Source organism: Heliconius melpomene, chromosome 7 (genome assembly GCF_056956725.1).
Source record: "Heliconius melpomene rosina isolate 202511_hmr_F chromosome 7, ASM5695672v1, whole genome shotgun sequence".
Lineage (NCBI taxonomy): Eukaryota > Metazoa > Arthropoda > Insecta > Lepidoptera > Nymphalidae > Heliconius > Heliconius melpomene.
In genome coordinates this window covers 13,185,958-13,247,326 of record NC_140395.1, presented here as the reverse complement: position 1 = coordinate 13,247,326, position 61,369 = coordinate 13,185,958, and the positions used below count along the sequence as shown (strand labels likewise).

The 61,369-nt window shown below is 31.8% G+C and overlaps 1 protein-coding gene across 6 annotated transcripts; it reads right to left on the bottom strand.

The window, feature by feature from the left end:
* Nucleotides 1–6,280: 6,280 nt before the first annotated feature.
* On the bottom strand, nt 6,281–61,134 carry nebu (solute carrier family 2 member nebulosa). 6 transcript variants are annotated; one of them, XM_085187853.1, is made up of 3 exons: nt 60,974–61,134; nt 10,213–10,327; nt 6,281–9,462 (listed from the first exon to the last, which is right to left on the bottom strand). In XM_085187853.1, the coding sequence occupies exons 1-3, from the start codon at nt 61,025–61,027 to the stop codon at nt 8,105–8,107; spliced, it is 1,527 nt and encodes a 508-aa protein (XP_085043979.1). In that variant the 5' UTR covers nt 61,028–61,134; the 3' UTR covers nt 6,281–8,104. The 6 variants fall into 6 exon arrangements, with proteins under 6 accessions (XP_085043979.1, XP_085043977.1, XP_085043978.1 ...); XM_085187851.1 differs by lacking the exon at nt 60,974–61,134 and adding an exon at nt 52,177–52,479; XM_085187852.1 differs by lacking the exon at nt 60,974–61,134 and adding an exon at nt 36,118–36,270.
* Nucleotides 61,135–61,369: the final 235 nt, after the last annotated feature.

The window sequence follows — 61,369 nt, the reverse complement described above, 5'->3', positions numbered from 1 at the left end:
TAGTGTTAAGACACTCAGCTCCCCACTTTCAGTGGAATTTGGGAGGTATTGTGTGTTAAGTGGCAGAACTCAACACCGTGAAATCCAACGTAGCATCATGTTTTTTTTTTTATTTTTATTTTGCTCGTAGGTTTTGTGGAATAGAGTATTAGAACCCTCCGTTCATATTGACTGTTAAATGTCGAAGCTTAACGCCACGTTTATTATAGAAAACTACGAATATACCACATTATTAAAAAAAATATCTCCCCTCTTAAAAAACTATGATAAAACAAAAATTTTCTTTTATATTGTAAAAATTGGGCCCCTTCTCTTCCTCATCTTCTTTTAATTCAAAAATAACTAATAGTGTTTTTTGTTTACTGCAAGAAGAGACAAATATCTAAATGTTAATTATAAATGGCTTATTACTTAAAATATTTTAATTGGACATTTAATTGCCGTGCATCTATTGTAACGCATGCGAATGAACGCATAGGATTAAATTTTTAAAAATGTATAAAAAATCAGCTTCACGATGTATCCCGCACACAGCTACCCAGCTGGCAGGCAAAGGTTAGTCTAGTTAGAGGCTAGAGTGTTAAGACACTCCGTTGCCCACTTTCCGCCAAATTCAGGAGACATTGAGATCTAGATTGATCTATCCCTGTCAATCTAGATTTTTGATGCTTGTTTCTGTACTTAGATTCTGAAACAGTTGTCAATTTAAAAATGTATTAGTTATATCTTTTTACTATGAAGCGAATTTTATAGTTCAGTTTTGTACCTGTCGGATGTGTGACGTCACGCACAATAGGTAATCAGTAAGACACAGTGGTCCATAAAAATTTAAAATGGATTTTAATGACGGTTTTTGCACTGAAAACTGTCAACAAAACGGCGTAAGTAAATGTTATCGTTTTTTTTTTCGTAATTTTAATAACTTTTGAGTGGCGGGATCTCTTTTAAACGTGCATTCTCATATTAACTAACAACGTAACGTAACTTAATGTCTTTTTTTTCCGGAGAAACTCCTTCGTGTGTTCTCCATACGTGGCATTGGCGAGCTAAACTGAATTTATTTAATTTCCTCGAGTGTGAATGAACCCATAACCTGTCGTGTGTACAGTCGTCTCTCACTCTAGTGTCCCTGTGCCAACTGGCTTCTCTCTTTGCGTTATTTAAAAATAAAAGATAAGCATTCTGCACTATTTCTCCATATACATTATAACTAAGCCAAATTTCAAAGGGTACAAAGTTTTGCTTCGCGTATTAATATATAAAAATTAGAAAAAGATAGATAGATAGAGTTTAATTAATATATAGAAATAAGAAAGGTATCAGCTATCACACGTTACGTTACGTAACTATCAGTTATTAATAATTTTGTTTAATAGCATTTATTCTATTTAAAATAATAATTATATAATTTACTGACAAGACAATTACTGTAACCGATAGCTATTAAAGATGACATAATATAGATCACTAATAGATAAGAATGATCGATATGAGAGACATTAAAATTATTATTTTAAAATAGATTCGTTTTTCGATAAAAAAATTATAAATCATTGTTTTTGTATATAATTGCGTGTATTCGCTGAAAAACGGATTATTTTATTTATTTGTTACTATGAAAAGTGAATACAATTATTATTATTTTTCTTTACATAATTTATATAGAACTAGCTATATAAAAATCGGATTTAATGCCTGTCTATACATTTATGCATTCCAATTCCAACGAACATAAATACAAACGTAAAATAATTCGTATTTAACCCGTAAATAATCGAACTCGAAACCAGTCCACCAACCAACCATCCTCGAAGTCAGGATACTAATTACGTTCCGCCCAAGTCTCGCCCAAATCTACTACTACTTCATCTAACAGAGCAAAATGAAAATAATTTAAATATAATCACGCAATTTTCGCTAGAGGAAATCGAATCCGCAACTATAATATTAAGAGTCAAAGATCTTTTTAGTTTAATGCAACTAATAATGTAATTACAATAGCTCTAAATATAGCACAAAAGTGATTGTTTTTACAGACGTCCGTTCTTGTATCCTAACAATATACCTTTACATACCGAACATAATAATTATAAAGTATCTTTTTGTTCTCATTTCTATGCATTGTCAAGGTCTCTCCGTATATACTGAATACACTATTATATTTTACAATTCGACTAATGCTTTTCAACTATACTGCATTGTCACTAAAATAGATATTACGCAATGTACGACACAGTATCTATGGAAGGCAATAATATACTTATATACTTTAATCGACTGACAAACACATTACACCCCTTTTCGTCAGTATATGTACGTGTTTATGGTGTGTGATTTCACTCATAACATTCATCAAAATGAAGATCGAACAGGATTGCCAGGTTAAGGCAGAGGGAACCTGGCAATCCCGCTATAATGTTTAAGGGACCTAAAGTTAAAACGCCTTTTTCCATTAAGGCACTTCCGTATCTTAATTGCCTTCAAATTTTGGAGGCATTCCGTGGCGGGACTTATCATTGCGCTTTGCCTCTTTTCCTCCATTGGGAATCGAACCCTCGCGTTTTCCCTTGTTCTCTTGTGCCACGACTGGCTCTAAATTATACAGACTTATAGCAAGAAAAACTAATCTCATACAAATATGTCTATTATAATGCATTAAGGAATAAGGACCGTGAAATAAGTAACTGCAAGCGGAAGCGGCAATTTACATTAAATTGCATGTTTTTATAAAACTTATGTAATAACTCGATAAGATTGGTCACGTTGAGAGTAAAATGATTATTTTACGTTCAGTTTAAAGCTTAAACTGTTGTACTTACTATAGTAATAACGTTTTAAAATAATTCATGGTATGAAACAATGTTGTTCATTTACAGATTTTTTTATCTATAAAATGTTGTTTTTTTTCAATTTTTTTTCAATTCAAATTCAATTTTTTCAATAGCGCGCTTAGTCTTGACGCCAGAGCGAGGGAAATGAAAATAGTTCTTTCCCTTAAGAGGGAACTCGTTGTCGTTACCGTCGAGAGTTAGGACGTTGTGCCGTTGCGCCGCGACGGCCTCAAGTATAAATACAACCTAAAATAAATTGAGGCCAATCGTGGCGCAGGCACACGTGTGTGACTATTAACTGACTGGTTGTGAGTTCGATCCCCACTCGAGGAAATGAAATATTTAATACTTTCATTTCTTTGCTCTGGTGCAAAGGGAAAGTGCGGCGTTGAGTTCCGCCTCCCAACACTCAATGCCTCCAAGTTTCGACGGAAAATGTTGAATTGAGTGTCCTAATACTATATTCTCTCGGCGTACTCCGCTGTGTACGGGATGCAGTGTGAACCTGCTTAAATAATTAAAACTGTTTTAAAATTACTTAGGTACTATTCCTTTATAAAGTACATATCGTATATCGTATTTTTATCCAAATAAAGATAGACTCATTATTTATAAAGAAAAACATTAATGGACAGATTTCTTCAAGGTCTCTTTTAAAGTAGGTAAATGCTGATAATGAATTATTTGCAATGGACTATTGACATACATATTATTGTTTTCTAGAAATCTTAATAAATACTCACGTTTTTCATATTGATATATTGCTGATAATATATAATGTTGTATCGTAATTGGAACGTGCCTAATTAAAAACGATAGCTACTCGTATAGGTTCAAGTTTTAGTTTAGTCTTTTTTTTAGCTTCAATTAAATGTAAAGCACAATGCCTTCACTGTAGACTTGATGACTAGAATGTGTCATGACATGATGACATGTCATGTGTTATACACATTTCTTAATTCTTACCATCTGACCTTGCGAGCGAAGTCGCAGTTAAAAGTTATAATTCGATAAGATTTACGTTGTATCCCGCATATGGCAGGATAGGTGGAGGGGACCTGAGAACTTAACGTTAACGCGTGTATAATAGCGCGGCTAGCTAGATAGTAGTAGTAGTTTTTAAATTAATAAAAAGTGATAAGATAATACAGATGGCCAATAAGGTTCCTTTGAAGTAACAGAACCTAAAAAGGAGCAGGCGAAGCCGCATTAGGGTCACTACTTAAATATTTTATTATAAAATATATAATAAATTTAATAATTATATAAAACATACATTCAATAACCTCTTACAGATTATAAGATTTCGTTTTCACGTCACTAACATAATTATAATAAAATATGTAAATCACAAAGTAATGCTGAAGTATTACAAATTGAAGTATACCAACTGAGAAGCTTGAAAAACGTGATTTTTTTATATGTCACACTCGAGCGCGTATTTTGACATGGTCGGATGATGTTGAAATTATCATTGTCAAGGCTAAGTCAACGAATTATATGATTATTCTGAAGTTCCTTTAAATATGTTATGTTTTCGCAAATTAATGTGAAAGTTTGTAGTTTTCAATGTTTACTGTTTACTTTGGACCTAAGGTGGCGTTGAGGGGAAAAGGAGATTGCTAGGTTCCCCCTACCAACTCTGATATTTACGGGACACAGAGTGATGAAAAAAACGGACCTTCCTAGACAATAAAATAAATACAAATTTGAAAAAAAATAGTAAATAGTTTCTGTTTATTAAATAATATCAGCCATTACTAATATAAAAAACGTTATAGTTTTTATTTCTCCAATATAAAAGAACAAATAACAAAACTTATGTATATACTAAGAATACTTACATGCATCTTTAATTTCTCTATATACTTAATTGCTTAATTTATCATCACATGTATAAGAACACTAGCAAACATTTTCTAGACAATTTTCCTTGTCACCTAAGAATATTCCGTCACTAACTCCATTTGTACCTCAATAACTATTCAGTATTAGAGGAAGGTTATCTTAAAAAAAACCCGCCAAGTGCGAGTCGAACTGCGCACGAAGGGTTCCGTACCATTGTCTATAAAAAAGGCAAAACAGCAAATTCGTTGTATGTCAGCTAACTTTAAATATTTATTTAATTATATATTTTTTTAAGTGAATAGATATATAACTAAATGTTCTGAAAATATCTTCAAGCGTCTACCTATTGTCAATATCGGACAAAAACGATCAATAAAATCAGATTTCTTGTGTGCCTTTAAATATTTATTTTATTCTTTATTTTAGCATTTATTGTTATAGTGGCAACAGAAATACATTATCTGAAAGTTAATGCCTTAGACCTGAGAAGAACCGGCGTAAAAAGCTCGTCGGGATTTATTTTTAAAATCCATTTACAAAAACACATTTGTTCACTTGACTTTCTTAGTAATGATTACGGAACCCAAAAAAATGCTACATCGTCATCGAAACAGTACAAATTAAACCTAAATTATATATTACATACTATAATATAAGGAACGTATAAAATTAACACGTGTATGTATAGAGGAAAAAGTTATTTTCCATAGATACCTAATAATAAAAGATAATATCAGATTCAGATCTCAGAAATCGAGTAATAAAATTGTCAAAGATCGTCTTGGTGTTGAGGCTCAGCGTCTGAGTGGAAGTGCGACGGTTGCAAGTTCGACTCGTACTCGGAAGAATGGGTTGTTTAAATTTTCACCCTCTTGTCACAAAACAACCACCCTTAAAATATTTAAGGGTCCCCATTTCAAAGATAAGCGATATTATTCTTTCTCCTAAACTGGCGTTTCCTTATAAGCAAAACATAGCAATAGCTTATACCTAATAAATAAATGACAGGCGTATATTTTCTTTCTATTTTTCAGTTTCTCGTTGTACTCGGCAGACTGCATATATAGCCCGGTTTCCACTGAGAGCGGAGCGGGTCCATTAAGGACTACGTTGAACCCGTAAGAGTAAACTGTATATTTGTATTTCAACCAATAAATAGCCGGGCGATAACGTTCAAGCGAACGGAAAGAATTGAAATGAACTCGCTCAGTCAGAACTATGGAGCGGAGTGAAGTACAAAACTCTTTGTTGGTGGCAATGTAAATGTATTTTATTTTCCGTTCCGCCTAAGCATTACCCACATCATTTTTATTTCGCGGTGGAAACCGGACTTTTAAGCATTAACACTCTTAGCTTCACTTTTCGCCGAATATAAGATATTGAGTGTTGAGTGATGGAATTCAATTGCATCTTTACGTTACAAGAGTGGGGAAAAGAAAATAATTCGTTGCCCTGAGTGGGAATCGAATCCAAATCCATTGCCTTTAAAGACAGACGCAGTTCTACCAAGCCACGATAACCTCTGAATATTATAGGTACTATACAAAGAAGTCTACAATATCTACATAAAGGTCTTATATATGAGGAAATGAAACCAATCATAAAATTCTATGCATTTATTCATTTATTTACCATCATCTTAAATCTATTAACAATATATACAAATAATAATTGATTAATTAACACTACAAAACAAATATTTCATCATATTATTATAAAATGGAGTAGGTACAATATTAATTTATACCGAATATGGCAACCCGTCACAAAAAATATTTATCGACATCCCTGTGAGTTTTTAATTTAATTTTAACATTCACGTTTTTCTTCAATTATTTTAAATAAAATTTACATACATATTTAAATCCATACTTTTAAAGAATATCAAGATTTTTTAAATAAAAAGCAGTATTGTGCCAAATCAATTTCAAATAAACTGTCGCTTATCGTCTAAGCACAATAATAGCCAATTAAGATTTTATATAACTTTTTGTTGTTAGCATACGCTACTCAAAGGTTACAAATATATTATTTAGCATAACAGAAAGATATTTTTAAAATTATTTTACACTTTTACAGAAACCCATTTTTTAAATAATCGTTTTAGTAATCTATGTAAAACGGCACCTCAAGATTGCACTCAAGAGCAATGTCAGAGTTGAGAGTCACTTATAAATACTAAAAACATTAATCGGGACGTCGATATTTAAAACAATAAAGATTAATAGAAACATTTCACTCTAAAAATTTCGTAAAACACCATTTATTAAACAAACCTTTATCAGCTCAATGAAAATAGAAAAAAAATACATTCAATTTCGATGTCATTACGGTAAAAAACAATTAATAATTTGATAAATATCTACAAAAATATTTCATTTCTCTTTGAAATATTATTTCGAAATCCGATATACATCAATTGACATTTGAATTTTTTGGATTAAAGTCAAATGACAAATATTATTCAGCCTATTGTTTCTTTTATATTTTTCTAAATCTTAATTTAGATGAGCAACAGCTACTCGCATAAACTGGAATCAGATTTTAAATGGCAATCAATTGGCCAAATAAACGCTAATTAACGTGTCTGAAAGTAGCTGTAAATATTTAACTGTATTTAGTCGTAATGACTCGGGAATAACTTGTTTCAGAATATCTCAATCAATATAACACTTATTTCTTTCTCGAACCGTGAAAGTTGTGTATTATATTCGCCATCTTGATATGTTCTCTGTAATTAGATCTGGTGTTGGTCCGTCTCTCACGGATAAAAATAATCTCATGTAAATGTATTTTTTAACTAATTAATATTTTTTAGTCTTAAATATAAAATATAAATATTTATTTAACAAAGCTGCCTACATTCTTATAAATTAAACAAATGTACAAGTGTATATTCTATTTCAAGTGATTTATACATATTGTAACTAGTTATTATCAAAATATTGTTTAATTTTAGCATCATTACTCGGACTAACGATTACTACTATTACTATAGCAGCATTGCTACTTGTATATAATATAGTCTATATTCATAAATATGGCAATAATAGCTGTCGAACAAATTTATATTTTTTATTATGGCAAATTTTCTCATATTTTATATTAGAAATAAACTCATTAAAAAGTTATAAAGATAACTTATATAAGTAGCATAATTCGATTTAATAACCTAACAATATCAGAATGTTCCCGTGAAGGTGACGAAATGTAAATTTTAAAAACAAAGCTGCACTTTAAGTATAAATTAAAAATAAATAAAATACAGGCTAACTACTTAAAGTCGACGAAAAACAAACGTTTCGATCTTTGGTTAAACAGCAGTAACAAATTATATTGTGACACCAAAGATATCTAGAAATAGCCAACCATAGACTACCTAGAAAGTCTTCGTACAAAAATACTTTATCAGTCTCTATGATTGTTTATTTCTTTTCTTCTACATTTGTCTGTGGTTCTGCGCCGAGAAGGATTTGGATTTCGTCTACACTCTTGCCCTTAGTCTCTGGTACGACGAAGAAAATGAAGACGAAACCGACGAGCATAATACCGGCAAACATCCAAAAAACTTGACCTGATCCAATCGCCGTGTTCAAAGAGTTAAATGTACTGGTAACTGTAAAACTGAGCAACCAGTTAAACGTACCAGCAGTTGATCCTACGAAAGCTTTGATGTCTATTAAGCAAAGTTCTCCAGCCATCATCCAAGGAATAGGTCCGAAACCGAGAGAAAATGCTACTATGAAGAGAGATAGAGATAACAAAGGCAACCAAGAAATCGCTTGAACGATAGAAGAATCTCCACCATGAGTGTCTTTTAAGAAGAAAAACACGCCCAAAGCTGTCGAACATAAGCACATAACCAAAGCCGAGAAAAGGAGAAGTATTCTCCTGCCCAATTTATCGACAACTAAACTTGATACGAAAGTTGCAATTACTTGAATTACACCGATTATTATAGTCGCTATGGCTGGGGCGATAGTAGCACCTGCGCTGTCAAAGATGGCGGACGTATTAAAAATAACCGCATTGATACCGGACAACTGTTGGAACAACATCAGAGCGTAGCAAATTAATAGAGCTTTTAAGGCAGTTTTCTTTGTAATTGTTGACAAAAAAGATACAGAACTGCTATTCGAAATTTCGGCCTTTTGTTGAAGATTGCTCAATTCACTGTCAACATCGTAATTCCTACCACGTAGACGTATCAACGCTTCCTTCGCTTCTTCAGACCTTCCTTTGACAACCAAGAAATTCGGACTTTCAGGCATGAAGAAGAATATGATACCAAATATAATAGGGATCAAAGTACACAGAATATTAAACAGAAAAACGGTAGTATAACTACCAACAGCGTACGCAAACAGAATACCCACTGTAATCATAAGTTGGAAATAGCTTCCAAGAGTTCCTCTAATAGAATCTTGGGCTATCTCACTGGTATAAGCCGGGGCCGTCACACAAAACGCACCTCCAGCTACTCCGGTGACAATTCTTCCCGCCATTAGCATACCGACATTTGTAGCAAAAGTTATCAAGAGCCATCCTAAAGTGAACGGAATAATTAGCAAAAGCATAGTGGTCTTTCTTCCTATGGCGTCCATAATGAGTCCTATAGGAAAGCAAACGGCAGCCGCACCTAAATTGATAAGGGACGACACCCAGTCCCCTTGTGTTCCAGATATTTCAAAGTTGTAATCAGTACTGTTGCTTTGCGTTATTTTGAAGACTACCGGAGATGACCAACCGAGCATCGAACCTGCTGCCAGGGCGCCGAGGGTCGCTGGAAATAAGGAAAAATTATATTATATTATAACTGTTTAAGTTTGTGAAAACAATTATTGTTTTTCATGTTTACTTGTCTACCACATATAACAGGGTAGGCAGCAAGAAGTCTATCTGTGAAAACAAATTATTGTTCAGTGTTAAAGAGCGAAATGTTGGGATTCCAAAAATGTATAAAACTAAATATATACAATTAGTTTGGCTAAAATTTATTCAATTAAAATATATAAAAATCACGAATTTCAAAGATCTTATTGGGTAGAAAGAACACTGCAGGATGTTTGTGTTGTTTGTTGACCTAATTTAAATATTTCTTTGAAACCTTAGCATGCATAGTTTAACACTATTCCACTGCACTACAATAGAATCAAAATATTTATATATTCTTCCATTTTTGTTTGCCAGAGTAGGGATTGATCTACAACCAGATTAGGCAGACCCCACACCCCACAATGCCCTCACAGCACACCATTGTTAATATTTTTCCTAGTATGCATATAATTTATTTGTTTCACCAAACAATTATATATTATAAAGATAAAGAATCTAAGCCATCATGGCACAGTGGACATACGATGGTTGTGGGTTCAATTCCTATTCTGAGAATAAATTATGTTGATTTCCGTAATCTGACTAGACATATGGCGGTTTTGGCATACACATCATTTGAAAAACAGTCTGAAGTTGCTTTTACTCCAAGATCAATAATTAACAAAACTATAATTTTTCCACATTGCAATATATTTACCTGACAAAGCAGCAATGTACTGAGGTAGTTTCCTACCATTATCACCTCTAGGCTCCACTAGCACTGATTGTGATATCCCCACGTCCGCCATGGCACCGTTGTTGCCGTCTGCTTGCTGGAATAATAAAAATATTGTATTAATTATACCATATTTTTTTTTAATATTAAAAAATTGGGTGTTGTGTTAAAACAATTGAATGTCTTAACAGTAGAATGTCTACTGACTAATGAATAGGAAAAGTTTCTAAATATTAGATCAGTAACTAGACAAGGGCTAGGTCAGTATTTAGTAACTTTATATATAAGTTTTTATTTTAACTTTTCTTTTATATTTAGTGATATAGTAAAAGGCATACATTTAAAATTTATGTTTTTCGCATATATATAGTATAGTGCCCAACGAAAACGAGAAGAATTACAAATAGAGGTTCAAAATTATCAATCGGAGATTAATGTTGCTAATACAAATAATACCAACAATGAGGAATTAGATTACTTTGATAACTACACTGATGAATTACTAAATAATACAAATAACTGCAATCCAGATCAAAAAAACAAATTTAGAAAGAAATATAGAAATAGACAACACATTTAATGAATGTTTGGCGTACTTCACGAATACTGAACCCACTAAAAGAAACCATATACCTAGGCAGAGATCATCCAAAAAATTGGCGCGAATAATAGAATATATAAACACAATATTGTTACCAGAATATATTAATAAAGATACAACTTTTCAATCATTTCAAACCGTGATATATTGTGTTGCGTGGACAGCAGCAAAAATGAATGGTGCAAAACTAAGAACTACACCAAATGTTATTGTTACAAAATCTAAAGTAAAGAAACCAAAATGGCAGACCCGACTCGAGAAAAAAGTAAAAGATTTGAGAACTAAAATAGCTCGATTAACACAATTCATAAAAGGTAATAGAAGTAAGAAATTAATTCATCATGTAAATTTAACAAAAAGTAATTACAAAATCCATTCTACGCACGAAGAACTAAATACAGAACTGTTTCATTTTCTCGACACCCTTAAACAAAAACTTACATTAACAAACAGTAGATTACAAAGATACAAAATATGTATGTACATTGCGTAAAACTCAAAATAATCAGTTTTCATCTAATGAGAAACAGTTTTACAGGAATCTAAAAAATTCAACGAAAAATGATATTGAAAATTCAGTACAAACTACACCGACAGCAGATGATTTTCATAAGTATTGGACCTCAATCTGGGAAAATCCGGTTGAGCATAACTTCAGTGCAGATTGGATTAATTATGAACAAATGCAAAATCAGATTAAAACAGATATGAAATTTGATGAAATAACTCTTGGCATGTTGCAATTAACAATAGAAAATTTAAGTAATTGGAAGGCACCTGGATCCGACTTTATCCACAATTTTTGGTACAAGAAATTTACATATATACATAAACATCTTCTTAAGCACATTAATCACTTCATTCAAAATCCACATGATATGCCTGAATATATTACAGTTGGAATCACATATATGATCCCGAAAGATTCAAATAGTCTTAATGATCCCTCAAAGTATAGACCCATCACTTGTTTGCAATCAATATACAAAATAATTACATCTTGCCTTGCAAAAATAATTTATAATTATTTAGAAGATAATAAGATCCTTGCAGAAGAACAAAAAGGTTGTAAAAAGTTTAGCCAGGGTTGTAAAGAGCAATTAATAGTAGATTCTGTAATATTAAAACAAGCCCATCAAAAGAAAAAAGACATTTTTACTATGTATATTGACTACAGGAAAGCTTATGATTCATTCAATTCCACATTCTTGGTTATTACAAGTGTTAGATATATATAAAATACACCCAACCATACAACAGTTTTTAAAAAATACTATAAGCCAATGGACAACAAAATTAAAATTAACAAATTTAGATAACACGATAGATACTGTTCCAATTAAAATCACACGCGGTATATTTCAAGGCGACGCATTGAGTCCTTTGTGGTTCTGCCTTGCTTTGAATCCTTTGTCCAATATTTTAAATTCGGTGCAAACTGGATATAAACTAAAATTCAATAATGATTCGGTAAACAAAACTAATATGGACGATATTAAGTTATACGCTGAAACGAAAGAAGACCTAAATAAACTAGTAAATTTAACGGAAACATTTTCTCAAGATATTTGTATGGAATTTGGAATAGACAAATGTAAAATTAATTCAAGTAAAGCAGGACAAAATTATATGCACGACTATTTACTGAAGAATGGGGAACATGTAGAATCATTAATGGAAAATGAAACATACAAATATCTGGGGTACATTCAGTCAAAATTAACACATCATAAAGAAGTCAAAGCAAATTTAACTAAACAGTTCAAACATAGACTTAATTCTATATTTAAATCGAAACTTAACTCAAAAAATACTATAAAAGCGATTAATAGTTATGCAATCCCCATTCTTACGTATTCATTTGGAATCATATCTTGGAACAAGACCGAATTAAAAAATCTGCAACGCATTATTAATACAACTTTGACTAAAAATCGTAAACATCACCCTAGGTCGTGTGTGCAGAGAATGACATTACAGCGGATTGATGGTGGCAGAGGGCTAATAGATATAGTAAACTTACGATACGAGCCGATACGTGTTAGAGTGGAGACCGCGCTTAGGCAAGCGTAGTGTAGGACGCCCTGCAGCACGATGGACGGACGATTTAAAGAAGGTGGCTGGCACCGGATGTATGCGAGAAGCCCAAGACCGGGATGGTTGGCGCTTGATGAGGGAGGCCTACGTTCAGCAGTGGACGGCGATAGGCTGATGAGACACAACAAGCAGATAACAAACCTAAGAAAATATTTCCATTTTAAAAGTAACACATCCACATTTCATGAATCTATAGTAGAAAATGATTTAAAGCTCAGTACACTTAATCTTAAGGATAAAAATTTACTAGAAAATGATCCACATACAGAAAGACGCACTAAAATTCAAGAATCGGCCCGGAAATCTCTTCATGGAAGACATCTGAGCGAACTAAGTCAGAATTACGTCGACAAAACAGCGTCGAACGAATGGCTTAGACGCGGTGAACTCTTCCCTGAGACCGAAGGGTTCATGTTGGCGATCCAAGATCAGGTGAGAGAGACAAAAAACTACCAAAAATATATTATAAAAAAGTCCAATTTAAATACCGATATATGTAGACGATGCAATAGGGCTTCTGAAACGATACAACATATAACCGGTGCTTGTATGTCAATTGCTCAGACTGATTACAAACACCGGCACGATCAGGTTGCACATATAATCCATCAAAAATTAGCAATAAAATATAAACTGAGTTCCGCATTACCAGTACCATATTACAAATACACCCCAGAATGTATATTGGAAAACGAATTTTATCGGTTATATTTTAATAGAGCTATATTGACTGATAAAACTGTACCATACAATAGACCGGACATCACATTCATAGATAAAATTAATAAAACTGCACAAATTATAGACATTGCAATACCGAATTCCCATAATTTACAAGCCACTTTTTCAGAAAAACTTACAAAATATGAAGAATTAAAAGACGAAATCATTAGGATGTGGAAATTGAAAAAAGTAACAATAGTACCAGTAGTAATCTCTAGCACAGGTGTCATTCCCAAAAATCTTCACCAATCCATTAAAACATTAGATTTGCCCCCGTATACTTATGCCTTTCTACAAAAAGCAGCGATTTTAAACACGTGCAGGATTGTTAGGAAATTTTTAAGCACCACAAATTGTTAATTTCATTATTCATATGTATATATATATTATATTTATATATTTGGCTTTCACTTGACTTAGGTCCGTGACTGTCAATATGCCGGTATTAACTTACCGAGACTACGAAGTAGAATAAAAAATAATAATAATAATATTCTTTATTGTACACCCAAAAAATATAACACAAGAAAAGGAAACAAGATCAGAAAGAAATGTACAAGAGGCGGCCTTATCGCTAAAACAGCGATCTCTTCCAGGCAACCTTAAGGCATAGGACGTAAAGCGTAGGAAAGGGTTGGGGGTGTGAATAATAAATTTAATAAAATACATAAAAATAATAAAATATATATATATTCATATATAAACATATCCATACATATATACATAAATACATACATACATTCATAGTACACATATATAGCTTACAGTATAAAAAGATAAGAAGCTCAGAAAGTAAGAAAATATTGTTTTAATAAACGTTTAAAAATAGGTAATGATTTTTCCCGTCTAATATTCAAAGGTAAATCATTCCAGAGTCGGGAAGATGTAATTGTAAAAGAATTGCTAAGGAAGGAAGAAGAATGTGAAGGAATTTTCAGTGTTAAGTTATGATTTGAGCGCAAGTGTCGTGAGTGGGATCGCCCCAAAAATTCAAAACGCTCTTTTAGATAAGGTGGGGTCAATGGATCAAACAGTACACAGTAAAGTAGATGGAGAATACGAGTATTCCTGCGAAGTCGGATTGGGAGCCACTTGAGCTTAGTTCGAAACTCTGAGACGTGGTCATACTTTTTTAATCCAAAGATGAACCGAATTGCAAAATTTTGTAGCCGCTCAAGCTTATTAAGTTGCTCTTCTTTTAAGTCAAGGTAACATGAGTCAGCGTAATCAAGAATTGGTATAAGGAGAGACTGTGCTAACGCAATTTTTGTTGGTATATGTAGAAAATTACGCAATCTTAAAAGATAACCAGTCGAAGCAAACATCTTCCTGCTCACCTCACTAATCTGTGGATCCCAAGACATATTTTGGTCAATAATAATGCCAAGATTTTTAACAGTCTTACTGTACGGTATTGTTTGTCCGTTCAATAGTATAGGAGGTAAAGAGGACGTGTTAAATCTAGACATAAGCTTTGGACTACCGACGATTGTTACTTGAGTCTTAATTGGATTTAACTGCAGTCCAAAAGTCTTACTCCAGTTGGATATAGTCAATAAATTGTTATTTAAGAAATTTATCGCCGCAAGTAGTTCAGACACTTTGGAATGGCAATAAATTTGTAGATCATCTGCATATAGGTGGTAGAGAGAAGAGATATGTTGGGAAATATTATTAATAAAAAGTGAAAATAAAAGAGGAGACAACACGCCACCCTGCGGAACGCCAGCATTGACTGAAGACCAGTCCGAGTACGAATCATTTATTCGAATACGTTGACGGCGTCCATGTGAGTGAGGGTAAGCTATTTGGAAAATTGTGCGTAGCAGCGAGAGGAAGTATATGCAAATTGGCACCAGTAACCACTGACTTTAGACGGGAGGCACGATAATCATGTTTTAATAGGCAGGTGTTAAAATCGCCCATTAAAATTGTGTGGTTGTACAATGGCTTCAGACGCTCCAACAGGGTTTCAAGAGATGGAAAGTAATCGATCGTAAGGTTTGGACTATAGTAAACTCCGAGCAACACTCCCTTAACACTCCCTTGTGTGTGAAAAAATTATCTCAATGAAAAGATGTTCTGGGCCACCAACTGTTTGGTGCTGCGACTGGTCAACTATATTAAAGGCAATATGGGAGCGTAAGTATATAGCAACTCCGCCTCCGGAGCGGCCAATACGATCGTTACGAATCAAATGAAACCCTGGGAGCGAGTAAGAAACCGATTGCAGACATGGCTTTAACCATGATTCTGATACCAATATTGCATGAATATTATTATTGTTAAAGGAAGTAAGAAGATCTGGATAGTGTGCAGGAATACTTTGTGCATTAATATGAATGACATTAAAGTTTTTCAGAACGTCTGAGAAATTGCTATCAATGGTGTCACTTAATGTGAGAATACTGAGAAAGCTGTCTGTACTACTCGATCCACTAGGAGAGGAAGAAAGGGACAAAAAAGAATCGTCAGGTTCATCATTACTATTAGCCATAACTTATTAGTATATACCATATATGTTTTTATAAAATATATAATATATATATATATTATATATTTTATAAAAACTCTATTATATATATATTATATATATAATATACTCTATTATATATATATTATATAATATATATTATATAAAATATATAAAACAAATATAAATATTAAAATAAATAAAAATTATAAATATAAAATAAGATATATGAAAAAACTATAAATAAATCAATAATAAATAATGAAAGTAGAAATAAATAAATATTTGTATAATAGATTAACTGATTGACTAGTTAAGTACCCGCCAGTTGCAAGGAGAGATTAATAAAAACTTAAAGTACACAAAACAAAAAATTATAACTATATAAAATTTCCCTATCACAAAAGAAACAGCAGAATTACATAAGAAAAATATTGTAATTATAAAAATAATAATAATATAAAAATAGATAAAAAAGAAACACTTTGTTTTGCTTCAACAAGTATTAAAAAAAAGAGAAAAAAAAAATAGAAGATTAATAAAAAATTAATACTTAAATAAACAATACATATGTATAGGTTGTTTATATAAATAACCTAAAAAAATAATAAAAAATATAACATAATATAAGCAAAATCTACTATAAAAAAAAATAAAAAAAATAGGGAAGAAAAATAAGTAATAAATTAGTTAATAATATTGTTAAAGTGTACATAAGTTGTATATATTTATTTATAAAAAAAAAATCTGAAGTAAAGGCAAAACAAACAATTTGAGTGGTATAGCCACTATACAAGTTATTACTTGGTCACTCGTTTACACCTTTGAACAACCACTTTATTGTCTTTGTCGGTGCTTTTAGCAGTCATAGACCCTTGCTTTGTCGGTGACTTAGTTGAAGCGACAGGCACTTCCTGGAGATCTGCACTACACTCCACTCGGTAACGCAAACCATTTGGAGCAATTATGCGAATGAGGCCATCCCGTGTCCAACATTTCCCCACCAAATCGTTGCCTAGCCAGCATAAATACACCATGACGATTTTTCGTTAGAAATTCAGATATTGTGATGCTTCAGGCATCCCTAAGTTTAGATTTAGCGGTCCAAACATTGTGACGCATCTGCGGAGTTGCAAATTTAACCAATATTGGCCGAGGTTTCTCTCCGTTTAAGCGACCAAGACGATACGCTGACCTGATGCATGTTGTAGAAAAATTAGGAAGGTCAAGGTCATCCGCCACAATATTTGTAACCAGTGCCTCAACATCTTCTGTTTTACTCTCACCTACACCATGGAAAAGTAGTGTTTTACATCTCCTCGACATCTCCATACGGTCAACCTCCAGATTCAGTAGTTCAACTTGTTTTTGTAACGTACTAAGCGCAGTGTGGATGAACTTTTTAAAAGAAGTAAAATCTGCAGCAATTGTTGTCACGGTCACTGGTGATGAAGTTTTGTTCAAATCTTGTTGAAATTTGTTCATCCTGGCGTTAAACAAGTCAGCCATAGCAGTGATGGACTCCTTAATAGCATCCATGGTTGAATATGAAGTAATTTTATTATTAATTGTAAAAACTCAATATAGGACAACACTAGCTTTAGGTACTTAGTTTCACTAGCACATATAGAAGTTTAAAATACTTGTAAATAAAATAAAATATAAAAAATAAAGCTTTTCTAACAGCTGTTCACTTTTTTCACGCCTACCCGCGATTGATATATTTGATATATGGCATTGTTTATTTTTTTTTAATTATTATTCGTGCAAAAATGCAGCATATACAAACGGAAATGAGAGTATTAGATAACAGAGTGATCCTTGATAAACCCTATATGATAATCTCAACGATAAAAAATAGTACTGAATAACGATAATAACAACAAAGAAAAATATTTACTAGCTTTATCATAAAAACATACCACATTGTAACCATAGCTTGGGCCAGGAATAGCGGGAACTAAAGGTTCCGTTTCAGAATTATCATCATATCGATGACGGCGGTATACGCTTGATCGCATAATGGACAGTATACTTATAGAAATGTATTAAACTTTTAAAATAGTTAAGTTACACAGCCACACGGCCACTTCGCGCAATAATATTAACTGTAAACACATGATTATTTGTTTTCCAACACATCGCGAAAAGCGAAAGTAGTTGACGTTGACGCTGGCCTACTGTTTTGCTAAATGTCATATGTCAGCTGTCATGAATTGTCAATTTGGACGACAAATGACGTTTCAAATATAATAATATGTTATCTGTTATAAAAAAGTGTTTTTTTTTATTTTTACTCTGTGTGTTTTCTTATTTATTAATGAAACAAAATTGATAAAGTTTTTTTTCTGTATCCCGTACATAGTATATTAGGCAGACGAAGTCTTGGAACTTATTATAAGGACACTCCGTTCCCCACTTCAGCCCTTGCAGTTGCATGCTTGTGCCTCTGGGCCATGACAGACCTCACAAACTTTAAATAATAAAGATATATTTTAAGTCAAAAGACGTAAGTTTTAACTTACGCCTTATAATTTGTAATAGCAATATAAATTAATAAAAAAGTTGCGGATAACATTTTTATATTTATAAGATATTACATTTTTTACACAAAGATAGATAAATACGATAATGCATATTTTATTGTGATTATTAAGATTTTTTTTTAATATATGTACGTATTTATAATAAATTACTATAATATAATTCCTACTTCATTAATGATTTACCTTCGAGGTAGTGCAAAATTAGTAAACTACAAAAAATATATTATAAGTAGGTGAGGTTTTGAGACAAAAATAAACAAATAGCTAATGCTAAATGCTAAGTTATTTTTCAGGAAAAAAACTTTTAGTATTAATATTACTATAATTATTTACTTTTATCATGTGATATTATGTATCATGTTTTAAAATTTATAGAGAATATCTACCTAACTTATTTACTATAATTATATATAATAGCCATTCAAATTAAAGTAATGACACGTTTCCCAAAATTATACATTTAACGACATCGTTGTTCACAAAAAAACAACATTTTTTTAAATAAGCAATTTTATAAAATTACATTCGTAGTTTTGAGAAACAAAAATCTTGCTTATAAATAAATATATTACGTACCTACTGTATCCTATTTTCGTAACATGTTTTTGAATATGAATGAAAATGAAGATATTATTGATATATTTGCCATTACGCTGTATAACGCAAAAAGAATGCGAGTATAAAATAAAAATATATAAAATATAAAAATATATAAATATATAAATAAATAAAGTTTACAAAAAGAAAATTATCAATTAATATTTGATGCTATCACTTGAATGAGATTCTTAAATTTATTGTTTTAAATGGCTTATAAAGCTAAGAAACAAGAAAATTCCAATGCAATCCAATCTGTGCTAGTCACGGATTCGATTCGACTCATAGGAATACTTATATTTACATTCACAAAATAAGACATAGCTTTTGAAATACATATTTTCTTTTAAATAGTATAAAAGTTGAGAAAGGAGTAACACCAGCTATCCCGAGCCTCTCCGGTGACATGTGGGGTGTGTACGAAAATGTCTTAGAAATCTTTATCATAATTATGAGTCAGATCACAATTACGTGTGAAAAATTACCTCTTAACACGAAATGATCGTATCCACGCTTAAGCGTTATAATTTTCCGGCCTTGACAATGACTTGTTAGTTGTACTATATTGTGTAAATTTTAAACCTTATTGCAAATACTATAGGTATATTTTCCAATGCACAGTAGTAATGGATGGACACACAAGATGCTTAACGTGATTGAAATAGGAGTGGAAAATCATACGCTTCAATTATTCTTTGATTCTTATTACTCTGTGTGAACAATGTCATATTATGATTTTTTATGAAATGTTACTTTATAAATAAAATACGAAATAAATAATTATTTATATTTATCAATTTGATGGAATAAAATGTTTTTAAATAAATTTGTATCATTTATTATAGTACTTTACAGGTATTATTTGCAGGGCATTACAGGGCAAAAAGATATATTAACGAAAATTTAACTGTATTCATTTTGTTTTATTAAAGTATAAAAAAATATATAATTCATTTACGTAATAATATATCTACATCTATTATATAAAGATAGTAACTGATGTTTACAAGTATAAAGTCCGTTATTTTAATTAATAAATAAATGACTATTGATAAGGTTCCTATTTGACACGAGTTTATCTGTCAATTAGTAAATAATTTTCCGCTATGAAATAATCGCTTTTCTAAGATCAATTGCTAAATGAACTCAGTCAACCAGAATGGATTATTAATAGGTATTGATTTTATAATTATACCGTAGATATGTTTACATAGTACACTGGGAAAGTGTCAATGACACACATCAGTTGGATGTGGGTTCATTCCCCTCACTCGAAAGTAATATTTAGGTACCCTTTAAGATTCTACCAGTTTGTAAACAATAATTTTGAATAGCTAATAGTAGAAAACAGTTTCCATTAAATTGTATTTTTTGTCAATTTCACGCTTCTTTCCGCATAATAGGCTATTGTGTACCCTCTACAGAGAGATCCTAGTGTCACTGCTCTCTCCGCTCACCGCCCAAATTCAAGCTACTGCGTATTGAGTGGCGGAACTCAACGCCGCGCTACAATAAGAACTAGAGCCGCGAAATTCTCCTATTCACTCCAAGGTAAATGCATTAAGATAATTAAATCATGTCATTACATCTAATTTAAATTTTTTTCGTTTCTTTTTTATGCCACGTGATAAGATAGTAAGAATAATAATTAGGATTAGCAAGAAATAGTGAGTTTTTACAAAGTCTCATAAATGAAAGTGCTGAGGGGGTTTTTTTATGCATTGACGTAAGTTTATCAAAATTGTTTTACAATTGAATTTATTGTTTTATAAGTAAACTTATGTACTTGTATTTATGTATTTATTGTTATACTATCGAGTATGATAATGAAAGGCCAATTGCATTGTAAAACTAATGAACACCTAATTTGATAAATAGCACAAATTATTCACTAATTCTTATAAACAAAACGATATCTATAATATAAAATAAAGTAAAGAAATTATGCAAAACTATTTTCTATCCGGTTTTTGTACGTAGACACTGAAGGAAAATGTTGATTTTCTTAATATGATACTTTTACCTCCTCCTTATTGGGTTAGGTTTTGAAAACACTATATGCTATTGTAATACAAGTGTATCATATTTGGGTTGTAAATGTAATTTCATATTGCTGCATAACGACGTGTATAAATCATAAAAGAAAATATAGATATATTTTTTTATTTTAGCATAGACATACAGAACATACAGAAATATGAAATTGAATATTAATAACACATTGCTATTTCCATATCGTTAAAAATGACAAATAAAATCTAAACATAAAGACTAAGTCCAAAGTAAATACAGCAATTGTGTACTTCGCCTTTCATAGTCCACTCTGCAAAGTTAATTAGCTGCAGTTGGTGACATCATCCAACTTTGTAAACTATTATAATATAATCTAAACTATCGTGCCTAACGTTGATAGTTTAAGTATTTTACTAGATTTTAAAAGGACAAACGATTAGCCAGAGATCAGTTCGAGGAAGTGAAATGTTTAATATTTTCATATCTTCACTCTGTTCTTGAGATTTTCACATTCCATGAAAGTGCGTGTTTGCGTGTTGAGTGGCGTAATTCAACGCCGCACGTTATATTTTCAGGGTGGGAAAATGAGAGGAATTCGTTTTTCCTAAAGGAAATCGAACCTACACTATAAATTCACACTCGGGGGATTAAATTGTATTACTATTGTCATTTCTCCGCAGTAACACAGTACAGCTCAGCGTTGAGTTCCACGCGACTCAACACGCACATACCCGAAAATTGGACGGAAATTAATTTAGAGAACAGAGTGTCTTAACTCTAGGTTTCCTCTATTCCTCTATCTACTCTACTATGCAAGTGAAGTTTAAATATACCTATAAGGAGTAGGAGTCTTCAGATGTCTCAGTTATAAAAAATGTCCTAAATATATATTTATATTATCTTTATTTTTTTTGCTATATTTTAAATAAATTTATAGTATAGATGTAATTTGAAAAGCATTTTATAGAAGTGACTCATGGCTTTGTACGCGAGTCAACCTAGTCTAGTATTGTTGTAACAAATGGTTTAAATAAAAGATAATAAATATAAAACAACAACAAATGGTTGTAACAAATGGTTTAAATAAAAGATAATAAATATAAAACAAGAGCTCGACGGCATGTGGGCCTATGGTAGATTTATGACTCCGAGAGAAAGTTCTATAAAAGCATTACGAGAACCCAGCTGCACATGTTGGGGCACATGAACATTTGGATGTCGATGACAATAGGCTCGCTGATTTCCGACTTCCAGGGAATTTCATATAATAACTCCATGAGAAACAAAGCATCGTGGGAAACGAGCCAAAGGGGTGGGGACACCCGAATTTGTATTAAAGCCGACCAACCTTAGGGATAAGGCAATTCCACTACCAGCACCCTTATAGTTAAGAACTAGTTTTAATAATAATTTGTATTTTATTTTAATAAAATAGTTTTTAAAACAAAGTTTAAGATATTTTTACTCGCGTTTCGTTCGTCAATAGAAGAGTTATGTAAATAAATGTAGCTAATAGCTATAGAGCAGCGCACGCGACGTTATACTGTGAAGTCTTTGAAAATACCGGTTTGAGGAAGAAATTATGTAAATAGTTAAGTTCTTTGAAATTAAATAAATAAGAACTTTCATTTTGGACCTGTATGCGTAAGGTAGGGATTCAATTTCTATCCTTCTTTTCTTCTTTAGTTTCTCAAGGTGCTAAAAGTAAAAGTAGCTTCACGCTTTTTCCCACTTAAAGGAGTAGGCAGATGGAACCTAATATTATGACACTTCGTTCCCCTCATTCCGTCCAACTAGCGAAAACATTGCGTGTTGAGCGACGGAATTCAACGCCGCACTTTGTCTACCAGAGCCAAGAAACGAAATACATTTCTTCAAGTTTGAATTGAACCCACATACATCCCCATACAAACCCATTTACTTTCAGAGGCGATTTCACTGCGCTACTATTGCTTTTTCATATTATGCAAAACAAAAACTCTCTCACAAAGAAAGATAAACAAATCAAATGAGAACAAACTTGCATAACTATGACTTATCTGAACGATATAATTTTATAACAGAACATTATGGTATCTGGTGCAATAAAGAAATTACTATATATTCTTAGGCATATAATTATGTAAGTAGTATTATAAAATTTATCTGTCTTTTATTAACAAAAAAATGATAAATTAAAGCTATCGTTATTTTTAGTATATTATATGAAAATAGATAGGAACTAAACATCAAAAATATCATTATAAACATCTTCAGTATTTTTTTTTTTATATCTCGAAAATTAGGTGGTGCCTGGGGAACGGAGTGTCTTAACCCTCTGTGTACCCTGTTAAAGGCGGATATGGTGTGAGGCTATAACGTACATAATAAATAAAATATAAATTGCTATGAACGATATAATACTTCTATGTCTTCATGACGTTTCTTATTCAGTTCTTATGATCTTACACTTCTATTGATCATAATAATTTACTGGATACAAAGAAACAAACAAATGATATTTCAAAGAAAAATCATATAGCTGTCTACATAATTATAATTTATTAGCTGCATTATAGCGCCGTGTCACTGTTACGACATATGATAGTCATGGCAAAATTTTTATGGTATTTTCCTTGAGATTCTTACAATAAGGTTTTACCGATCTAGTTAAACAAAGACTGATTTACTACTGTAAAACATTATCGTTTTTACATTACTCTTCCGAAACCCTTAAAAAATGTGAAATATTTATTCTACTATACTTTTAACTGTTTTTAGCGAAAATTTCTAAAAATCAAACTCAAAGCATTTGGGCGGTTTTCATGAGTCACAGGTTCATATCCTGCAAGGTTCAAATTTTTTATACATTTTCTGTAAAACTATGAAAATATGAATTCTTTTATAATTTCCAAATAATATGTTCTACATTAATAAGCACCAACACTAGTATGCAAATATAAATATTATTTTCATACTACGTAGGTACATTCTCTGAGCAAGGCAACAGTGACAGCGTGTCTAAATATAAATAAAATAAACCATATTCTGATGCGATCCTAACAATGGCAAGTACATGTATTATCTTTGAAATTGCTTTACAAAGATCTTATATTCATATTTCTATGACTGTTATAATATGTATAATGGGATCTAGGTCTTTTCTTTCATTCGTTTTACCTTGAATTTAAAACATTTCATTTCTTGGACATTTCTTAATAATGGATGATAAGATTGGCGAATTGTTAACTGTTGAATACTTTTTAGGAACAGTCTTTTTATTTATGAATAAAAACGGCATCTTAAGTTCAATCTCAGACTTGAGAGCGGTTTTTAAATACGGACCTAAGTGTGAAATAACATTTTATAATGTGAAAATGTCTAATGTCGTTTGAAATAAAATATAAATATGTAATAATAATGTGAAATTTATGAATGAATTTTAAATTACGCAATTTAAGATAGGTATCGTTTTAATTAGAAACTCTTTAAGCATAACTAAAAAATAAGACAGTTGAACATTTTCACGGCACACAGTACAGCAAAATGCGAATATTAGATTTTTTTACACCCTATATAAAAAAACCAAATATAAAATAAAAATAATAATAAATTTGCAACTATTTTATTTAACAACATATATTCGTATAAACATACTTTGTATGAAAATTACGACAACATCTTCAATATTATTTATTTTATCACCTACATGTTTACGTATTTTGTATTCAAATCCTTGTAAGAAATGTTTATATTTAAAATAGGTTTTTTAAATTTAAATTTTATTCTTCATAACAACAAAATTGACATTTTTGACTACAAGAATGTGCGTATGTAGTATTTTATTTATTTTTTTAGCTTCACGCTGTATCCCGCACAGCGCGGCAGAAGAAAGCTAGGAACCTAATGTAAAGAAAGTCCGATCCCATTAAGGCACATCCGTTTCCTACTTTCCGCCTCGGTGGAACTCGACGCCGCCTTCGCCTCGCCTTTGCCTCGTTAGCAGATCGAGGAAATGGCAATATTAAATATTTCATTCCCCCGAATGAGAATCGAATCCACAACCACATTTACAGTCGCTGCGCCACGACGGCGTCAAGTAAGTTATAAAATTAGAAAATTAAATAAACAAATATAATATTAGTAAAACAATACCATATTATAAATGAAGCGGCTTGGCGATGACATGGAGCGTTCAGCACTCGAGAACATATCCAACGTCAGCAGAGTGGCTCCCAACGCGGGGTTAAACGGAAACACCCCCAAACCCACACCCCTATTCCCACCAAACATTATTTTAATAATCACAACAAGTATTTCGAAATACTATTGAAACTGAAGTAATTCTATCGAAAACAATGTTATCTGCTCTTATAGAGATAAAATATGACAATTTCATATCGAGATTTCGATTATGCAAGCATATTTGGAATCGTCAGATAAAACATTTTGAAATAAATAAGATTAAAGATGCTGTGAGATAGGTTTTGTGAAACAATTTTTAATACATTGCCGATAATATATTTTACATTAAGAAATTTTTAAGGATAGTCTTCTAATTCACATTCGATGAATTAAAAGAGCTAAGACAATTCGAAGTAAATCTTTTCATTCGATTTCTTTACGTATTCTCTATATATTTTTGTGGGGTTGACGTAGAAAATCCTGAAAATAATAAATGTACCCGTCTACAAATATTGCGTGTATTACATATGTATATACATACACCTTCTCTACAATACTTATTAAAAAAAATAAAAAAAGATTTTTTTTAAAATAAAATATATTAATAAAATACAGAAAATGACAAAACCAATTAACGTGATTTGTTTGTTGTTTTGTCCTCATAATTAGTGCAGTAATTTAATATATCATTTATTATTAACTCTTATTTAATGAACAGAAAATATTTACCTAAAATATCCCTTTTTTTGATTTATGGAATGATAAAATAAAAGCAATGATAAAACTTTACATTTGGGGGCGAAAATAGCACATTTGACAGAAAACATACAAACACGCTTTTCCTCTAGAATTCGGCGAAAAGTGGGGAGTGAAGTGTCTCAACACTAGGCTCCTAACATGCTACATACAAGATTCACAGCGTGACGCTGAAAAAGAAAAGGAAAAGAAGATTGAGAAACGTATACACAGTGCCTGAGAGTCGATATACTCGTAGATATTATTTAAGTAGTTTTACAAAGAATTTTGTTATCTTTTGTTAGTTCGCGTGTGTGTGATATAAAAATTCTGTTATTGATTGTTTTATGACATTTTCACGAGTATCAAAACACTCGATAGGGCTTTATAAATATTATATAATTGTAATAAAAATATTTATTAGAAGGGGATTATTGGTATTTGTAGATACGACATTATTTTCTAGTATGATATCTTTAATTTTCTCTTTTTAATCATACTATGCTGGAAAATTTCAAAATGGTTCGTACATTTTGTGTTGCGTTACGTTGTATCCCGGACATAGCCGGTGCAAGGACTCTACTTTTTTCTCAATTTTCGAGACACTGCGAACATAAAGGGACCTCTTGCTAAAGTTAAATAAACTATATACACTATATATATATAGATACCCTATATATATTTTACAGAAGTATAAGATCTATGAGATCTGCCAATAGTGCCAATAAAAGGCCTTCGTGCCTCTGCATAAAATACGTAGGTATAAATAGACCTTTAATAGAAAAGAGTTACTCATTTTTACGAGCGTCCATCAAGGATAGTTAAAAGTGCATAATAAACACTTTGCAGTATTACGTTGAATGCAATTTTATCTTTTAATCAAAGCGGTATTGAAACAATGGTTTCAAATAATCAATCAATAATGATGTAATGGAATATTTTTTTATTTTAAAAGATACGACGTAAGGTTAGGTAATATACTAGAAACTTAAGTAGGCACATAGCAGGGTAAGCCTAACCTAGTGTTAAGAAATTCCGTTCCCATAAAGACACTTCCAATCTCAACTTTCTGTAGAATTCTCGAGGTATTGTCTTGAGTGGCGGAACTCAACGTTATCAGGGAGAGGAAGAGAAAATATGAAATATTTCATTTCTCCGAATAGGAATCCAACCCTCAAACATCGAATTTGAAATCAGCAAAATAGCTACATAGTGAATTAAATTTTACAATATAATTCGACAGAGATTGATAGCTTTAATCTAGATGATACATGTTCTATGCCATTTATGAGTTTATTATTTAGTTCCTATTTATATCAGGAACTAAATTGACCTCATACTGTCTCATATTCTATTCCGGTTAGACACTTGAAGCTACTAGTATTGCTTAGGGCGTTACTACGTTTTATTAAACGGTTTTTTTTATATAGAAGATAATATAAAATTAGTTTTTAAAATATTTGGACGCTAACTTTAGTCAAATTAAGTCCTTTTGCTTAACTATTTTTTTTAATGATTTCTCGATGTAGCATAATTTAAATGGCTTCACGCATCCCGCATATTACATACTTAGCAATCAAAAAAGTAACACTCGTTTATAGACGAAAATAATTAAATTAAATGTTATTTAATTATCAAAAAAGAAATATGAAAATACGACTGTAAGTTTCGAGGTATTGCGATTTGTGTGGGGAACCTCAACGCCGGTTCCATCCATCTATCTTGTGTAAATTTAATGTAGTTGTTTTTCAGTTTCTCACATGTAGCAGTTCTGAAGAATGTCTATAGACCCCCTTCACATTTTAATATCTCTTATATAACATTTTATTTACTACTATTTTCTTGTTTGCCGCCTTATCTAAATCTATGTTTTTGCGAATTCGACCCAACATGCCTAATCACGAGATAGAGTTATCTTATCATTTTACAAATATCTATCTATCTGTATGCAATGAAAGGTGTTAATAAACTGTCAATTTATTTCGCTAGGTATATATTATTTACGTCATAGGAATTGTAAAAAAAAAACATTTTTTAACAACTTTATTAGTTACGCCAGGTGTATCTAGTTATAAATTCACTTTTCGCTTTATTTTCTAATTTTGTGTTTTAATTATAAAATATAAAAGTAAGGCAATGAGACCGTAGTAGCGCAATAACGATGAAATGTGAGCATGACGGTTGAGGGTTCGATTTTCACTGGGAGGAATGAATTTCCATTTTCTCGTTCTAGTAAGTGAACAGAGCCCGACTTTGAGATATGCCAACAATCATCAATATCTCGAATATCCGGCGAAGCATGGAGAAAAGAGTGTCTCAACACAAGGTTCCCTTTACCTACAGTGCCATAATAATTATGTAATATGCGGGTTATAGCGCGAAGCTAAGAAATCCAATAACAATTAACAATATTTTAAAAATATTTTCCAAGGCCAAGAAATTTTGTCAAAAGTTTGTTAATGTTTATTATGAAATGTTTATTTTAATGAAGCATATGTATGAATATGAATTATACCTTAGCCCACTAAGGTATAATTCATATTATATGGTTTGAACGGTAGTCGTGAATTCGAATCCCAATTCGAATTCACGACTACCGTTCAAACCAGTGTTCAACGACGAAATTCCATTACACTATAATGACGTCAAAACAATAAAATAAGTATTACGCACATTAAGTTGGGATTTTACCAGTTGCTTAATAAACTTTATTAAAATTAGAGCACATGAAGTTAAGAAATGTTACGTTTCCAATATAATTGACCGAATTTCGTAAGAGACACCGGATTTTGTTCTTAGATTACTTTATTAGTCATATTGTAGGTAATAAGTAAAGTAAGTGACTTTTAGTCATCCACTATCACTTTCTGAGGAATGCGGACTGATGGTCTGTCAAGGTTCCAGGTTAATTACTTAGGTATATGTGCATATACATCTATACATATATGTACGTAATTTTGTATTTTATACTACTGAACTTCCTGGTTCCGTCTGCGGTTTCACATTTCTTTGCTCTGGCGCGAAGGCAAAGCACTGCGTGAGTTTTGCCACTCAACACGCAATATCTCCAGAATTCTGCTGAAATGGGGAGCGAGTGTCTTAACACTAGGCTTCCTTTCCTACCCTGCTATATGCGGGATACAGCGTGAATCAGAAAAAACTAATCTATGCAATAGAGCAACACAATTACAAATGCAGTTTGCAAAATGTCGCAAGAACCTACGCATATAGTAATCTACGCTTACATAAAAAGGTTAAGCTAAGATTAATCAAGCAATTTATATATCATATGAAATAAACATAAATTAAGGTCATCGTGGTGCAGTGCGATAGTGTCTGACTCCAAGCACGATGATTGTGGGTTCCTTATTCAAAGGAATGAATTAATTTCCCCGCCCTGGTAGACAAATTACGATGAGTCCACTGAAACTGTATATATAATTGTAGGTACAGTTATAACTGTATATTTTATCAAGAGAATCTCTTTGCTTACATATGTATACAGGACAAGGTAAAAAAATACAATTTAGTTAAAAACAAATATTTAATAGTTTCATTTGAGTATAAACATCCCCCTTATATTTAAACCAATAACCATCACACTCAGTTAAGTTTAAAGAATTTAGGAATATACTGCATCACCCCATGGTGAATACCATTATTTATATGATGATAATTTATTATTGATTTCTCCTAATTTTCTTCATATTTCTGGAGGCATTGCGTTATCAGAGCGAAAAAATTTAAATATTAAATATTTTATTTCCTCCAGTTGGAATCGAATCCACAATCAGCCGTGCTACACGCACACGCTTGTGACCCTGCGCCACGGCAGGGCTCAACTACTACTAGATTTTAAAGCTTATGCTTATCCGGATTTAGCCCTATGCTTTAAACAAAGCTAACCATCGAACGGACTTTATTTTCCATCCAATAAACGTAACTTTGAAGGTAGTTTGAATTTATGGCATACATAAAGGTAGGGCTTGCAAGCATTGGAAACTTTGGTCAACAACATAATTCATGATTACTTAATCTCCACCCCTACTATAGCAATAAACCGATAGAAATAAAATAAAACTATGAATATATATTTTTTTTAGTTTTAGGGGTTATTTTATTTTAGCGTCCTAGAATTGGTGAATGCATAATTTTGTCTGTGTTGTGTAATTTTATTTATTTTATTTAATATTTAATAATAAATAATTTTAATCGTATGTAGATAAATACTAACCCTAATACCGACCTTTTATCTCGACGTGGATTTTATGATAAAACACACTTGGTCGTTTATGATACCAACGAATAATACTTTCAACTAATATTTAGATATTTTTATGAATAAACAAAATTATTAATTAAATATAATTTGAGACCGCCACGGTGCAGGCGGCTGTGAGTTCGATACCCACTCGAGGGAACGTAATGTTTAATATTTTCATTACCTAGCTCTGGTAACGTGGCAAAGCGCGGCGTTGAGTTTCGCCACTGAACACGTAATCCCTCTAGAATTCGTCGAAAAATAGGGAATGGAGTGTCTTAACGCTAATTTCCTACCCTGTTATGTGCGTGATACATAGTAAGTATTTTTCTTTCCTAAGTGTGGAATAACACTTTAAAAATGTTAAAAACCATATGTGTATATTATGAGCAAACATTTATATCAGAGAAAGATTAAAAAGAAAATTAGGTACATTAAAATTTTACCTTACAAGGAACAAAAATAAATGCATATACCTGAAGCAATTATGTTTTTTAAAACAATATGAATATCGATTAGTCGAACTCAATTAAAATTGCGATGATAAAGATGGTTGAGTGAGTGATACGATGTTGGTAGTTACATATTTTATTTAGGTATCTCATCACATTATGGTAAATAATATATATATATATTTGTTTAAATTTTTGACTAATATGTAAAACGTTTAATACTAAACGGTGGGTTATTATTTTTTAGCTCTACGCGGTATCCCGTACGTTGAAGAGGTAGAGGGAACCTGGGAACTTAGTGGTAAGACACTTCGTAACAAATAAGACTTTCAATCCCCACTTTCCGCCAAATTCTCGTCACACTCTGCACTATTGCCCTTGCGCCACGAAGATCTCAAAAAGTAATCTAATTTTTAAAAATCTCATAAAAAAACAGAGAGCAGAGAAACAACTGATACTGAAAAATTTTATTTAAAAGTAGTTTAATATTTAATAATCAATATTTTCTCGATATAAGCCATAATCAATTTAATTTTTTATTCAATGCTATTGGTCATGCCAGTTAAGTACGATAAGTATACGTACATCTACTTTTTTATTAATAAAAGAAAAAAAGTTAAATGTGTTATCTGGATGCCCTTTAGATATTTTGTTATTATTATCTGTGAATTTATTTTATCTATATCATTATTCATATTATCTCGCATTTATGACCTACTAATATATTTTTTTATTTGTATCCTTATTTTTGAACGAACACCTAGTTATACGATGTTGATTTGGTATACAATGTGAAGCTAAAAAAAACATAAGTTCTCTCTTTTGCGTAACTAGTAACATATTGACACTAATAATTTATTATACTACAATTAGCAAAGGATACCTGAGCTGTGGCTTATAATAAGTATAATATATAACTAAGTAAATACAATTTCAAGGGAATTTCACAATAATAGATATATATTTATATTTTGCAAATCTATCGATTTTATTGTCCTTATAAAATGTCATGCAAATCGCATTGATATTGTAACGCTTCCGATACTTACACAATCCTTCGATGCGTGTTAAATACGAATATTTGTAAACATATTAATGATCGGTAAGTCTAGAACACTTTGATTTGATTCTAAGTAGTAGGTTCGAATCCAGAGCAAATGCTGTAATATATTAGTGTGAAAAATAATAGTATTTGTTCTTTAATTGAAGGTTTGTCCGAAAAAATATTATATGGAATGTGATTCCCCTGATCATCTCTATTATGCAATGGGAGATTTCTAAATGTCCAGATGCATGTAGTAAAAAAAAAGTAATATTTATTGTCGTTTAATTTTAAAAATAAATTATATCTTATAAGGTCATCAAGAGTGTAATTTTACCTTGGGCTTATTTATTTTGCATTAATGTATAAAAAAAAAAATTTAATCAATTATTATTACTCGATAAGTAAATACTCATTTACTTTCCGAACCGGAAAGTGCTATTAATTGTTTAATTACCCTCATCTATTAAATTTAGTCTGAGGTTTTCTTTCTGTAGTAATAGTAGTTTAGCTTTTTTTAATTTGTAATTTACACAATTTCTATGTAAAACACGTTGCCCACATTATTTTACAAGGACAAATACTTTTTTTTTTACAAAGTACCCACTTTTTTTACTCTTAGTATATCTAGTTGCATTTATTTGTATAATTTTTAAAAATAATGAATAGAAAATAATGTTAAGTCCAATTTTACCATTTCAATTAAAACCTTAAAAATTGCAAAACATAAAACAATTTTAAAAACAACGAAAAAGAATATGAAACTTACCCAGATAACACAATGTGCACAAAATCCACAGACTATAAATAAAAAAATAAAAGGCGTTAATCAAAGGAAAATAACTAATTCTACGTATAAAATCGAACTAATCTATAGATAAATTTCGATTTCGCACGGCGAGGCGACAGCGGCCTATATTTCCGACGAACGCACTTCTACTGACTGACTGGTTGGTCGCCGCGACGCTATATCATAAAGGTTTTGTTGCAGGAAGTACATATTATATTGATATACTATACGTTAGCGTCACTCTTAAACTAATTTCACAATTGATTATGGTCTTTATCATCTTCACCTGTATCCTGCAAATAGAAGGGCAGGCGGGACGGACCTAGTGTTAAAACACTACTTTTCCCTCGCCCACAATTTAATTTATAACCGGATTTAATTTATAAAGTGTTTAGTGATGGCACTCCACGCCACGCTTTCGTTATATACCTTCTGTTATATATTTAATTTTATTTTAATTATTATTCCACCAACAAACATAGTCGTTACAATCAAAAGATGCCCCTATCAGATTTATAATAGAAGTAAATAGTATATATAAACTAAATACCACCAAAACTCAAGGGACTATATTAAGAAGACTTCCTCCAACCGGTTCTTTTATACGTTATTGAATGCTGGCCAGCACTATCTCGGTACACTCAAGAGCTTGATATCACGGAGATGAAGAAGAGGTGGAGGTGTCATGAGTGACATAACACACCCACCGCAGTAGTACATAATTCTCAGCTTTTGTTTGTTTTTAGTAAATTGGTCTTGACATATTTTTTTGGCAGCACAACAGCGTTTATCTGTTTTTGTAGGATTAATTGTTGTTACAATTCTTGATAGGTTCCTATATCTACGTGAATGTCAGCATCACAGTGATCGGTGTTAATAAAACTGTTGCAAATAAACGTCGTTTCCATTTCATTTAGTTCAGAGAAGATATTAACATGACCTTCTTGATTGACCAGACGACGTTGAGTTTGATTTCCTTCATTCCCTTCTTCCATTATGATTTTATATATGTTGTGGTATCCCAAATTTCTGTTGTTGTGGTATCTGCGGCTTTTGTTGTTCTTCGTTTTATGAGGCCTGCATATCTAGCTAGGACATGTGACACGGTTCCTTCTGCTTTCAATATATTTTATTTAGGGAATATCGAGGGAATATACCCCGGACTCACTTGTGCCTCTGATTTTCTACGTCGGGTTTTATAAGATACCTACATGATTCCATGGCAATTCATCTACACAAAAACAATAATTAATAAATATCCTTAGAAGAGCAACGCAAAAAAAAAATGATTTAATTAGTATTGTAAATTAAGGTTATGTCCAATACCATTTCCTTTTTCACTTTTACAGCAGCTATCCATTTAAATCTTTGATATAATTTTCAGGCCATTTAGGATAAACATAAAATGTACACAGATTATTTCTGCTATTATAAAATTAAACTGACAAATTTCACTAAGTCCATAGTGTTGCAAATGTCTCAAATCAATCGTTTACTACGTTCCAGCCATAACTTTGCACGTTGTGACACCAGTCGTGGCGCAGGGGCACCACCGTGCAATTGTAAGTCGACAGGTTGTGGGTTCGATTCCCATTCAAGGAAATTAAATATTTTATATTTTTATTATTTCATCGCTCCGGTAACGCAAAGCGAGGCGTTTAGTTCCGTCACTTAACAGGCAACGCTTCTAGAATGGAATTCGTAATGGAAACGGAGTGTCATAACATAACACTTGGTTCCCGGAGTATTTTTTTTTATTTTTATGAATTAAAAACCTATAGAAAAGTAGCAAGAAAAACAGCTTGACTAGATATCCCACGACAAAACGCGTTTTAGTTGAGGAAAATACTTATTTATATAAGGAAAATACTTAGTTATGCCTTAATTGTACTTGCTAATGGACGCCGATTACTGGATTTATAGGATAATAGATAACTTGGTATCGTTAAACACCAGAAAATTAAAAAATTACTTAAGCTAATAAAAATATCTAGGTACCAAAAGACACTGTACTAACGCCACCGTAGCTACAGATTTTAGAAGAAGTGGAGGTTATGTTTGAATAGTTTTTTTTGCACTTAAAAATAACTAGGCCAGTCGTGTTGGTACAAAATGTGACAGTAAATTGCGAATGGTTGGGGGTTCGATTCCCCACTCGAGGATATATTAATTAAAAAAATCGATGTATATTTCCATTTCTTCGCTTTAGTGCCAGGCAAAGCGCAATGCAATGTCTCCAAAATTCGGCGGAAGCGGGGGAACGCAGTGTCCTAACACTAATTTCCCAAGTTCCCTCTGCCTACCCTTCTATCAGCGTGAAGCTAAACGAAATAATAAAGTCTGTGATTAAAAACCCAAACCGATTATTATTAATTCGATGGACAATCCACCGAATTTTTTAGGCATTGCGATTTTAGTGGCGGACTTCAACGTCGCGCTTTGTTTATCAATACCAGAGCAATAAAATATTTAATATATCATTTCCCCAAGTGGGAATCGAACTCACAATTGTCGCGTTCAAAGCGTACGTTTGTGCTTCTGTGCCCCGACGGCTTCTTAATTCTTAATTTTTAGCGTAATAAACATATAAAGTATTCACATAAAATTATAAAATTAAAGAGGAAATCATTACATTATCTAGTCTTATCTATAATGAGACGAAAAATAATCTCAATTTCGGCTTCATACGTAATACTCATAACAATACTAAAAACTCATAAATAAAATCATTTATTTATATAAAAAACTAGCGGCCCGCCCACGGCTTCGCCTGCGTGACCTAAGTTATTATTCATTTCAGTCTCCATGAGTACCTACGTCCTATAAGTGACGTCCAAGTAAAATTTGTGACTCCTAGCATTTTTAGTAACGAAGTTTCATACAAATTTTCAACCCCAAAAACAACCCCTTAGAAGTCGAATATTGCAAATCCCCGTCTTAGCGTGCACCTACGTCCTATAAGTAACTCCTATGCAAAATTTCAGATTCCTAGCACATGTAGTTTCAGAGATTTCGTGATGAGTGAGTGACCTTTCGATTTTATATATATAGATGAGAATTTTAACACTATTGGGTACAATTATGTGCAGTGACTATGGAAGAATGATCAATTGTGAACCTAGTGTCAAAACACTTCATTATCCTCTAAAAAAATGATGAATGAAATAATATTATAATTATAAATAATTAATATTAATAAAATAATGTTAATAAATAATTAATAAAAAAATATGTATTTGCGGCGTTGAGTTCCGCCACTCGACGCGCAATGCCTCCAGAATTCAGCGGAAATTGGGGAGCGGAGTGTCTTAGCACTAGGTCCTCTCTGCCTATCCTGGTACATGCGGACTATAGCATGAAGCTGCAAAAATAAAGAAAAAAAATTAAGCTAACCTCGTCATCTTCGGGTGAATAATACTTCAATGACACCAAAAACACATTATTTTTCTCCATTTTTCACATCAATCCATTCACTTGAACACTTAACTACTAACAAACTACTTCAAGAAATATCAAAAGCAAATAAAAAAAAATAATTAAAATTTAATTTTATATAATAAAATTTAATATAAAATAAAAGTGTTTCCCTTAGAAGGAGCCACATACAAGTGTTTAACATACGACGCTCTACCGACTTATATGTGGGCGACAGGATATTTAATACAATTTTCCGTATAAATATTCTTCTCTATACGACGCGGTAGCATATATTATTATGTTTATTAGTAATAAAATAAATTTTACACGTATATATATATAATAGGTTTAGTTGTGTTTTTCCTTGTCATTTTTCATTTTCGCTTATTTCTTTATTTATATATATGAGGCAGTCTTGGCGCAGGCGTTATGTGTTCGATCCCCTCTTGTAGAAATAAAATATTTAAGTATTCATTTTTTCGCTCTGGCACCAAAGCAAAAGCCCGGCGTTGAATTCTGGCATTCAACACACAATGCCTGTAAAAATTCGGCGGAAAGTAATGAACGGAGTGTTTAGGACACTAGGTTCCCTAATACTCTTTTATAAGCACAAAATCTTAATAATCTTCATAAGAACAAGGGAAACCCCTCGGTAAACATCCACAGCCACGACCATATTTTATGTAAATAGTGGACTCTGTGAACAAGTTTATTTAAAAGCTGCACATTTACCTGGTTGGTACATGTTTGCAATTTTAAATTGCTGATTATATGTATATGTATGTGTATATTTTTATTAGCTTCACGTCTCCGAACATTGTGGGGTAAACAGAGGGAACCTGGGAACCCTAATGTTAAGACTCCCCGTTTCCTACTTTCCGCCGAATTCATTCATCACGTGTTGAGTGTCGGAACTCAATGGCGACCTTGCCTCGTTACTAGAGTTTAAATATTTCTTTTCTTAGACTGGGAATCAAACCAAACAAATCAACAACCTGTCGCATTTACATTTACCCATTAACCCTACGCTATAACTGGCCTCAGTTGGTTGTTATGGTTGTACATATAAGATATAATTATTAGTATTAAAGGAATGTATAAATAACTACAATAAACATATATTTCCGAATACGAATATCTAAATATATCTTCATTTGCCTAAAATTACCGTTTCCATAGGAATTCCCCTAAATTTCCTAACCTACATACATGGTAAGTTTCAACTTCCTAAGTCCAGTATTTTTGCCTGTGTTTTGCCTGTCAGTTACTCAGTAACGGAAGAGTTTTTAAACTGAGTAATATATACCTAAGTATGACATTTACAGTTGGAAGGTATACCTACATAGACTACGAATTACATACATTTATTTTAAAAAAGTCTTATCACGTAAAATGAATCAATGTTCCTGTACAAAAATAAAGATATCGGAAACAGGAAAACTGACCGATGACGGTGCAACCACCTACGTGATAGCTACAACGTACAACGTAAACGTTCTATATTATAATTATATTAAATTCACCTGTATGTAAGTTTATTTAGTACTTTTTCTTATATAATCCTGTAATTATGACCCCTGAGGCCGTCCTGGCCGTCCTTCGAATCCCAATGGAAACCACAATCGTTACCAACTTCTTCGCTCATAATTTCTTCGCTCTGGTTACAAACTCATTCCCTAGATTTTCAGCATCGCAAAGAACAGTGTAAAGTGGTGGTGAGATTCACCATTTATACAGAGTGGCCTATCCTAATCTATATATCCTAATCTTAATACAGAAGACAGTTGCAATTTTTCTACCACCTGGCATCCAGTCAAAGAAGCTTTGAAGTTCTTGCAAGAATTCAGATCAGTACGCGAGGCAAATAAAGAGATGATTGGCGGGAGTTTGATACTATAATTATATCAACTGACAGAAGAATGCCACCTCAGTCTACCCGTGACCACGGACTACTTCCAAGTATTAAAAAAACATCGGGTTTCCAAAAATGTATAATAATGAATAGGCGTAAATTCATTTAAAAAAAAATACACTTAAAATAATACAAGAAATTATATTTTAAGATCTTTATAGAGATAGAACAAGCAATTTCATTTACAAAATATAAATTTTAGTGTAACTTTACCTCAATATTATCATAACTGGTACTCATTGGGGCTGAACCGAGTTTCTTAACTTAAAGGCTTAACACGAAATCTATTTCACAATATATGCACCTAGCGATGTAGTAGTTAATAGTAATTTCATTATAGGATGATATTTTTTTTATAATTAATACAATGTAAATATTAAAAGTGAAGTAAGTGAGGCCTGTCCTGGGGCGTAAGCGTGGGACTTTATACGCGACAGGTTCTGGGTTTGATTCCCACTGGTAACGAGGCAAAGCGAGGGATTGAGTTCTGCTACTCAACACTCAGCAATGAATTCAGAATTCAGCGGAAATTAAGGAAGTTTTGAAAATAAAAAATATTTATTTTCTAATAATAATATTTTTTTCTTATGAAACGGACTTAAAATGTGTTTTACTAGACACTACATAGGGTAAGTAAACAGAACCTAGTGTCAATACACTCGGTTCTCCACTTTTCACCTGAATCAAGCCCTTCACCTGAAACCTTTATGGAGAATACAATATTTTTAAACTATTGTGACAAATTTTATAAAATCTGCTGACGAAGCCTTGAATATTTTGTCAATTCTGCTCTCGTATTTCAAGGTATCTCGTATTATTGAGAAATAATTAAAGTAGTCTTGTAAACATAGATAAGAATTTTGGGTTTTTTTATCCTAATCTATATTACATTTTACAGAGGAGGCAGGCAGAAACTAGTATGTTGTGACATAATGTCATAATTTACCATTTTTTTTAAAAATCCGCTGTGTCCGTTTCTCATTTTTGGCAGAATTCTGGAGGTATTGCGTGTTGAGTGGAAGAACTCAACGGCGCGCTGTGCCTCCACACCAGAGCGGCAACTACTCTAGTTAGTAGTTAGTAAAATTAATTTCCTCAAGTCAGAATCGATCCCACAACCTATCGCGCTTACAGTCACTAATCAATATCTGGATATTCTCTATTTCTGTGTATAAATTTAATATACTTAGGTGCAAAGGCTTATGAATTATAAGAGAACCATTTCATATCATTGCTTGTTTCACAAACACATTAACGAAATGAGTAACCATTGATGGGCCATACGTCAAAAAGCTATCAATAAATGTCTTATTAGAGTAATACTGTGTAAATATTTATTTATTTGGCAATAATCTATTAGACTGACATCCCAGGCCCCCCATACCTACGTCATTTTAGCAAGGCTGAAATTTTGAAAACTAATGGTCTAATATGTAGTTAAGACTGTTTGTGTACTTACTAACTTACTACTTGTAAAAAAAAGTCTGACAAGTACAGCTTATATTATAGCAACAATATTTAGAGGACAAACATGTATGGAATTAATGTCTATTGAATGTAATGCATAGATTGTACCATTGATTTTGAAAAGAGAAACTGTTGAGATTCTTGCCGGCTCTTCTCAGCAGAACTGCCTTCCGAACCGGTGGTAGCTTTTTGTTCATATGTTCATTCGACGAGTCAAAAGTGTTTATTATAAGTTTATTTGAATAAAGAATATTTTGAATTTTTTTTTAAATTTTTTACTAACTTGAAAGTGGGGCCCTTGCAGAGGTAGAGAAGGAAATTAGTAAAAACAATAAGTCTCCATACAAATCATTTTGTCCCCAGCTGTCAAATATTTGACGTCAACAAAATATTATTATATACATATACATTATGTTTGTTTTACGTTTTTGAGTACGTTTATATTTAGACCCATGCCGTCTGTAAGACGAGAGCGCAGCAATTTGGGTCGAAAAACTTGAAATGATATAAATGAAGGTATTTTTCAAAATAATTGGACGTTACAGGAACGTGAAGAGCAAGATGAAGCGGAAAGGATTTGGGTATCAGTTCCGATGCTTAAGATGACTACAGTTTCTACCATTTACGCGTTGCTATTTTCAACAGACTTCTTTAAGAAAAGAAGTTTATCAATTATATATTTTTTTAATTTTATGGCAAAAAATATAATTTGCGACAATTTCATGCCAACTTTTAAGGTTAGTTATCTTTGTAATAAAAAAAGGTAAAAGGAATAATCAGTAAAAGGAATAAACGATGTAAAACTAGTGATTTACAAAGGATTTACAAGTTATAAAAATATTGGATAGGTAAATAGAATCACACTTTACGCTTATTTTAAACTAGCGAACCCCTTGCGGCTTCGCCCGCTTTTACTACTGGATTATTCATATAATGTATGTTTGCATAGCACTTAAGATAATATGAAAATTAATTAAACCCTAATGCAACTTTTTAAAAAATTTCCAATTGTTTTACTCGGCAAGGATTTTTTAGTAGGTACCGTAATTTTAAATCTGTGCTACTAATTTTTTCAAGTACTTATTAAAATATATTTAAATGACTATTTTTAAACGGAAGAAATTATAAACAAAAGCCTTCCTACTAATAACTACTTCAAAAAAATATGAAACCAAATATATCGCGCTGAAATAATACATTCAACTCCAATTATCCAATACGTACAAACGCATCTAAATCTTCGTTGCTATGCCTCTATAGCGGGCGGGTTTTTTTTTGAGCTTGTGGTTAATGCTGAAGTGGGTATTTTGTCCCTGATGAAAAGCAAGCACTACTGGCTGCCTGTGAGGAAAATTAAATAGAATGCATCGGCCGGGAATCGAACCCGGGCCGCCCGAGCATTCTACCACTGAACCACCGATGACTGCTCATGACGCGATTGTACAAGCAAAACGTCGCGGGGCGCGTTTCGCAGCAAGGATGTTTTGATATTGTAACAACTTCTAAAGTACTTATTAAAATGAAAAAACAGTAAAAGACAGTTTTAATCTATATTAAATGGCCAACGTAACTAATATACTTATTTATATGCTGAGAGTAAGGGATAAGTAAAACTTGAGTTGGCACAGCTGATGAGTCAACGGCGGGATGTGTCAACAATTAAATGCGTTTTTCTGTAAAACTATTCGCAATTTCGAAATAGCGTAAAAAGCAAATTTTATCTTCGTTTAACGTAGAAAATTAATAAAGTATTTTAAAGGATAAGGATTAATACCATTATGGAAAAATATCCCTCACAATAAAAAATATATTGAAATTACTATTTTTAGACAGAAATATGATCACTACACGTTATTCTTAAAAGATAAAAATATGCTCTCGCGGACTTTTTTGTAGATCTCATTAAGAGGAACAATACTCCAGTACATTATTTTCACGTAGTACTTACCAGTAAAGCAGTGCATGCGCGAAAGTGTCTCAAGGGGTAGGACTTTAGACACATTTATCGTATTTATGTTAATTTACATAAGAATTTACAAATAATAAACTATATATAAACCTTCCCTGAGAAATACTCGACCTAATGGTGAAAACCGCATAAAAATCCGTTGGGTGGTTTAGAAGAAGAAGAGTTAGAAAGTTCAGACAGACACGAAAAGCGACTTTGTTTTATAAGATACTAGCGACCCTATTGCGGCTTCGCCCGCTTTTACTACTGGATTATTCATATAATGTATGTTTGCAAAGCACTTAAGATAATGTGAAAATTAATTAAACCCTAATGCAACCCGCATTTTCGTAGTTTCAATAAGGATTTTCCAATTGTTTTACACAGCAAGGATTTTTTAGTAGGTACCGTAATTTTAAATCTGTGCTACTAATCTTTTCAAGTACTTATTAAAATATATTTAAATGACTATTTTTAGATAGTTAAATGACTATTTTTAAACGGAAGAAATTATAAACAAAAGCCTACCTACTAATAACTACTACAAAAAATATGAAACCAAATATATCGCGCTGAAATAATACATTCAACTCCAATTATCCAATATGTGCAAACGCATCTAAATCTTCGTTGCTATGCCTCTATAGCGGGCGGGTTTTTTTTTTCGAGCTTGTGGTTAATGCTGAAGAGGGTATTCTGTCCCTGATGAAAAGCAAGCACTACGTGGCTGCCTGTGAGGAAAATTAAATAGAATGCATCGGCCGGGAATCTAACCCGGGCCGCCCGCGTGGCAGGCGAGCATTCTACCACTGAACCACCGATGACTGCTCATGACGCGCTTGTATAAGCAAAACGTCGCGGGGCGCGTTTCGCAGCAAGGATGTTTTGATATTGTAACAACTTCTAAAGTACTTATTAAAATGAAAAAACAGTAAAAGTTTTGATCTACATTAAATGGCCAACGTAACTAATATACTTATTTATATGCTGAGAGTAAGGGATAAGTGAAACTTGAGTAACATACAGCTGATGTGTCAACAATTAAATGCGTTTTTTTTTTAAAACTATTCGCAATTTTGAAATAGTGTAAAAAGCAAATTTTATCTTCGTTTAACGTAGAAAATTAATAAAGTATTTTAAAGGATAAGGATTAATACCATTATGGAAAAATATCCCTCACAATAAAAAATATATTGAAATTACTATTTTTAGACAGAAATATGATCACTACACGTTATCCTTAAAAGATAAAAATATGCTGTCGCGGACTTTTTTGTAGATCTTATTAAAAGGAACAATACTCCAGTACATTATTTTCATGTAGTACTTACCATTAAAGCAGCGCATGCGCGAAAGTGTCTCAACGGGTAGGACTTTAGACACATTTATCGTATTTATGTAAATTTACATAAGAATGTACAAATAATAAACTATACATAAACCTTCCCTGAGAAATACTCGACCTAATAGTGAAAACCGCATAAAAATCCGTTGGGTGGTTTAGAAGAAGAAGAGTTAGAAAGTTCAGACAGACACGAAAAGCGACTTTGTTTTATAAGATATAGGATAGGATAGGATAGGATGAATTATATAAAGAAATATATTTCTTTTAATTAAAGAAATATAATATGTATAGTTCCTCTATAGTGATTCAAGTTTCATTACCAATGTCAAGGCAGACACTTGGCCACCTGCTAACCTTACGTGACTGCAGACCATCCCACTTTATGACGTCACCGTGACGTAGCTATACGTTTGATATGCATATGATAATAAATATACAAATAAACATTTTCGATACGTATATATAGAAGAATAGTTTTTTTCTTCTTTTCTAAGCTTCTGAGGAAACATGGGAACCTAGTGTTTAGACACTCCGTTAGTCGATAAGTGACATGATAATAATTTATGATGCTTAGTATGTTCTAATGATTAATCATTAGAACATACTAAGATCTATATTAATCAAATATACTTAATATATGCACATAATACTTTTTGATCAAAACAACAACTTACTTTTGTTACCACAACAGCACTATTTAAAAAACGTTGGTACAAAATTGTACTATTACGTATTGGGATTTTTTTTACTAATTTAATAAATAATAAACCAGTCAAATTGGAGTCGGATTCGCTCACCGAGGGTTCCGTACTAATTCTTGAATTTTAAGTGAAGGTGGTGTACAACTTATAAACATTTACAAACTTAAATTTCCGTAACTTAAATATTTACAGATAAACTGGTCTTGTCAGACCGACAGACAAACAGCAAAGAAATACTATAAAGGTACCGTTTTTTTCCTTGAACCACGGAGGTACGGAACCCTAAAAAATTGTGATTTGCTTTCATATTGGGTATTTGATATTTGGTATCGTATTAATTTACATAACCAATCAAGAAGACTTAATTGTGCTCATAAAAGTTGTCTATATGTAACTCAACATTAAATTAAAAAGCAAGTTTGCTTCAATAAAAATAAAAATATGGTAATACCCCAAAGCGAATCTTAATTGTACAGGAAAGTTCAAAGTTATAGAGTTTAAATACAAAATTGATACCGTCGTGGTATAGTTCAGTCAGTACAGTCTCTGAGTGTGTGAGCGTGAGTGATTGGGCATTTAGTTCCCGCTGTATCCCGCATATCGCCGTATAGCTGCTTAAGCATAAGAAACAGTGTCAAATGCCGCTACGCCACGCTGATCTCATTATATTGAAAATAACATTTTTCTTCTCAATTCTAAGTCCAACTATATAATTTCAACGTTAGACCAAATACATAACATTTTTAAATAGGTGAAAACATAGTAATAGTAAGAAGTAGATAAAAAAAAATTATAAGCTTGCATTATTCCTATTAATATATAGGCCATCAACGATAAAAATAAATATTCGCAGTTGCAACATAGGTATTATGAAATTAAATGTTGTTTTTGTCGCAAACCTTGGCAATGATACTAGACTAGTTTGGAAAAGCACAGAATAATAATTTTACACAGCATCGTTTATTTATTTTTTTGTTTTTGATACTAAATAATATGTTTTTATGAATAAGCCTGTTTTTGTACTGCTTTAGTTAATAGTAAACAAAATTTTATAATTTTTTATTCCTTACTTACTTATTCTACATTTGTTCCAGAATCTATGTAGATATAAAAAGAATCACACTTATACCTGCAACAAAAGACAAAAATGTTTAAAATCTTTTAAGAATTCTATAAAAAAAATGGAAATAATAAATAATCAAATTAATAGACAACGTTGGTACCTAATATGGCATATTAGATACCTAATATGGCATAAATAAATATATATTGCTACTTGAATTACTTTTGAAGAATATTTGAATTTTGAACTGTTTTGAACCAGTTCAGTTCACTTTTATACAAATCACTTGTATGAAGAACACATAAAAGGAATTATAAAAAAAAGAGATAATTCAAAAATATTTTAAAGCATAAATACGTTAATTAACATTTTTTTTGTTAATAGTTATATTTCCATAAAAAATATTGAAATATTTTGGAACTAGCGCACCCAACCTATAACTACCAGTCATTACCTCGAATCTACAAATCGCTACTTATTTTAATAACATTCAAATTTCACACGCAAGTCTTAAAAATTTTAGGGGTCCGTGGTATAAATATTTAAATACTAGCTATCCGCACGCGGCTTTCCCCGCTTAAAGCTAATTTTAGATATTATATAAAATATTTATATCCATTGCTAATTTGATGTATCAAGTTAATACTATAACTATATTGCTATAAAATATTATCAAAATCTGTTCATTGGGATGGAGGAGCCTAAATTCTCAACACCTACTAGGACCTCTCTGCCTACCACGCTATATAGTTACAGGATACAGGCTGAAGCTTTTAAGGCTTTTAAGAGACTCCGTTCCCAATTAAGATTCTTCCGTTCCGTACTTTTCGCGGAATTCTTGAGGAATCTTGTGTTGAATGACGAAACTCAACGCCACGCTTTACCTTGATCAGAGCGAAGAAATGAAAATATTAAATATTTAATTCGCGCGAGTGACAATCGAACCTACGACCGTCGCTTAACCTTTACACCACTGCGTATAATAACGTTCCATTATTAGATAAATTAGACACATATTTGCAAAACGTATTGCGACTAGATGTGTTTATTCTAACAATAAACACAATTTACACAACAAGCTTCTTGTTAGAGCTGTAGTGGAAAATCTCTATTGCTTATTATAATATAAACATTTCGAACTATTTTTTTAAAAAAAACATGTTTTGAAATTTTATTGATAATAAAAAACTAATATTTATATGGGAAAACATATTATTTGAAACATGCTAAAGGTTTTGTTTTTAAATATCATTTTCTTTTTTTATTCGATTGGCTTGATGTGGGGAATGCTGTATTATATTCTGAGCAGTGGAACTTATATACCTAGCATCAACGGGGCAACATCTCAACCCTACTATAAATTAGGGTCAATGTAAATTCTAAGTAAATATAAACAAATGTGAATATAGCAGGGAACATAATGTTAAAACACTCCGACCAGTCTTTAGCTCACATACTAAAGTCAGGGCTTTACCATACATTAGGTGTAGAGCAGTGGAACTCAACGCTTTGTCTTTTTACCAGAATGACTCTGGTGTCGAGGCAAAGCGAAGCAAAGTTTCGCTATATTTCAAATTTATAAATTTATAATGTTTTCGGCCTACCAACCGACAAACAATATTTCTACCTAAAAAGAAAAAAGTAACGACAGAGACAAAAGATCTATATATACTCTAAAATCAGTTATGTCAACATATCGATATATGAAGGCTTTCATTTAATACTGTATAGTGCAATAATCAATGTAATGCCTTAACAGGATTGCCGGTAAACAGAAACGTTTACAGAGCTATGATATATTAAAGTAATATGTGAAATATTGTTATTTGTATTGATAATATGTTTAATAGTGGCGGAGCTTAACACCGTATTGCAAAATAAAATTTTACTTTATGAAATTGAATAGCATAACGCAAAATTCGTTGGAAAAAATGTGGTAATAGCTCTATCTACGAATATGTTTCCAAGTCTTACATTTTAAATTACCTACTCACATTACTTTTTGATAGTTTTGTTAATAATAAATCATAAAAAATATAAATAATACTTAATATTATTATTATTATTTTTGCCAGATTCTCTTTATCGGTAATCAGGTTATTGACGTGCGTTCGTTTACGCGGTACGCTGGTAATATGTAATTTCGACACTTTTGAAGTACACATATTTCAGCAGAAGGAAAGATATTAATCTTAAAGCCTTAAGCAAATATACGAGTTACCTTAACATTAAAATTATATATCGAGAGAATGTTCGAGAAAAGTAAGTAACTTATATGAAAATAATGACCCCTATCCACTCTCGTCTACCGGTTTGCGAACGCAAAAAGTTAACTGACTCTCGTAAATTAGCTGGTAACGAGTTTTATTAGGTATAAAACAGTAAAGAGATTTTATAGAATTTGATTAAAATGGTTGAGGCCGTCATGGCGTAGTGGCTCAAGAGTCTGACTGCAACGCGACGGTACCACGATCTCCACTCGGGAGAGGGAGAATTATTATTTTCATTTCTTCACTCTAGCTCAACACGCAATGCCTCGCAAAAGGAAAGTAAGGAACGGCGTATCTTAACACTAGGGTCCCTCTACCTCCTTTACTTTATGCGGTATACTTATGGGGTTCATAACAAAATTGTTTGGGTATATTAGAGTTTGTTTGCATGGGCGTAGAGAAGGAAGAGGGTGTCGTGGTAATATTTCATTCCCCTGAGTGAGAATAGAATAGTTTTGCCAGTCGCACGCTTGTGCCCCTGCTTCCCACAGCCTACTTTGCTATATACGGGATAGAGCGTGAAGCTAGAAAAATAGTTTCAATATGCATTATGTACTCGCAAATACATGTAGGGTGGCAGTGTGAGTAGTGCCATATGCGGAATTTTATTGGAATAATATAAATAAATCAAAGAAGTTTTTTTAATCTAATAATTTCTTTAGTACAGAACGATGTGAATAAAAGTCGAATAACACTAATTTTTAGAGTTTACTTTATATATCCCGCAAAAAGCACAACCTTTAGTAAAAAAATATTAATGCACACTAGCAATACCTTTTTAGTACATCTTTTACCTGTTTCCAAAGGAATGCGGACTCAAACAAGTTTTCTATATCATCACAGATTTATTATCTTTGAGGTAAAATGTTGCTTATCATACTTTAATTCGCATCTGTTTTATTTTCTTCATTTTGGACATCTCATGTAATTTGTGTTTTGGATGACAATTAATAATCTTCGATTTACTTTTCTCAGTGTCTTTCTCTCGATTAAAGCTTCTTAATTTCTGGTTTGGTTATCGTGGCGCAGTGGAACATTGTAAAGGGGTGGTGGTTGTGAGTAAAATATATAAAAATAAATTAATTTTTAACAAAAAGAAAAACCGACTTCTAACAACGAACTAAAAAGTGAAAAATAATTATATAAAGATTTTATAATTTTCAAGTCGGTGCCAAGTAAAACAAACAGGCTTAGTAATTAGATATTGTAGTAAAGGTGTTGTAGCATTAGTTTGACACCGACTTCAAAATTATAAAATCTTTATATAATTATTTTTCACTTTTTAGTTCGTTGTTAGAAGTCGGTTTTTCTTTTTGTTAAAAATTAATTTATTTTACGATTTTTAGTGATGGGTAGATCTTAAAATGATGCTTCTTGAACGAGTGGTGATGGTGGTGGTAGTGGTTGTCAACGAGTGGTTGTGATTGTTCTATGTAAAACTTCATTTAATTAGCTATTATTTTTGTGCAAAGTTACATTTTGGTATATTGACAAGAACAAACATAAAAAGTATTCGGGTGAATTCGGAATCTCCCTTTTTTGAAGTTGGTTGAAAATGAGAACATCCTCTTTTTTGAGATTGGTTGAAAAGAAATGCAACGATCAGGAATCTCACTTCTGACATCAATTTAAAAAGTTTTTGCTTGTAACTATTACAGTATAATTAATTTTTGACCAAAAAAAACAAACTTTCCCAATTTTCTCCGGATTCCATAATCGAAACCTAACCAAACTTTCACCAAATTATCCTTGAAGTGTATCCTTTCAAATAAAAAAAGAATCATCAAAATCGGTTGGCGCGACATTGAGTTATTCGGCTATTAGTCGCGCACATGCATAATGCAAATTTAAGACTTATGTGATTTTCTCATGGATACCATTGTCAGACATGGACCAAAAAAAAATGGGACCATTCGGGAAGCTATACCTTTCAAATAAAAAAAAAATTATCAAAATCGGTCCACCCAGTTAAAAGTTATGAGGTAACAAACATAAAAAAAAAAAATAAAAAAAAAAATAAAAAAAAAATAAAAAAAAAAAATACAGTCGAATTGATAACCTCCTTTTCTTACAGAAGTCGGTTAAAAAGTATAAACAACAATATACTGGTATAATAATATTCTTGCTGCAAAATCGAGTGTTTGTGGCTTGGATCCAGGAAAGGAAATAATAGTTTAAATTTATATTTTCATTTCATCGCTCTGGTGTCGAGGCGCGGCGTTAAGTTCCGCCGGGGAACGGAGTGTCTCAACACGAGCTATGCTTCCCTGCTGTATGCGGGTTACAGTTGATTAAATCGGGTCCATAACATCTACAACGATAACCTCAACATTTTCATTTCTTTCATTAACTTATTATTCTTATTATATTCTTTTTAAAGTTAGGCATAAAACTTCTTCCGTAAAAATTGTTTAAAATGTTATAAAGGCTGAAGTAATCTGAATTAACTTTTTTGTAATATCATTACGAAATTGACCAAGTACGTAAAGTATTTACATGCTGAGGTTCCGTTCAATTCCTTTCTTACATATATAGGCATGTCATTAAAATTTAATTTATATTTTTTGTACCCCAGAAAGATAAATTATGGCTTGATGTTTATAATCTTATAACATTTTTTATCTCTGCTTGCTTTTTCTGACTAAGAAATGTGGTCTAATCAGACACAATGTTCACTTCTTTTCGTCTTCTTTTCTTGCTTCTTCTTCTCATGGTTGCGTGACTTTTCTCAGGTATCATCAATATTGTGATATCGAAGGTCGACCGAGGTCTCCTTTCATTAATCGTTTTAATTATTCTTTCGTCCCCAATTGTCTCGAGGTGCCCAAACCACCTAAACATGTTCTTCTACATTATTTCTTTTTGAATGAAAATATTCTTAATACGAGTATGTAATCTTATAATGGTAAATATAAATATACGTCTCACTGTCTGTATAGAATGCTCAAATACAATAAATAGTTTATTAATGTCTTCAGTAGTTGAAGTTTAAATTGTAGTTTTTTTAATGTTTTTAAACATGTGTTAAATAAAAAATATACAAAAATTTTTCAATAATGTGAAAGATGGAATGAATGAATAATGAATGGAAAAAAAGATTAAAAAGTATATTATGAAAAAAATTTCAATCGCGTGTTAATTACAGGATATACGTCTAAAACAATAAATCTAATGTCAACAATGTAAGAAAACAATTGAATCATTTATTAAGTATTTAAAATAACAATTTATTTTTATAATTTTTTTATTAACCTGCAATTTGACCTTCCCACTACTTTGACCTTCGCTCGATACAAAGTTTATAGATTTACCACACATAAGAATGCAATTTTACTTGTTTAGCTCTGGAGATCTGTTTCAACCGATTTTTGAAGGGATTGGAACCCAGAAAGCTTGCATATAACGACAACTCAACTACGCTACATAATAATATTAATGCTTACTGTAAGAATTTTTATATAATTTAAATTATTTTTTATTTTCATGTGACTGAGTAATAAAATTTATCTCAAAGTTGTAATAAATTTTTACATAACTTAAAAAAGGAAATTGGTAATAAAATATTATTTATAATTTCCCCTAGTAATCATTTTAGGATTCGAACGATATATAATTCTGTTTTCTCCTTTTTTTAAACCTAGGACACCATTCTTGATGAGCGGACTTCAACATCATTAATGTTAATGAATAGCACATTTTTTTATTCGATAATAAATTCTTTATGATTTAATTTTTATAAAAATAGTGCCATCGTGGTAGTTTTTATATCCTCGCTCTTAACAACAGAACGCGGCGTTGAGTTCTGCCACTAAGCACGCAATGCAATGTTTAGATTCCCTCGGCCTTATCTACGGAATACAGCGTTAAGCACAAAAAAAATAGTGCTGGCTTAAATATCATTTAAAAACCCCATTAAATATCAATAATTTCTACATTACATAGGAAGTTACAACACTACACGGCTGTCATAGGGAAAAATAACAGCACTTCCACCGTTTATCACAATTACTTCTTATTCTTATTTAAAATGTCATTTTATAATTAATGTTAAATTCGATTAAGAAACTTGTAATTACACACTTATAACAATTAACTTGTAAATTGTTTATAATAAAAAAATATTTCGCGATCTCAAGCCGTAACTGTTTTAATGAGCAAATATTTAATTATTATTCTTACAATAAATATTATGTTGCAATATGATCTGTTTACTTCAATGTCGTTCTATACATTTTATTATGTTCAAAGAAAAAAAAACAGCTTTTTAAATAATAGTCGCTGATATAGTAAATGTTTTGACTTTTGTTTTAATACATAAGCAAAAATGTATATCTTAAAAGTTAAGAAAGTTATTAAAAATTAAAAAGTTTATTAGTTTATTTCTTAGTGTGATAGAGAATCAAAGTTTGATAATAATTATAATACGAGAGATTTCTTTTCAGCTTCACAGTGTATCCCGTTTGTTGCAGGATAGGCAGAGGGAGTTCTTGAGTGGTAGAACTCTACGCCGCGCTTTGAGTCGACACCAAAGAGCGAAGAAAAGAAAATATTAAATATTTCATTTCCTCGATTGGGAATCGAATCCACAACCGTTGCTTTTACAGTGAGAAATTACGCTCCTACACCACAGCAGACTCAAATATAAAAACAATTTTATCCTCATCAAAACATGATTCCTCTATTTAACGGATATCCTACGGAAGAGCTAATGAATGAAGAGTTAACGTCGTGGCGACCTTACTGTTCTATTTTATAGTTCTCTTTTCAGAATCTTTTGTGAGTAGTTTTGTTTTACTAGCAAAAAAATAGAAAAACACAAAAAATAGTGTTGTAATCCACGAAGATTTACTTAGCACGGTCTACTTATTTTAGTACCAACAAAAACTAAAGACGCAATAACTAATAAGTGATTGAATATTATAAAAAATTACTTTACTTGTATAATTAATTTATTAATAATAATTTATTGTCATATAAAAAAATATTTTGAATATTGCATTATTAGTAAGTAATATATGTGTTTTTATTTGGCAAATATGTTTTCTAATACGAATGTTGTTAAAGGTAATATTGATAATTAAAAAATGTATTAATTAGACGATTTTTTATAGTTATCTAATACGCAATTAACACAACTCTTCATGCATCAAGAGGCAGGTAACAAGGTTGAAAGTGTATATAAAAAATCTTGCTTTCATTTCGAACAAAATTAAATTTCGACTTATCTGAAATAATACAGCTTGACATTTTTTTTAATTTTTAATGGACCTATAAAAGTAAACAATATATAATATAATATTATGACAACATTAAAATAATAAATAAATACCTTTTCCATCCAAACGTGTTTTTCTGACATAACAAATCCATCGTTATCGTAACCACGTTTCTTATTCATTTTCCTCTTATCACAATCGATCGAGTTTTAATACTTTTCCTCAATTATAAGAAAAAAAATCAAATTACTATAAACTGAATCGATTTACAACGATTATAATAAACTAATATAATAATCTGTGCACTAATTAAAATAATTATTTAATTTTATTAAGTCTGTGGTCGCCGAAATTTTTTTACAAGTGCGCGGGAAAACCTTTCTGTAAGTAATACAGCGGTGTACTGACGGTCGTTTCATACTTAGCCTAATAAATACGTAACTGAACAAAACCGGAACAATTTTTCGCGGTGTTCGTTCAATTTACACTATTTAACGTAATCTTTATCGTTTGGAATATTTTGTGATACGTTAGATTTTCATAAGACAATGCATTTTATATATAGATATTTTTACACAAATTTTTCCTTTATATTGGACTCTAACTTTTATTAACAGCTTTGGTTTCTGAGGTTATCCCGATTTACCAAACCAAGACTTCAGCTTGTGTTATTAGTAGGTATGTATGTATTAAATGATTCGATAGTAAAAAATATTTTTTTTGTAGTTCGTTCTTCAGATCTTTTTTTAATTATCGCACTATTTCAAAAACAGGAAATTCGTTTAAAATTTACGAAATTATCCGTCAATTTTAAACTTTTTTCTTAATAATTTGAACTATTTTTATTTCCAAACTGCATTTCATGCTAGATTTTATATCTATACCATACTTATCTAACACGAAAGGATCGTAAAATAAATAATTTATTTTTACTTCATTATAAAAATTACATAATTATTCATTTAACGATTCAATAGAACAGAATAAAGACTTATGTGGCGCAGCGGCATAGTGTGCGATTAGTCGCAAGTGACGGTTGACGATTCGATTTTCACTCGGGGGATAATGAATATCTTTTTCCCACCTTGGTAACAAGACAAAACGTAGTGTTGCAATGCGCCACCCTTTGAAACTTTTACGTAGTTTGAGAAACGGAGTGTATTATCACTAGACTCTCACTACCTACTGAGCTAGGCGAAATAATGACAAAAAATAACAAAATACTCAGTAATGATGATGACGTTGGAATTCACCAATGAACTACGAGTAAATACAACTTAGACGGAAAAAACTAAATAATTCAGGAATAACATTCGTTCCTTTTATGAAAAAGTAACTTGCGGAATTTCACTAGTGGTACTCGGTAGTATGGACCCCACATGGCACGGCACAAAACGTGTTTCGAAGAGGATTGCATTCTTATACGGGGAAATATTTTTTAGGATCCAGCTATAGTTAAAACAAGGATTGATTAAAATGTACTAAATATGAGCATACTTATACTACTTGCGTTGTAATTAAATTAATAATAAAACCTAATTATTTGAACTATTTTTAAAAATTATGCTTTATGCATTAAAATATTTTAATGCGTGAATATTGCTAATAACCTCATTTGTCTATTTTATTTATATTTAGTTTCTTTATAGATTGGTTGCTGAAAGAAATATAATTGTTAGCTGTCAAGTTACGGACAGTCAGGGGAATAAATTATTTTCATTTCCTCGGTCTGATGAGAAGCTTAAGCGGCGTTGAGTTCCGCAACTCCACATGCATTGTTTCGATAATTAGGCAGAAATTAAGGAATGGAGTGTCTTAATATTCATGTTCATTTATTATTCATTCATGCCTCTATATACAAATGCAGCTGACAGCGTGAAGTTAAAAAATAACATTATAAGATAAAATAAAAAATGTTATTTTAGCAATTTCACTTAAGTTTTTATCGTTATATGGTTTTTTGTAAGCTTTCGAAATACACGGGTATTACTATTAAGTAAGTATGTCGTGATGATAAGTTTAAATCTAGCATTTTTTAAATTATTTTAATTGGCATTGATAGAGTTTATTTTATTTCCAACAGACACACCATTTCGGTTTTACAATCTATATATATAAAAGGACTTGTCCTCACTGACTGAGGTAAGACGCACGCACAGCCGTAACCGCTGAAGGTAGAAACGTGAAATTTGGTCAGATGTTTACTTTCGTAATCTGGACATCCACTAAGAAGGGATTTTGAAAAATTTTAACCCTAAAGGGATGAGATAGGGGTTGAAAGTTTGTATGGAAAAAAAATTTAATCGGCACCGATTTTTATAAAACTTGCAAATTTAGATTTTTAAAAGTATTTAATTGAACACGTGTTTCATCGTTTTCTAGAATTCTCCTCCTAAGGGTGCAAATAAGGGGTTGAAAGTTTGTATAGATTTTTTTTTAAATCGGCACCAATTTTTATAAAATTTGAAATTCAGACTCTTAAAAATATTTAATTGAACACGTGTTTCACGGTTTTTTAGAATTTACCCCCAAGGGTGCAAATAAGGTTTTGAAAGTTTGTATGGAAAAATCTTTAAATCGCCACCGATTTTTATAAAATTTGAAATTTAGACTCTTAAAAATATTTCATTGAAAACATTTTTCGCGGTTTATTAGAATTCACCCCTAATAAAGCTAGCGAAGCTGCGCGCGTCCGCTAGTATTGAAATATAATAAAAAAAACCAGCTTCACCTGTATCTCGCACACTGCAGGGTAGGCAGAGGAACCTAGTGTTAAGACACTCCGTTCCCCACTTTCCGCCGAATTCTGGAGGCATTGCGTGTTGAGTGGCGCAACTCTACGCCCCGCTTTGCCTTGACACCAGAGCGATATAAATTTAAATAAATATTTCTTTTCTTCGAGTGGGGGTCGAACTAACAACCAGATACAGTGCGGGTGTGAAGCAAAATAAAACAAGGTAATTGACCTTTTATTGGTATAAATGAATATACTTACTTCCTAAGAAAAGGTCGCTGTTAGCCAGAACCAGAAGCCTGTATAATATACGGCTTATATTTTATACTAAATTGTATGGTTCCGGCATCAGAACAAATATTACAGGTACGGTAACAATTCTTTTGTTAGGCAGTCGCTTAATTTTGTACAATGATTTCAAAAGTTTTCCTTATATGTGTTGGATTCATAATATATTGACTTATATTATTTGTGACCGCCGTGGTGCAAAGTCGCAAGCGTGCGATTATAGACGCGACGGTTATAGGTTCGATTCTCGCTTTGGTAACGAGGCAAAGCGCGGCGGTGACATCCGCCTTAACACACAAAGCGTGCAATGCATGCAGTGTCTTAACACATACAGGTTCACAGGTACCCTCTGCCTAACCTTCGATGTGCGGGATACAGCGTGAAGCTAAATCTGTAAGTAATACAATATATTTATTTAATCAAGAACATTAATAAATCATGATCTAATAAATCATACATCATGATGGTGATGAATAAATCATGATGAATCATGATCAAGAACATTCATACTATTAAGGTATGCGAATATTATTTAAAATAATAGAAGGGAAAAACGTATCGTATATTTCAACAGGCGTATTTTCAATTTCAGGTACTAACCTACCTAACCTAGGTAGGTAGGTACCCACATAGATCAAAAATTGATGTAAAAAAAGGTAATTTTAATATAATTTCAAGATTACATTACCTTATTAAATATAATATTATTTAAATTAATTATATTCATATCAAGTATTGCATAATAAAATTGATTGGATAAAATGTTTACCCGCGTGTGACCCCGCCGTAAATCTATATCAGTAAAGCTACACGCATGGTTATGTTATTTAAAAGAGTTTATATCTTTGGACTTTTTTTATAAAATAGGTACATAGTGTTAAGACTCTCTTTTAAACGTGCATTCTCCTATTATGTAACTTGAAACGTGAAGTTGCATCTTTTTTTATCTCCCGTATATGAAAGAACCCAAAAAGAATATAGTAGAGGAGTGGTAGAACATTCTGTTCTCTCACATCCACACTCTCTGACTTATCAGTATCGGGAGACAGAACCTGCTGTTGCACAGTATTTAAACAAAGAATCAAAGAACAATGACTTTAATATATATTTATCTTTAGTTATAAGTGCAATCTAAATATATAAATAATCTTTATAACAGCACAGTCAGTTAACTTTACTTTCAAATTTCATTTTATTACAGTAGAATGCATTTTAATATGCATTTCTATTAAGAAATCACACCATTTCAGTAATAATTCCACTTATTTGTCGAATAACTAAAATAGTAAATAGTATCTATCGTTAAAATGCCGTCGTGGTGCAGCAGTGTAAGTCTGAGTGTTCACGCGACGGTTATGGGTTTGTTTGTTATTCGAGGAAACAAAATAATTCCATTTCATTTACATTTAGATTTAGACTAAGAGGTCACGGAATTTTTCGTAACGATTAATGATACGACCGGTTATTTGTTAAGAAGACAATGCCGCGTTGACTTTAGCCACTCATCACTATAATATGTTTAGATAATTGGACAGATTGGAATTTGGAAAAGGTGAGTTTTAACACTTACTTATCTCTGCATACTCTATTATATTCAAGATACAGCGTGAAGCTACAAAAATATAGGATATAATAAACTATTTGTAGAAAACGTATTAAAATCTGAACGTAAAATTTGAACCCGCGCCTCTTGGACACCTTCAAAGCACTTCGACCACTAAGCCATAAGTTCTCATCGAGCAACGTCAAAACTCTTATACCTACATACGGTCTCTACTCAATAATTAATCTAAAAAATCAATGAAATCATTTCATACGCTAACATTAAAACTAAATAGCAATTTCCCAACGGTCTTGGAATTTAGTAAAATATTATTTAATAGAAATATTTTCATGAAATAAATGTACTTAAACTTGAAGTAACTAGGACATAGTTCAAGCACAAGGCAATAAAATATATAATTAATGCTTTTGTTAAGGCATTTGTTTAATCAACATTTATAATCTGAGAATAAAAATCCATCAAGAATTTACTATGAAATAGTAATATTGAGGTCGTAATGGCGCAGTGGGCAAGTAAATCAAATTCAAATTCAGAGGGAACTTGGGAATGTAGTGTTATGACACTCGGTTTCTATCAGGACGTTCAGTCGCGCAGGGGCGTCAGGGACACAATCCCTTATGACAATTAAAGTTATGTCCCAAATATAGCATGGTGGGCAGAAAACCCGAATTTGGTTCACTGTGTGTTCACATTTTGCCCAACAAAAAGGGGAATATAAAGAGTGGGAATCAAACCCATGATCATTGCATTTGCATTAAGACACTGGCCTATAGCGCCACGATAGCCTCAAGTATAAACCTCATCTTTATTTAAATTTCAATTCACCATCATTAAGTAAAATAGCAAATATTTAAAAAAAGAATAAGCTTATATGTAGGGTTGTACTACAATACACTCTGCATTCCTTTCTTTAAAGTAGGTTAAAATATCAATTTATTAAATGAATCGTTTGGTCCGTGTGGGACGAAGAGTTCTTTATGTGGACAGGATGTGACCGATCTCATGGCATTAGCTTCGTTGTCGAGAAATTATTAGTCAAACGGTTTGTTTGTTGGGAGTATATCTATCTATTGGTGGCTATATCTATTTATAGATAAGATAGAGACAAGACTATTATATAGCTTTATAATTGTTTATCAAACGCTTGCACCTTCCGACACGATGGCCTTTAATTATTTAATTAATACAAAGGTTTAATTAATTAATATAAAGAAAAGAAAAAAAAAATTCTAGAGATAACTTTAATAGAATTAAATTCCTTTCATAGAAAAACCACTAGCTCGAAACAAATCATATCGATCTTTCGTTTCGAGGTCTTATTCAGTAAGCTCGTGTTTTTCGGTAGTATCGTGTGTAGAGAGAGGTTTGCGTAGGTGTTCTGACGTCAACAGAACAGCTACGTAACTCATCCCCTAAATACACCCCCAATTACACTGTAGAACAATATTTGCTTTATAATAACGATTTTATTTAAATAAAGTCTATAAAAAGTTATATTTTATATTATTATTTCCTCTTTTTAGATCAGTAATTATTGACTTTGTAATATAGGTTGTATGTCATTATTTAAATATAGTGATGAAATTGTTTTTTAAACTCATAGCTTTGGCTTCACGCTATATCCCGCACATAGCATGATAGGCAGAGGAAACCGGGGTCCCTAGTCAAGGCACTCCGTCCCCATTGAGACATTTCCACCGAGTTCTGGAGGCATTGTATGTTGAGTGGCAGAAGTCAACGTCGCGCGTTGCCTCGTTACCAGAGCAAGGAAATGAGAATATTAAATATTTCTTTTCCTCGAGTGGGAATCGAACCCACAATGTGTCTCGCACGTTTATCCCCCTGTGCCTCGAGACTGTAAAAACTCCTAACTGATTTCAAAATATTTATACTATATTTTTTGTTCAATTGTTATCTTAGTAATAAAAAATATCTTATCACTTACGAAATTTTGTATAATAACAAAATTTCACAATAATTGCACTAATTTAAATCAACGTGCAAAAAGCAATCGTATAATCCTGTTTTAATATATATCTGCTTACGGAAAGCCTTTAGTGAATAAGCGATAAGTAAAAACCCATGAGCAAGGTGGGGAATTTGGTACGCAAAGTTGAAAAAATGTGTTAAGTTTTTTCAAAGTAGCTAGTTCGATTTCATAAAAAAATATATTAAAATATCAACTTAAATTTGTTTATAAATCTATATTTGTGATTTTTAATAGAGATGAATCAACAAATTAGCTAGGTGGTCAAACTGAGTTTCGTGTTGTATATTTTTATATGCTTGTTATAAATTACAAATTTAATAATTCTAAATATTATACTATAACATCAATAACTTGCTTTGCCAAACGACAAAAGAAAGTACTATTTAATTTAATTTAAATAGAACTATTACCATTGAGCTCTATCCAAATTGAAAATAGGTCATTTTCAGTAAAAAATACAAGCATTCAATATGCATCATCATCATAATTAAGATTTAAAGTCCATCTATAATTGCTTCATTTGTTACATAAGAAAAATGTCCCTCTCGTTTAAACTAGGGTTATCATTCTTTGAACCTGAGTGAGCAAAAGGTTAAGCTTGAATTAAGCTGAATCGATTAATTATAATAAATATATCTAAAGTCGGGTGACAGTTTAGTAATATTTAACACGTTTTAAATATTTTTTTATAAGTGATTTAAATATAATTATATATTGAGGCCAGTCATGGCGCAGGACCATAAAGTGTGACTGTAAGCGCGACTATTTGTGGGATCGAACCCCACTTGAAGAATTTAAATATTTTTTTAAATTTCCATTTCTTCTCCCTATTTGGTAAAGCGCGGCGTTGAGCCTCACAAAATACGCAATGCCTTTAGAAGAACGGATTATCCTAACACTAGACTCCCAAGTTCCTTTGCCTACCCTGATATGTGCGGGAAGCAACGGGAAGCTAAAGAAATAATAAAAAAGTAGACTATGTGACGAAATACACAACTATTGTTTGTATCTGTACGTAAAACAAATATGTATAAAAGGCCAAAAGTTATCATTAATAGATATAACACTAAGGTCTGGACCAATTAGTTGTAAACATTAAATATTAATATTAATGTTACATATTGCAACATGATTACATACTCGATGAAATCGAAAAACAAAATTCTTGAAAACTTTGCATTTGCGCCAAAATTGCATCATCCGTGACGTAGAGCTTATAGCTTTTTGTTTAGCTTTACGTTGTATCGCGCACGTAGCACTGTAGCAGAGTAGACAGAGGGTACCTGGGAACGTTGTTTCATACACACCGTTGTCCATTTTTCGCAGAATTCTGGAGGCATTGCGTGTTGAGGGACGGTACTCAACGCCGTGGCTTGCCTCGTTACCAGAGCATGAATCGAACACCCACAACACGCGTACGACGACGACATATAGAACTACTATGGGTGCAATAAGCGATTTTGTTGCATATAATTATTATTCTAGGTATATAACATTGTAAAAAATATACCTACTTTAAATGTACGTGTGTGTACCCGAGAAGTAATCGAACCCACGTTCACAGCTAGACACTGTGCCGCGAGGACCACATGGCGGATATTGATGAAGAATTAAATATAATTTCGGAGATCCACCTTTCGAAAACCACAACTAATTTACCACTATAAGACTTTACATTCTCATACCCTAAACATGGGTTCAAAAAAACGTTAAGAGAATTGGATAATTTTAGCGAATGAAGAAATCAAATATAAAATAAAATAAACATATTCTTCCGCACTTTATATTGACATTAGGAATCAACTTAGGTTATTTTAATAATCTTTTTTTGGCTGTTTGTTGGATTTACTCTTTAACATTAAACGTACTGTACATATATCAAAGCTTATTTTTTTTTCTAAATAATTCGTCAAGTCGATATTAAAAATCTGTATTAAATTATCTAGGCATGATGCAAATAGAAGTAAAAAAATATATAAATAATGCTGAAAAGTAATTAATATTGAAAATAAATATTTAAAGAATCCTTTTTATAGAGGATATGAGAATCTTGGTTTCTATTACACTAATTATTGTAGATTTTATATAATACATATAATAAGTATAATTATGTATTATACAGCAGGTTTTAGAAACTTAAATTTTAATACAGTGTGACGCAATAAAATTTTGTAATATTTTTTTTTCGAATCCAATTTGACATAGACATTATAAATTGCCTCATATTTAACGATAAAAACTAAAATCAAATAAATTATAGGACATACCGGCTAACGTAACAAAAAAAAATTAAAAATCGTCCTCAAATGACCTTTGCAATTTAAACTTAAATACCTTTTTTTCCAACAGTCCGATAGTCTCGTTGGCATTCTCCGTTTTCTCCGTCATGTTTCACTGTAACACTTATTTTATATATACTTATTTTAGATATTTGAATATATAAATAAGGTTATTTTAGATGTGACGCGTGTATAAGTGAATCTACGACTGACAGGAACCCCGCCGCGCATGCGTTAGGGTCCATTTGGTACCCTTCTTATCTGACGTACAGAGGTCAGGGCAGATGATAGGCAGTTTGGCTAGGGGAAGTTTTCAATAGGAATTCTATTGTTTAATTATTATTTAAAGCTCTCAAAAACATAAGATGGAATTAAGAAAAAGTTAGGGTAACTTAGAATAGCATATTGTGCATATTTCCACACAGCCAAGGTGTTCTTTTATTATAGTAAA

Coding starts and splice junctions, on each gene's coding strand:
- nebu (XM_085187850.1), bottom strand. CDS start 18,145: ATGCGATCAAGCGTATACCGCCGTCATCGATATGATGATAATTCTGAA. Junction 10,328..18,046: donor CAAGCTATGGTTACAATGTG/GTATGTTTTTAT, acceptor TTATTATTCCAG/CAAGCAGACGGCAACAACGG. Junction 9,463..10,212: donor GTACATTGCTGCTTTGTCAG/GTAAATATATTG, acceptor CCTTATTTCCAG/CGACCCTCGGCGCCCTGGCA.